Genomic DNA, 60,948 nt, shown 5'->3' on the forward strand with positions numbered 1-60,948 from the left:
GTTAAAATTAAATTGTGCAATACTGCTGGAATTGGTGTTAAAATAAAATAGTGCAAAACTGCTGAAAGTGGTGTTAAAATGAAATCGTGCAATACTGCTGGAATTGGTGTTAAAATAAAAAAAGTGCAAAACTGCTGAAAGTGGTGTTAAAATGAAGTCGTGCAATACGGCTGGAATTGGTGTTAAAATGAAATCGTGCAATACTGCTGGAATTGGTGTTAAAATAAAATCGTGCAATACTGCTGGAATTGGTGTTTAAATGAAAAAGTGAAATATTGCTGGAATTGGTGTTAAAATAAAATAGTGCAATACTGCTGAAAGTGGTGTTAAAATGAAATTGTGCAATACTGCTGGAATTGGTGTTAAAATAAAATAGTGCAAAACTGCTGAAAGTGGTGTTAAAATGAAATCATGCAATACTGCTGGAATCGGTGTTAAAATAAAATAGTGCAATACTGCTGAAAGTGGTGTTAAAATGAAATCGTGCAATACTGCTGAAAGTGGTGTTAAAATAAAATAGTGAAATACTGCTGAAAGTGGTATTAAAATGAAATTTTCCAATACTGCTGGAATTGGTGTTAAAATAAAATAGTGCAAAACTGCTGAAAGTGGTGTTAAAATGAAATCGTGCAATACTGCTGAAATTGGTGTTAAAATAAAATAGTGCAAAACTGCTGAAAGTGGTGTTAAAATGAAATCGTGCAATACTGCTGAAATTGGTGTTAAAATAAAATAGTGCAATACTGCTGAAAGTGGTGTTAAAATGAAAAAGTGCAATACTGCTGGAATTGGTGTTTAAATGAAATCGTGAAATACTGCTGGAATTGGTGTTAAAATAAAATAGTGCAATACTGCTGAAAGTGGTGTTAAAATAAAATAGTGCAATACCGCTGAAAGTGGTGTTAAAATAAAATAGTGCAATACTGCTGAAAGTGGTGTTAAAATCAATCAATCAATCAATACTCAAACAACTTCAAAATAGCAAGTGCACAAAACCAACAAGTGTGCATTCTGAGAAATTTCAGGAACCATGGATGGAAACTTAGTGAAATGATTACACACATAAGGTACTGCTTTTTCCTTGCTTACATGTGCACCCAGAATTTCGCTCATTGTTGAAGGCCTTACGTTGAGCTAAAGTAAAATAACTAAGCTTGCTATATCGCATAGGTTCTGCTCATTGTTGGAAGCCTTACCTATAAAATGTAGTTAAATTCTATTCATTTTGTCTCAGGAGGGAGTTTTCTTATTGGCAATCATACCATTTTTTTTTATTTCTACACAAGTGAGAAAGCTCATAATATCCCACTCAAAGTATTGATCTAGAAATCAATATGGACCTCCCTCTCCTTATATGTATTACATAAGTTTATTTCAAATTTTCAAACAAGTGGCGCAAACGTAGCATTGGAGAAAAAAAATTGTGGCGCAAAAGGACGCATTTTTGGCGCAAACAGATCTCTCCCGGCAACAGGTGATTAACTTATCTTTTCACCACTTTTTTCACAAAAAAAAACAAAAATAACTAAATGCTTTAATTTTCATCTTTAAAACAAGAGGCTTGTAGAGCTTTTTTAATATTTATCACTGTCCAAAATGGGGAAATATGGTACATGTATTGCAAACATTTTTGGTGGTGGAATTGGTTTCTCTTATCATTTTGAGATTTCATGTAGACAAAGTTTATCTTCCTTAATCCATGCAATGATAGGTGCAAAATTTGATTTAATCATGATCATAAGTTATGATTGCATTATTTTGTGACATCACAATAGGACATTCAGAGGAAACCACAAACATTTTACCAAATAATTGAATTTTTACCATTGAAGAACTGAAATCAATTGAGCCACACCTTGATCATAAAATAATAATTAACCAGTCCAGGAAGGTATATAAAATCTGTGTAAGAATTATAGAAAACATGGTCTTCACGAAGCAAAGTCTGGAAAATAAATACAACAATATATGCATTGTCAATAATACTTTATTCATGGTGGAATATCAAAGTTAAACTGAAAATTGTTATCAGACTTTTGCATGACAAATTTATTCACATGATTAAGGTTACTATCTTCCTTTACAGCACATTTAGCAGGCTCAATATCTGATGGGTCATGTGACAGACATGTGACATCAATGTTTACTTTATCACCATTACATATTGCATTGTCTTGTGTACTAATAGATTCACATGATGAAGGTTGTGTAAACCCAAATTTAAAACCACCAGGTTCCCCTTCTGTATTGTCTAACATTAGCCTAGTTGTATCCACCTGTGATTTCTCATCATTCACATTTATTGAAGCCATCATTGTCACATACGATTGGTTAGCTTTCTTCAATGACTTTTTGTAGAAAACCGATTTATTGGATTCTGTTGATACTGGTGTGACCTTTAACTTCTTCATTTCTGTAAAATAGGTCAGAAAAAATGTTAAGTTAAAATTGAACTTTATATATGAAAATGATTATTAGTGCAAACATATATATTTCAGAAGATATTAAATTTACATTCTATTGATGCATGAGTATTTTCAACTGCATCAATTTTTCACGTTTACTTGAAATAAGCTCATAACAATTTTTTCTTACTTTCACAGACCTTGGTTTGATTATATGAATTAAATACTTTGACGTAACAATAAGGAGATTTGGTATCTTTGTCAATGAGATAATTATCCACCAGAGTTCAATTGAAGTGGATGTTAACATTTACAAGCAACTTTATGGACTTCAACATCGAGGAAAACCCATACTATATTGTCCCCTATAAAAGACATGCATTCTCTTAGTATTGGAAATTAGATGAAAGTTTAGACCTTCTTAAACAAATATATATACTGTAAATTCAGAAATTATTGTGTGCAGTTATTATTGCGATTTTGTCATTTAAAACTGAAATGCAATTTGAATTTCTATGACTTTGAAACAAGAATGTGTCCATAGTACACGAATGCCCCACTCGCATTATCATTTTCTATGTTCAGTGGACCGTGAAATTGGGGTCAAAGCTATAATTTGGCAGTAAAATTAGAAAGATAATATCATTGGGAACATGTGTACTAAGTTTCAAGTTGATTGAACTACAACTTCTTCAAAAACTACCTTGACCAAAAACTTTAACCTGAAGCGAACAGACCCACAGACGGACAGACAACAGAGGCATAGACCAGAAAACATAATGCCCCTCTACTATCGTAGGTGGTATCATAGGTGGGGCATAAAAAAAACATTTAAATAATTCAAAATGCGAGTTTAAATTATTGTGTTTACAACTCTGTAGCATTTCTAGCAGTAATTTCTGAATTTACAGTAAATTGCTTAAAGGGAAATTACTCTGCTTTTTTTCCAATAAATTTCTCTATTACACAAAATTCTCTGACAGTCAAAACAAAATGTCTAAAACACAAATATGTTAAATGTATTAATGCTAATATTTCATTGATCTCTCTCTCTCTCTCCACATAGGTTACATATGGCCACCGAAAGCTCTTTTTTTGAGAGCCCAGGTGGTCGTGTGGTCTAGCGGGACGGCTGCAGTGCAGGCGATTTGGTGTCACGGTATCACAGTAGCATGGGTTCGAATCCCGGCGAGGGAAGAACCAAAAATTTGCGAAAGCAAATTTACAGGTCTAACATTGTTGGGTTGATGTTTAGACGAGTTGTATATACATTATGTACACAGCCATGTATCACCATCATTAATGGCGATCCGATGGATACATCTGTTGTAGGGTTGTCACTGACTCAGACGTACTTATGAATATAATTATTTTCTGTGACTGTATCTTACATTAATTTGTAGGATCCTTTACTATAGATAATTTAGCTGATCCGTAACAATTACATCTTCATGCCTTATATATCATGTACTGTAGTACGCCGCTAGATTAAAACTGACGTGGAAAGGTAACATATGGCCACCGAAAGCTCTTTTTTTGAGAGCCCAGGTGGTCGTGTGGTCTAGCGGGACGGCTGCAGTGCAGGCAATTTGGTGTCACGATATCACAGTAGCATGGGTTGGAATCCCGGCGAGGGAAGAACCAAAAATTTGCGAAAGCAAATTTACAGGTCTAACATTGTTGGGTTGATGTTTAGACGAGTTGTATATATATATATATATATATATAAAAGAAGAATAGAAAAAGTATCTTAATAAAAGTTTTAAAATATCTCATACTTGAATACATTTGTGAAATATTATACAATTACTGTCTTTTGATGCAGAAAATATGTGATTTTATTGACTTTTCCATTCCACAGATGAATATATATGCTGTTTCAATCAAATTCCAATTCATACAGAAAAAACAAGCAATCTGGAATAATTGTTTTTATCAGGAATACAGGTGGACTGTCAGTATTTAGAAAGGTTCTTTGCTACTTTTCAAGTTTTCATCAAGGATTTGTATAGTTAGACTATTCTAACTATACAAATCCTTGTTTTCATATAGGTCGAAATGTGTACAATCTGATTTTGTTATTTTGTATTTTCTGATTGAATACTTGATGCAGAATTTCAAAGTCTATGCAAAAGCAGGAAATCAAATGAAAAATCTATAAACTGGTTTTTCTCATGTAACGTGGGTAATCTGGTGATCTTGCAACTAAATATTTTTCACCAAACATATTTGTCTTCTATTTTTCATTCTTTTTTATTTGTAATATATTTATTTTTTATATCATTAAATATCAAAATGCTAATTCTGCATGTTATTGAAGCATTTTTTCTCTCACTTCCACATATTTTTGTTCACATAATATTTTCATCATTTACTTGTTGCATTCTTTTTTTCTTCCTCTTTAATTTTCTGTCTGTAGTCACCAAATGTATTTCTCATGGCTTGTCTTTTCTTCACTAAAGGTGACTTGTCACTTCTCAGGATCTTTAAAACTTTAATGGCTTCTGCCGCTAAAAATATAAATTTACATTTATATAAATATATAAACAGTATATTCTAAGTAAGACCTTTGATTTAAAATTTATTACTCTAAAGTAAAGTAAAATTTATATAAAAATTAGGTGACTGTAGTCTATCTTGGCTTTTTTTTCAAGTTTTTACCAGAAACATGCTTTCCAATGATTTCTGAAAGGTAGATATTATAATAGTTATTGGCATTCAAAATATTGATGTAAATGATTGCAATTAAAAGTAGGGTTGTGATCTCGAAAAGCTAATTAAACTCCGCAACATGTTCATGTGCCTGTTCCTGGTTTGGATTCTTGTCAAAGGTTGTTGTTGTATTATTATAATGTCTTTTTTATGTCATTTTGAGAACATACTTTCAAAGGCTGATGTTTATTAGTATTTTGTTAAATTGAATCAGCACTTATTATAATGACTATGGACACTATAGAGCATGTACAAATGTATGAAACCCTTGTGTTGATTTTGCTCTGTGTTCAAATTGAATTGAATACAGAGCTGTTAATCCTGTTGTAATGAATTTCAAGAAGATTTAATTATCAGAACTCAAGAAAAAATAAAACAGAATTTGAATAAAATTTCATAATAAAAACCAAATGTGTAATGGACACTGCATGAACCATTAAAATAACCTTCATGTACTAGTAAATATATTTTTTTTACTATATGTACTATCCCGAATTAATATATGTTGAAGAAAATACAGCCATTTTATAATTACAAAAGTTTTAATTAAAATGATCAAAGCTGCAGAAAATTATATAGATAATAAATCTGAGGGTAAGTTATTTAAAACATGTGTTGAATTTTTATTTTTAAATTCCAATAGGGACCGCATATTACATTATTACATTATTGTAGTTATTAAACCAAATTTAAATGATATCTTAAAACATTTGTGAAAGAAACTGTTTAAGAGGATAACATAGAAAATATTGTAGGATAGTAGCTAACATGTATTTAAAAAATGTTTAATTACATATTACTGCAATAATGTTTTGTACTATTAACTTATTTTAAATATTATTGTTCATGGCCAACTAATAGAAAGCTGGTATTTTTTTTACAGGCTAGCTTAAAGAGTCTAACTAAAAAAATGTGTAAATTTCTTAATGTGGCATGGAAGTTACAATCACAAATAATCATTGCATAGCAGTTGTAATTATGTGCCATATTGTGTTGTTCTCTGTTTGTTTACTGTCATTATTGTAATTGTATATTATCTTATTTTGCAATAGCATTATGTTTGTTTCTGAAATAAAATATATTCATTCATTCATTCATCTATTTTTAACATGTTCATGTACCTTGTCTGGAATCTGGTTTCTGGTTGCATAATCCCAGCTCCAGTTGTCTGATACACCAGGACAACTCTATATCAAACTCGTTGTCTGCATTTATATCCTGTAAATTAAATACAGAGTTACTTCCCTTGAATTGTGTAAATGGTTTCATTTGAAAACTCTGATTGATTGTCTTAATTATACACCAGGACAACTCTATATCAAACTCATTGGCAGCATTTGTATCCTGTAAATTAAATACAAGAGTTATTTCTCTTGAATTGTGTAAATCACTGATGTAAATAATGTTATCTAATCTTACTCAATTTATACTTTTCCTAACCTGTTGACTATTTCAATATTTATCTTTACAAGTTATTTATTGTTTTGGCAATAGTAATGGCAAATGCTGAGTCAACCATGTTGGTTGATGGGTGGGCAGGGTTTTAAACACAATCTTAAAAGGTGACCACCATAATAACCATTACCCATTATAAAGATGTCCTATTAACAGGTGGTTGACTTTTACAGAATGTGGTTGGGTAATAATTTTGTCTTTTATAATAAAGTAACATTAGCTTCATTGATTTGTTTGTGGGATTCAGTAATATTGGCTACGTTGAATCGTGATTGGTCCACAGTGGCGGATCCAGAACTTTTCCTAAGGGGGGGCCCTCTGACTGGCCTAAGAGGGGGGGGGGGGGGGGGGGGGGGGCTGCTCCATTCATGCTTCAATCAATCTCTATATAATCAACCAAATTTTTCCCACAAAAGGGGGGGCCCAGACCCCCCAGGGCCCCCTCCTGGATCCGCCAATGGTCTAATAAATATTGGTTTTGGAAATTATATCAAATACATTCAATTCAAAAACTGGATATCAAATTATTAATGGTTGTGATGTTTGATTTAAATCAGCCATGTCATTTTAAATGAGTAAACTGTATAACCAGTTAACCATGTTTAAATCTTATGAGTAATGCCTTTTTCTTCTGGTTTTTATAGTTTATTCTTAAATGTACATGTACATTTATGTTGTACTGTTACACCCTGTCCCCTGTTAGGGGAGAGTTGGTGCCTTCAAACTAGTTTAACCTGTCAACACAGCCACATGCTGAATGTGCCTGTCCAATGGCAAGCATGTGTTTATCAGTGGTAGCCATTTGTTGCTGTGTTACATATTTTTTTTCATTCACAATTTGTTCATAATATAAGGCTGTGGTTACTGTAGTTTTTGTTTGTTTAAATACATGTGTAATTTTGAGGCCTTATATAAATCTGACCATGCAGTATAGGTTTTGCTCATCATTGAAGGTTGTAGAGGAGATGTCGTTGTTAATTTCTGTATAATTTAGTCTATTGTGGAGATTTGTTAAATTACACACATAGTGCAAGACCAAAATCAAAGTGAAAAAGGGGGAGGTGTTCTCTCTGGATATTTCAATACCAATCAATTAAAAATCATGTCACTAGAACTGATATATCATACATTGTTTGTTGGTTGATTATTTGCATTATCATTTGCTTGTCTTTTCTTTGGTGGCATTTTCTGTTTTCTCTGCTATTTTCTTTTCCAATTTTTGGGTGAAGTTGAGTAATAATAAAATCTATGTCGGTTAGTGACTTGAAATATTACGGAATGTTTATTTTCTTGGAAAAAAGAGTCGACACAAACGTTTAAAAACATGAAACAATATTTCAATATGTACATAGAAGGTAACTTATTATTTCTGTACAATACAAACTTATCTTTTTGACCGAAATAATGCCTTTAATTTTATATCGGATTTCATAATTCTTTACACCGACATTGATTCGGAATGTTACAGACGCCTTTTGGTTCGTTCTCGGCGCCATGTTGGGGACGCTTGTTTTCTGACGAACAAATCTAGCTGTGTATCCACATTTAAAAAGAGTTTCCGCAGTAACACTATAGTTAAAGCTTGATTATTTCACTTTGTGACGTCTAATGTAGACAATCAAAATGCTTGCGAGTTATATTTTAAAGGTATGAATAATTCACGGTAATGCCACAATTCATCTGGAAACAGTTTCACAAAAATAACCCCTTTTTCAACAGGTTGGATTTTTCTGATCTTTTTTTATGTCTAGTAATGAAAGCTGTGCTGAATACACCTTATCACTATTTGTTGTCCTTTAATGGACTTCATTAAAGTTCCATAAAAGCTCCTATACACACAAATGATGTTCACTCAAACCAAAGTTTTTCACAGAAAATTATTCAGAGTAAAAAAATTAAGCAACAAACTCAAAGTTGTCCCTTAGGCTTAGTGTGATCAAGGATTTGTATAGCTAAATCCTTGGAGCGACTGTTCAAGACGTGTGCTGAGGATATTTTTCTCTTATAATTTTATTGCATTCCGATTAGGAAGTATCAAATCAAATGACTTGACCAAAAAAAAGATACTGTATATTTAGATAATTATAATTTCATGTAATTACAGGTAGTTTTGTTCTCACTTAAGTGATTAAATAGGTGTCAACAATCGTGTGCCCGTTGTTAGTTTAAATAAAGGTGATTAAAAAGGTGTCAAGGATACACATGGCATGATGTCATCAGGGGCGTAGCCTAAGGTATTCAGCCAACTGTAGGCACCAATCGGCAGGGGGTCTGGGGGCCGCCCAAGGCCCCCATTAGGTCAAGGGTAGAGTCCTGGTAGGGGGTTCAGGGTGACAAAGCCCCCCGACGGAAAACAGTTTTCAGCATTTTACGTGCATAATTTTATGTACAAAAATATTAAATTTACTGGTAATTTATTCATGATAATTATAATATAGATGATGAAAAGTTTGAAGAACTATGTATAATTCACCATAACATCTGACTTGTGAATTAGATAACGCTGCATTTGTATCCTGCAATCAGTACAATCGGAAATATGAGAGAATTTTTTTAACAATATATGCACTGCCCAGCGTAGATCAGCATATCCCTTTAATTAAGTGAGTACAATCTATTTGGTATTTTCATATCTATTGCGTTCTGATTGATATATACGTATAACTTAATTAATAGTAAATATTGTGACGATCCTTTATTAAAAAAAAATAGGCACCCACGAAAACACTGATATTGCCACTATATAATAAACTATCCTTTTGGCTAGACAAAGTTTGTTATACAAATGTTACGTCAGATTTTGTTATAGACCGAGTATCATGGACTCATTATTTCTAGTTTAACCTGCTTAATAAGAATCACTAAGAGGATTGATGAACTTTCAGAGAACAGGGATACAGGTGATCCCCTCTATATCATAGAAAAGTTCATCAATTTTAAGTGTCTTTGTGGTGTATTTAACAGAAGAGTGTCTTTGTGGTGTATTTAACAGAACATAATATGATTGATGAACTTTTCTGATGAAAGACATAATTCTAAAATGGTCTATTAGCTAGCGCCAAGAAGAATAAGATTAGCGGCAAGAAGTCAGATTTAGTGTTTTAAAAGTTTAAATGCTAATAGTCTATTAAATCAAAATTTTTATATAAAAAATGTCAATTTATTGATTATTTGCTGTTTTAGAAATTTTCAATTTTTATTAGATTAAGTAACCCTACAGATTGAAATAAACAATTAATTTCCCCATAGGCGACAATGGTAGCCTTTTTCGAGATACAGACTTTAGAAAGTTGATTTTCTTAACGAAACCTTGCTAGAATCAAAGAAAAGTTATTAGGACAGTATTTTTTGGTCCAAAAAATATAGGGTCGCGTTGCTTTTCTTAGCGTATTTTGTACTTATCTCCCATGCCTATCAATTTTGCCCCTAAAAATACGTGTCTTGTCCTAGCGTTGAAAAGTCATCTCAGTGCCTTTAGGGCTACGGAATAATTTTATTTTGCCTTTTGTATAAAGCAGAGTGCACGAAGTCTCTTAAAATAAAAAATAACGGGAGCACATATCGACCAATCAGGATTCGCCATACTCTTAATTCTGAATACCATGTTATGCTCATAAAATGGCTGCGCCCATAAAATCTAATGGTGTATTGTAACCTATATACAATCAGAGACCTATATACACCATGTACACATAGGTCACTATTACAATATATTATATTATTGTATAGCAATATAATATTTCCCACAGAAAGTAACCAAAAGTTAGCGTGCAATAAATTCCAATATTGCACTAGTGCAATAAATCTTCAAAATTCATGACGTCATCAACGACAAAACCGTAGTTTAAAACAATTTTTACCTTCAAATATTATATTTCTATACAATAAAAGGGTTATTGCATGAATATTGGGGAATATTGCCCTCGTAGAACATATATTGCACTCGCAAGCTCGTGCAATATAAAATTCTACTCGGAACAATATTCCCCAATATTCATGCAATAACCCTATAGTATTGTAATAAATTTTTTCAAAAAATTATTTTATTACATTATTGTAGAAATATTTTTATATTGAGCCTTAGTTACAAATGTAGAAATGAAGAATCCAGACTGGTGAGAGATACTAATGTATAACACAGTAAATACTACCGGTTTATAACAAAAAAATGGTAAATTATAATTTTGTAAATGAAGTTTGTAAAATTTTGCATTTTTTTTTTTACAGCAGAACAGAACTGATAATAATAAAGAAGATGACAATCCAGAAATTGATTCAGAAAAAGGAAGCCTTCCTGCAACACCAACAAATGGATCATCTCCATCACCAGGGAAACGCTTAGTATCACTCCTCAACTATAAAGGGAAAGGTTTGAATCTAAAAAGCACTCAACCAAGTACAAGTACACCAAAACAAACACAGACAAAAAAGGATGGTGATAAAAGAACTTTCATTGAAGGCCTTGACCTACAACAAAGCTCAGAGAAAGGCAAAAGAGTTATGGCACCTAAAAGAAGATATATCAAAAAGCCAAAGATAACAGATACAGAGAAGGCAAAGAAAAGTAGCACCACTAGCCAGAATAGTCATGATTCTGAAAATGATGGCGATGATAAGGGAAGTAACTCATCTGATGTTGGCAATTTTACCTCAGTTATCTCCCTTGGTGATGCTATCACATTGACTAGATGTAAAGATAAAGAATGTGGTTGTAATGCTGTCCACTGTCCATTCTGTGTTCCTAGTCATTATAAGCCATCCAAAACAACCAAGATCAGAGATCACCTGGAACTCAACCATTTTGTTCATGCAGTTCAGTATGAAGGTGAGGAGGATATAGTATACAATAATTATATGTCCTCCATTGCCATTGATTTTATTTTTGACCTGCATTGGCAAACGTTATGTATAAATCCAAATTAAGAACATACTGATATATGTGTGTGTGTATACACACATTGAATATTTACCTTTTTGCAATTAAATTTATTTACAAATGTATCAGATACAGTTATATCTTTCATATGTGTGAACATTACAATATGGTTTTGAAATGTACAGTATATTCTTACAATTAGTACGAGGTACACTGTAGTTGCTACCTTTCATGCTCCTTTAGGTTATTGATTTATTACAAGTGGGTCTTCCATATTAATAGATAAATCAGATGTGATATGATTGTACCGACCGTGTAGGGCTGTATAGCCAATCAAGGTCGTTAAAAACTTCCATTTGTTGTATGATTATAATGAGACAACTCACTTTGCTCCTTGCATGTTTGTTTGACTTATCAACCACAATCATGGTTTTTGATAATGTATTTACATGCTTCAGGATATCTCTTGCCATTTATATTAGTTTTTGTTTTAATCCTAAATATATGTTTTCATTACATATGCATTGATTAAGCAATTTCTTTTTATATTTTTCAGATATGTTGATATTAAAGTGCTCTTTGAACTGTGGATCAAGAACAGATACACATTACCATTGTCCGTTATGTAAAAATGTAACTGTCCTAAAAAAGGGGGCATTCTTCCGCCATCTGTTTTCTCATGCACGCAAGGCAGTAAGTTATTAAAAATAATAATGGCAAGCATGAGAAAAAATTCTTTTACAAAGCATTGAAACAAATAAAATTCAACTTTTGAAGAAAAAAAATGTGTTGATCTTTAATACTTATAAAATCCTTTTATTACAGAAACAAAATTTATGATTTTAGCATTTTTTTCCACTTTACATGTTGAATTTATTTATTCTCCAAACTTAAGGTGATGAGCTTTTCATAGGCACCAAATATGTATATCTTTTAATCTGTTCCTTATACATGATCATATAATATTTCTATTTTTCAGGGTAAACCTCCAACGGTCATTAGAATCCCGGACACTAAATATCCAACATCTATAATAGCCAGTGGTTAGTTAGTTTTATGGGTATAGTTTTAAATATTTGCATTGAAAATTGTTTGAAGGAGTACAAATATTTTCTGGAGGTTATTGATGGTTAAACTGGTTGATATGTGTTGCTTTAGCCATCATAAAGAATGTCCCCGATAGGGGAAAGATGAAAAAGAGGTTGAAAAGGAATCTAAAATATAGCAAACAGAGTTATAATTTTATGAGGGATTTATTTTCCTGACTTGAAAATAATGGGGATATACTGTAAACCAACTTATTTTCGCGGATACTTTATTTCGCGTTTTACCCTTTCTTGACCACTTCACGGCTATTTAATTTCGCGATTATCTGATTAACTTGATGAAGTTTATTAAGAAAAGATCAAAGATTGACATATTCGCGACAATTTATATTCGCGTTATTTTTCTAGTCGCGAAAATAAATCACTCGGGAAAATAAGTTGTTTTACAGTAAATTGTTGTTGAAAATGTCAAACTAGGATTATTGATTTTACATGCAAACATTCACAAAGGCAAACACTTGCAAAAACAAATCATGAAGTTGGCTAGAACAAATTTAGAAGGAGCTACAGACAAAAAAAAATGTGACTTATAAAAAAGCTTTTCTGATAGGCTAGATAAAAAATTCAAAATCAAAATTCAAAGACAGAAGTTTAAAGAAGAAAGTTTTAATTGATTGAGTAAAAGATAGTAAATACCAATACTAAAAAATGACACCTGCAATTTAATTATTGTTTGTCTACATCAATAAAATGAGATAGTAATGCAGCTTAATTGTTGCTCTTCCTGCAGTTGTACAATGTTGTTAATCAATAATAAATCCAATGTAGTAAATCTATTTTAATGTAATATATTTTTCAGGATATGCTATTCAGCTTTGTAAAAAGAAATGTGGAAATGAAGCTACTTCTCCTCACTTTCATTGCCCGATCTGTGAAAGTCTACACCCTGATAGAAAATCGTTGATTTTCCATTTATGGAGATGTGAGGATTCCGCCCAGAAGGACGACACTATCAGATATGGGCCATCTGATGATGCAATAGAGAAAGCCTATAAAACTAATAAAGATTTATTACCTGTCAGTGAAAATACAGAAATGAAGGTATTGGTTCAATTAAAGCAAGGATATGAAGTATTTACTGAAATTATTCTATATATATTATTTTACAAATGGTCACAAATGATGGAAAGTTGAAATACTGTGGATTCATTACTATGCATTGGATACCAATTTTCTTAGATTTCATGGTAATAGGAAAACCACTTATTATAATGTCCAACAAAATACTTGTATAACTTTCTTTTTATAGAAGTGTTTATAGAATTCGGGAGAGCCACAAAAACAAACATACATCAAAATTCCTCAATTCACAAAAATTGGTATTCATGAAAATAAATGAATCCACAGTACTGCACATAAGGTAAAACAGCATATTTTTTTTTTCGGAAAGTGAAGATTTTATTAATTAAAACCATTCTTTTTTACTTAAATAGCATAGTGTAATAGTTCCTTTAAGACGTTTATATTTCTAATGAATTTTTATTCATTGTAAATGTAATGTAAATATACTAGTCCTCACTTTTCATTAAATTACTGTGATTTTAGTATTTAACTAGAGCTATTATATTCCAGGGACATGTTTCAATAGTAAGAAGCCTTCAAGATCTGCCTCTTGATAAATGTCAGGATGACTCCTGCTGTAAAGGAAAAAGAATACATTGTGCTTTATGTACAATAGACAGGATCAAACCATGCTTCCTGAAGAAAATTAAAATCCATAACCATTCCCACTGGAGTAGGAGGATTCCATATAAAGGTATTAAGGATTGTCAATATCTACTAGGTATGACCTATCGAAAGGAGAGCTAAGTTATACTGAATGTTTTCGATAATGAAAAGTTTTGTTCATTAATTTCTTATATAGGACAAACACTTGTTGGCAGAATAATTTTAACAAACATTTTCACAACAAAAACATTTTATTGAAATTACTTTTTATAGTTTATTTACATACTTACAATGAACTTTCACTTTCAGTACGTTGCTATTAATAACGTTACTTACCATTGTAACATTGTGACGTTTAAATTTTAACAACCCGATTTTGTACTTCAACATGATTTTATGTATTGTTTTTATCCTGATGACGGTGCCCTAGGCACCGAAACATGTCAATCAATAAATTTCTGCAGCAGTCCCTAAAGTGTTGTTGTTATAAGACTACATTTTATGTTTTTTATCATAAGGCCGAGAAAAAAAAGACCTGTGTTTCCGGTAACCTGACTGACCCACGTTTTTTAGGCCCCGACCCTAACTTTTTTATTGGATCTTCCAAAAAAAAATTAAAAAAAATTATCAATCGACCCTGTTTTTGACTCAGGCTTCTGATAGATGACATAATATTTTTTCTCTCTTGCTTCCTTTTGCATAGAAAGCCAGTAAAACATTTTATTAATGTCAAAAGGTATTTCAAATAGGTTAAAATCCAAGAAATTTGCACAACAGGTGCTTCAAAAAAATTGCAAATGGCACTCTTCCGGTTTTTGAAACTAATTACGGATCCGGACTTGGAAAAACCATGATAATTTTCTGGATTTCATTTACGATGTCAAAAAAAAAAAAAAAAAAAAAAAAGGATTCCGACCTACCGACCCTTATTTTTCAAAATGATGTTATTGGAAACACATATCTTTTTTTTTAGGCCTAACAACCCTGTATACCCTCGGGTATCAACTTTTTGGACTCTACCGTACTACACCAGGCCTTGGTTCACTTTCGTTTGTAATTTATTAATTTGATATGTTTGATGTTTATCAAACTTGCAAATAAATGAACACTCACTGTCTGTCATCTTTTAACACTCAGATGTATAATATTTATATTTGCCATATTTTAATAAAACTTATACATGAATCAAAGGTTTATTTCAGCAGTGTCTCAGTTACAGACAGCTATTTTTTGCCCCTTTGGAAGATAAATCATGGAAAATTGCATTATTAAGAAAAAAAATATTTTCATTAGTCATTGCAGATGAAATATGTGCAATGCAACTTTAAAAAAAATTAGTTAGATTAAAGAACAAGGCATACCATAAAAGGGCTATTCCATTAGAATATAAGAAAGGGTAGGAAGAGACTTTCAAAATATTCCTATAACCAAGAGCATCTTTTTGATAATTTTGCATAATGGTAATAGACATATACTGAAAAAGACCCATGACCTATATTCAATAAATATATTTTCCTTCCTACCCTCCCACATATATTTTAATGGAATAGTCCATAACAAACTTTGTCACAATAGGGTGATGATAATTACTTGTATTTTGTTTCTTGCACCAACCATAAATCAGTGTTTTGAATTTTTGACTTCTTGTTGTAATTTCAGGATATTTTATCTTGCCGTGTTACCTAGATTGTCAGATAAAGGATATAAATAAAAGTATCACAAGGATCGTCCCACATTTTCATTGTCCAGTATGTGGTGGCAATCGTAGACGGAGAAACGCCTTTATGCACCATTTAGAAATCTGTCAAGGAGAAGGAATGCCTGTTGCAAAGTAAGATCATAATTAAAGATATAGTTATTAAGGGGTCATCCATAATTGTCAACCATTATCCAAAGTTAAACTCCATGATGTTAACCAACGCCTGTGTGAATCATTTCGATAGAGTCCCTGAAGTGGATACCTTGGTATGCCGGATTGTCAAATTATGCAAATGAATGCAACATTAAAATAATACTCCAAATTGACAACAACACTGCAAATGGTCTGCAATTTTATTTGCTATGGTCTACATGTTTCGCCTGCAAGACAGGCTTCATCAGGACAATTTTTATACAGAAATTCACCCCTGAAGTACTCAAAGTGGTGCATTGAATTAGACTTCAATAGGAAGATTATGGTTGTCGCTATGGATAATAAAATTGTAAAAAAATGTTCCCTTGTGAATTATTTGGTGACTATAATATACATATACATGGGCCGAGGAATATTCCATACTTGGACGAAATAACAACTGAACAAGATGACCACGATGTCCGATACCACCTTAACATCTATAAATGATAGCAGAAGAAATGTACCACAGGCCCCGATCTGAATAAATGATCTAGGAATAATTCACAACCATGCCATAATTAAACAGACCAACTACAGCAGACGATCCAAAAATTATAGTCACCAAATAATTAACAAGGGAACATTTTTTACAATTTTATTATCCATAGCGGCGACCATAATCTTCCTATTGTTGCCGACGCGCAAGGGAGTAGTAACCTCCAACAATGGCCAGGTTGGAAGAGAAGCCTTGCGAAGTGGTAGGAACCATGGGAAGTTCGTCCAATAAGATACCAAGCCTTTAGAACAATTTCATGTATCATATAATATTAAAACGAACTCAATTTACATTGTAAAGAAACTTTAATTTTCTATATTTATCTTATCTATTTATAACTGTATTGCTACTTTCACTTTTCATTGTTTCTCTCACCATGACGACGTCAAATTCAATGCACCACTTTGAGTACTTCAGGGGTGAATTTCTGTATAAAAATTGTCCTGATGAAGCCTGTCTTGCAGGCGAAACATGTAGACCATAGCAAATAGAATTGCAGACCATTTGAAGTGTTGTTGTCAATTTGGAGTATCATTATCCAAAGTGTACAAAACATACACTTTTTCAGACCCCCACCCTCCCTCTAAAAGTGTACATCAACCATTTTCAGATTTCAAGACAAGAATCAACCATTCTTTATAAAAAGATGATCCTGTCTATTATCAAATTTGCAATGAAAATAAACTGAAATATATCAGACTTGTTTTTTTGTTTTTTTTAAAGTGTACAGTAAAAATGTTGATTTTTTTAACCCCCTCCCCCCAAGTTTATGTTGTGTTCACTTTGGAAAATGGTTGACAATTATGGATGACCCCTAAGCAGGGTTGGTTTTGATATGAATCATCTATTTTGCTGTTAAAAATAAAAGAATTAGATGAAAAGGGGATAAAAAAAAAAAAGAAGAGAAAATAAAATAAAATAAACATAAATATTAAGATAACAAAAAACAATTTTGGTTTTGTTATGAGTTGTTCAAGGAATCTTTTATAGCCCTCTGCTTTATAATGACAGGTTTTGTTACTGATATACCTAACTGCTTGTTAAAAAAATGTAATTACCATTATTTGGTAAAATATTTCTTTGAATCTCCAATATACACAATTAAATTGTTAATTTTGTTTTATTCTGCATTTGGTTGAAGATATTTTAAAAATACTTATAAAACCTATAACAAAGATATTGAACAGACCATGCCAACAACTAAATTTTCCATAGAAACAAAAATAGATTTGCCGTCATAAAGACTTGAAAATAAATGAACAAACATTTTCAAATCTTATTGTCCTTTTGACTTCTATATATTTGCAGACAAAAATTCTTAAAAACTCATTTGTATAAATTAATATTTTTTTCCTTGATGTATGTTGATATTTGATATGAACGAACTCGAACTATCAATTTCATAATATTTGGTTTTTAAGAATTTTTTTCTGCAAATTTATAGAAGTCAATTGGACAATAATCCTGCATGTAACAAACAGTTTCATTGGTATCTGAGATATGGACTTGACCCATACCTGCCAACTGTCACTATTTGCGGGGGATTTCCCCCATGGAGGCTCCCAAATTCAAATTTTGAAAGAGCAATTTTGTTTACAATTTTAAACAAAACAATTAGTTTTACGATGACTTTAAGCATAATAAAAATATGAAGAAGCTATATTACAGGTTTTTGAGTCCTAAATAATTTCAAGCTTTGCTTATATGTCAATGCAAAAATGTTTAATTGTGAACATAGAAACATTTACATACAATGTTATAATTAATTATTTGCTTAGTGATTTTATTTTACTAGGTAGATATTTTGTCAAACTAAAGTTTAACATTTTATACTGTTGATTCATTTATTTTCATTGTTATCAATTTTTGTGAATTAATTGAAATTTGAATTTTCATGGATAATTGTTTTCATGGTTAAGTTTGGATTAATGCATACAAGTATTGGAAAATTTGTAATTCATTGGAAATTTATATTTATGGTATACCTGTAGCCCTTAAATCCACAAAAAATTGGTACTCTAAGAAAAATAATGAATCTAATTTTACAATTTTCTTAGACTTCCTTTAAACATACCAGTGGATGATGGTTCTTCCAAACTGAGTTTGAAGCTAGAAGAAGTGGATGCTACAATTGATGAAGAAATTGAAGATTCGTTATTTGTTGCTACAGAAGATATGGATGATAATGGTTAGTACAAATAATGTAGAAAGGGTTGTACAGCAGTAAATGGAAAGATAATATAAACTTCACAAATGGGTGTCATTTACTTTTGATTGGATGAAAAACATGGTCGAAATAGACTTTTCTAATTCTAACAGTTGATTTCCCAAATTTTCACCCCATAATTACAAGACAAACTCTTCAAATGTTAGACTTTAGTTAGTAAACGAATAATATTTTGGATCAAAATGACACCATTTCTTCTTCTGTACAAACTAATTTTCGATACAAAATGCTGACTTCTAAGTAAATGATCTGCTAGCAATGATTTCAATCCAGTGGTTGTAAACAACATTATGAAATCTCAGTACATGTCCGACATGTCCATTTATATTAACATTTTATATTTACAGATGATGGAATGGATGACTCTGAAACAATATCTCCTCAAAAAGAACCGAAAGAGGTGGATCCAAAAGGTTTTAAGGTAAAGGTCATTGACAGATTGTAGGCAGAAGAAATATATTTTTTGTACCTCACACAATTGGGAGATATTTTGAAGATCCATTTAATTCATGCTTGCTTGTTATTCCTGGAATATGTAGAATAACAATACATTATCTCAAAATCTATATGTACAAGGCCTAGGAAATGGGTGAATGCTAGGCTGAACTGAGCATTTCTACCTTGTTTCAAGTCTAGTGCAAATACGTTGTACATTGTACATTGTACATTTCCAGAAAATGTACAAAGTTCCCTTAATACAATATGTGATTTTAAGTGAAATATTTTTGCTAAAAAGCATGAATTTTATATTTGAAGCTAAGTACATCATTAGTTTAAAAACTGTATTCTTTATTGATGTCATTAAATAACCTACTGAAATGCTTCATCACAGTGAAAAACAAGGCAATATATACAGGCAGTGACTAGATCACAAATGAGTATATAGTCAATGCAATTTGTTTGTGCAAATAGCAGATTTGCTGTATAATTTTTCAAAATATTTATTAAATGCATAGATATATTTAGTTTGAAAAGAAATAATGTTGTATTCAAATTAAATCAACAATTATTTTTTGTTTGAATGGCATTAAATTTTCTGTAAACAGGATTTTGATAAAGTGTATGTTTAACTTTTGTATAGGTTTTCTTAAAAGGGAAGGTCAGTTTCGAGCAAAAAATGTCAGTTTAAACTACTTTTGATTCTTTAATTATGTTGGATTTATGTTGTTTTCTTATTTTGATTTGTTGGTACTGTGACTGCTTATATACAAAAATTGTGTGCAGGTTTGCCTTTGAAGCAACCTTACAAACAATGTTTCACCATCATATGTCAAACCCTCTTTAGAATTTATTTCTTTTTGGCTGATTTTGTAAGATAAATATGATATATAGAAATGTAAGAGTTATAATATTTTCTTTCTAGATATTCAGTAACATTACAGCAGAGATATCTGATGAGTTATTGTCAGCTGTCAGGGCCAAGGGTCTTGAGGATAAAGTGTTTGAAGAAGTGTCAGAGCTGACAAATGTGTCATACATGGTTGCACCTGGAATTGTCTCCCCTGTTCATAGTTTTGTTGGAGATATGGAAGCCGTTACAAATGCAATGCTCATGATAAAAAAGGTAAGTTACTAGAAATAAAAATATTTTTTACCAACCTATAGACAATACAACCATTTGTTTAAATTGGAATATGACATTATTTTTATGCTGGTGGGGCATTAAGTTTTCTGGTCTGTGTGTCCGTCTGTTTGTTCGTTCGTCTGTTCTTCTGTCTGTCCCACTTCAGGTTAAAGTTTTTGATCAAGGTAGTTTTTGATGAAGCTGATGTCCAATCAACTTGAAACTTAAGTACACATGTTGCTTATGATTTGATATTTCTAATTTTACAGCCAAATTTGACTTTTGAAACCAATTTCACGCTCCACTGAACATAGAAGATGAAAGTGCGAGTTTCAGGTTAAAGTTTTTGGTTACAGTAGTTTTTGATGAAGCTGAAGCCAAATCAACTTGAAACTTAGTACACATGTACCCTATGGTATGTGATTCTAATTTCAATGCCAAATTAGATTTTTTACCCATTTTTATGGTCTATTGAACATGGAAAATGATAGTGCAAGTGGGGCATCCATGTAATTTGGACACATTTTTGTTTTTGTTTTATAAATCCCAATACTTATAATACTGTTAACCAGAAACACTTTTTAAACTGGAACATTTTAAAAACATTTCATATATCATATATTAATAGAGTACACCTACAATCTAAGTTTAGGAGTCTGTAAATAGATATTCTATAGTAAATCTTTTTGATTGCACAGACATATCTCTGAATTTTGATATTAACTTGCATGATCTATTCCTTCAAATTTATGATTAATACAATTATGTTTATCAATTTTCAGATAAGAACAGAATTCTTAAAAACTAATATCACTTGTCAATAGATACATTACTTTTCTATAATAAAACATAAGATAGTTATTTTTTCCACTATATTTTGAGAGAATTGATAATAGGTAAACATGTTTGGAAATTTTATTTGTTAAATGAAGATCTGAATTTTAATGTTTCTGTTTTTAGAGACTAGGTATGAAGGACAATGAAAGAACATGTACAAAAGCTGACATGACAATAGAAAATGAGGATGAAAGTTTTGGCCTCGAGGGTAAATATTGTGTAGAATCTGTTTTCTTCTAGTATGTCATCTATGTCATCATTTATATTTCCCTGACGATGCCTCGAAATTTTATTTCCTTTAAAAAGTTTGAAACTCTCATTAATAGTTTTAAATTTATTACCACAAAAATTGAAATTTTAAGACAATATACCAAAAAAGATGTGATATGTATCCAATGAGACGACTAATCACAAGAGACCAAATGACGTAGACATTAACAACTATAAGTCACATTAAGGCCTCCGACAAAGTGCATAATCAGCTATGAAATGCTTGTCAGAATTGACAAATGTAAAACAATTGAAACAAGAAAACTAAAAACTGAATTTATGTACAAAATAATGAACCAAAAACAAATATGGAACACTGCATCAAATGAAAACCAATGAATTACAGACTCCTGATTAAAGACTGGCACATAAGAAACATGTTCAACAGAAATCTTTCCATAGATGCAATGTCATAAAGTGTTTGAGAATGCATACTAGTTTTACAGTTTTCTGATATTTTAAGATCATCACAGCATGATTACTTCCCCTTGTATCATTTTAGTTTTTGTGTGTACAAACTTGAAGTTTAAAGTAGAACATTTGGTCTAACTGATCTTTGTTCTAATTTGACCGCAATATTTCCTTAAAAGTAGAACATGTTTAAATAGTTCAGCTGATTTTTAGAGTTACCTCCCTGTAGTGTTATGTACCACCTTTTAGTTTTTTTTTTGTTTTTTTTTTATCAAATGAAATATCTAACACATCAGGTTTGATTTGAACTTTGCTTGAATTTTGTTATATTTCTAAATCTTATACATTTTAACATTGTAAATATGAATTAATATGAGTTTTCTCAAGCATTCTCCTCTGTATTTTCAGATTCCAATTTTGATAATGTCATGGAAGAATCTCCAAAAAGTGTAGGAAGTACTCGTGAAACAAGACAGGGAAAGAAAAGAAGGTTAGAATTGAATCAGTCAGATCTACCCTTGGCTAAAATGATCAAAGAAGAACCCTTAGATCCTGATTTTAGTCCTGAAAAACCAACACTGCTAGACACCCTTGTCACTCCAGGTAGAAGATACTCTACAAGAGGGGTGAGGGTTGACTTTGCTAAGTTAGCAGCCTCAGGGAAACGTGAAGTCTTGGGGGAAAAAGATCATCCAGGAAACGCAACACCAGCTGTTGGTGCTAAATCAGCAGATAAAAATTCTACAGAGGAAGAGGAAATTGTATTAATAAATGAAAAGAACGAAAGAGTAAATGTGAAACTGCCAAAAGGAATAGCAGCAAAAATCAAACAAAAAATCGCAGCAGTAGAATCAGTTCCGAAAACAAGGCTTCAAATTCCAACGGAAGATCCAGAGATTTCTGATACTGAAGAGTTTCTAACAGATAATCATCAAGGGCCTATGACTAGTCAGAATGACGATTTTAGGGACTCCAAAGGAAATCCAGTCACATCAGGTTGTCTGCAGTATCAAGTACAAAAATATAAGCTAAGCACTAGTGCGTTCATTCCAAAGATTAACATTGATATTATATCTAATAGAAAAAACAACAGGAAATGTTTCACAGCTCAAGATAGATTATACCGGTGTTCAAAATGTGAATTTGTATGTGATACATTTACAGATTGTTCTGAACATCTTTCCAGAGAACATCCTTTATCTGCTTATAGGTGTGATGTTTGTGAGAGACATTTTGATCAAGAGAGATATCTGAAAATTCATCTCGACTCCAAACATGGTCCATTTTTAGAAGCTGAGGAATATAATTGTGAGTATTGTGGAAAGGTTTATCAGAATATGCACATGTTACAAACTCACGTTGACACTAAACATACAAATCCAAATCGTAAAAAGCATGCTTGCAGACATTGTGAGTATGTAGGAGAGGATCGTCCTGACCTGGAAAGCCACGTTAAATCAAATCACTTCAAAGAAGCAAATGCTTGTCCAACATGTGGCAAGTATTTCAGAGGTCCTGTTTTTCTCAAACAGCATATTGAAAATGTTCATCAAAGAACAAATGAAGTCAAATGTTACATCTGTGGCAGACTTTTTGCTAATAGTAGATATCTTAAGTTACACATGGAAGTCCACGTAGGTGAAAAGAAACATGCATGTTCAGTTTGTGGGCAAAGATTTAGAAAGAGAGGAAATATGGTATCACATGAGCAAACTCACTTGAACAAAGAAGATAGAACATATCGGTATGTCTGCAACTTCTGTGGATTGAAAGTAAATAGCAGGGCGAATCTCTTACAACATTTGAACAAACACACAGGAGATAAACCATATTTATGCGACATTTGCGGAAAGTCATTTGCATACACAGGCGCTGTTGCAAAACATAAGGTGTTCTGCCACTCTTCAGAATTTCCACACGAATGTAGGCTTTGTGACAAGAAGTTTAAACTGGAAAGGCTGCTGAAAGAGCACATGACCACACACACTGGAATAGGGGAACACGAGTGTGATGGATGCAAGAAGGTATTTACAACAAGTACAACTTTAAAAAATCACAAGTTGAAATGCAAAGGATTGAGAGTTCAGTTGGGACCAGACAAAGTTGTTATATTTTCCTCTCCATCAAAAATATCCAATATGAATAGCTATACGCTTTTGCCAGGTGGTATGAAAATAGATCTTGATAAAGTGAATGAACAGAACCATATTCCAACTCAGACAGTCGTCATGGAATCTACAGTTTATAATCAACCAATAGAAGAAATGCCATCTGAAGTTCACCAGCTTGAAGGTCAAGTAGAGGCTGAGTCACATGACCAGGTTGAACCTGCAGCACAGGAAGCATCTACAGATGTGGCTGTTTACATGTGTAGTGAATGTAACGCAGCATTTAGTGACTTCGCTCTGGCTGAACAACATGTACTGATGGGACACGACACTGCAGTACCAAATCAACCAATACCTGATAACGTACAGACTGACAGTGTAACAGCTGAAGATGCTGTTAACTTTATCTTATCTGGTTCTCAGTGAGCAAGTCATGAACAAGGTTTACAGCTGTATTTAATGTTAAAGTTTGGCAAGGACAAAGTTTTTGTTGATTTTAAAAACATCTTGAACAATACTGTTTATTACTGTTAACTGTTTAATGTATATTTTTACAAAGTTATATTCATGCTTGTTTTGTTATATGTATAAATTTAATTATGAATAAATTGTATATATTTTTCTGTTTTACATGAAAAAAGTACAAAAGATTTCATGGTAAAGTCCATTTATCGGATACTATAAAGGAAAGGGTCATCTATATTTCATTATATGGTATATGAAATAATTGTAGGGTGTACATGTCCAACTTAAACATGTCATTTGACCTTGACCTTATTTTCATTGTTCATTGTTCATTGTTCAGTGGTTAAGTTAAAGTTTTTTCTTTTTTTCTTACTCTATATGGGATAGGTCAACTATATTTGGTGTATAGAAGTATTACTTGATGCACATGTCAATCTGATGGCTTTTATTTGACCTTGACCTCATTTTCAAGGTTCATTGCTGAGTGTTTAGTTTATGCGTTTTGGTTTATCTTTCTTAAAACTTAAACCAATAGGTGATCTATATTTGTTGTATGGAATGATTGTCAGGTGTATATGTCTGTCTGCAGATACCTGTATTATCTAACCATGACCTGATTTTAATGGTTCAGTGGTCAATATTTAGTTTCCTGTTTTACTGTTTAAGTCTGTTTCTTAGAAACTATAAACACTGTATATTTGGTATATTTAATGATTGTAAGGTGTACATGTAATTTCTGGTTTTAATTTATCTGACCTTGATCTCATTTCCTTGGATGTGATACTTGTATTTAGTAAAGCTCTATATTTAGAACTATAAAAAAATCAGTGACCTGTTATAAAGAAGACAAGACATTTCTGCATACTTGTTTTTAGCTGTAGAAAGCTTTGATTTGATTGCCAGGGAGGAAAGGCTGACATCTACTGAAAGCAGCAACAAGGTCAAAAGAGGGTCTGGACTTGTGTTGCTGCATGCAATTGATTGAGGTTATATGTGTTCTGAAGCCTAACTTTTGAAAATGATTTCTAAAACTATGTTCAATAGGACTTGAAATAAAGTACGTTCATCGATTTTAATTTATGGGAGAAATTATCATGATTTTGTCATTTGCATGCTACAATATTCAACTCTGACAACATAATCAACCTTCAAACCAAAAATAAAATTATTCACTTCCATAGATGCCAAGAAAAGACAATGCAAACTATTAGCAAAGAGGAGATGAAGTGGCTTCACAGCAGATGTAAAACTTGCTTGCACTCTACAAGGCAACATTTTCTACCTGCAGATCAAATAAATAAGTATTCGCATGCATAGCCCCTAAAAAAATTGACAAACATATTTATTGTGCAATGAGATTTGTAAAATATCAAACGGTCTTCAACAGGAAGTGGCTGCAGGGTTGCTTTCTAACACCATATGCCTCAACCATATCAAGATGTGTACCAAATATAAAAGCGTTCCCTTTTATAGAAGATAAGACAACTGTTGAAAGTTTACTACCAAAGTCAATAACTGTCTGCTTTCACTGCTGGTGACATAGATAATAATTATCATCATGATATCTACAAGTAAGTCAACATTACCAAAATAATCAATTCACTTCTGTATCGATTATTTACCAACTTTAAGATTATTTTTTATATTTCTAAGCTATAATAGATGGAAAGAAAATCTGTTGGTTACACATACATAAGATACAAATATTAACAAACAAATGGTTGCAATAAAGGTGAATAGTATTATATTTGCCTGGTGAATAATTCAGGATTTTAGGAGCCTTTTTTGTCCTCAGATTTCTTTTATGAAACCCTATTTTAACAAATTTGTCAGTATCCTCGTCTCTTGAGATATCACACTGAATATTATACCACATCTCCTTTTTATATGTAATTGGTTATTGGTGCAGATGTTTTACGAAAATAAAAAGGTTACAAAGGAGGTCATCTTTCTCCAATCTGCTTGAAAGTTATCTTCTAGCTTCTTTCAGTCAGGTTGTATATTTTTGGGAGGCATTAAATTCTTGGCCATTCTTTCAATTCCTTTCTGATATATTGTTTGGGGTATATGAACCTTGGCAAATGAACATACTGAGATACCGACATAATTACATTGTGTAAGTAACTACATAATTCCAACAGTGCCTGCATTCGGAGTATATTTCTCCCAGTTGATATGATATTTCAGGACTTGTTTTTCCAATCATTAGTTCCTTGATAGAGTGTTGCTGCTCACAAAGAAGCTATCAAACCAAGTTGAAGTCACCCCATTGTAGTTTTTAAGGATGCCATCAACAGTTGGTTGGTTAACTGTAGAGGAATAAATGTTTCACAGATAAGAACGAAGATGTTCCTAATTATATAATGAAGGAACTACAATTCTCTAACCTTTTCCTGAATGTGTTTTAACTTTTATTACTGGGTTTGTGATAAAATGAGGAACACAATGGGTGCCACATATGGAGAAGGATCCGCTTACCCTTCAGGAGATCTGAAATGACCTACATGTATGTCTTGGATGTTTTGTGTTGCTCAGTCTTTAGTTTTTCTGTTGTGTTTTTTGTACAATTGTTTGTCTATTGTTTTTTTTATTTTTTAGCCATGGCATTGTCTGTTTATTCCCAACATAAGTATGGAGGAACTATTTATTGAAGGTCCCTGGATATGAATACTCTTTTAGGAATCTCTGTTTTCATGGTTCATTGGACAACATTAAGTTTTTGTTATGAGTAGCCAAAAAGTACTTTTTTGCATTTTAAGATACATATTCTGACCTTGACCACATTTTCTTTATGGATTGTTTAAAATATAGTTAAATGGTTTTCATCTTTCAACATAGATTTTTGTGATTAGGCACTCTTTAAGTAACAATGATTTTTCTATTATTCCTTCCATTTTGCTATGTGGTAAGTTACTAAAAGCATTGTATCAATGAAGTGTATAACGGTAGGTAGATTCCATATAAAGTACATGTCCTTCAGACTCTGCCCTTTTTTCATCAGTACTGGTAATTCCTCATCTTTCAGTTTCATCTGTTTAGCTAGCTTCGTATTATATCCATTCACTGGACTGATTTGAATTCATAATTCATCATTAGCATTTGTTGGAGGTCAGTTAAATCTCTCAGTTATAGGTAAATAAAAACAATGTTTACCAGAGAAAAATTCTATATCCTTAAGTTTGTTTTCAGAACTCATTGATCAACATTCAAGTGCATGTACACATCATGGTATTAGGGAGCTACCATTTGCCATTTGATTTTTTTTTTGGGGGGGGGGCTAGGATGAAAAATTTTGTCCTGCATTTTTTTTTAGTTATAATCTCTGTCCTGCATTTTTATTTTTCACTCTATCCGGTCATGCTTTCCTTTTTTTAGTTGATCCTGACTTTTTTTACACAAATTGTCATCCTGCCTTTTTTTTACTCAATACTCCTGTCCTGCCTATTTTTTTTCAAATTTCATCCTAGTTTCTTTCAAGTTTTGTTATAATCAGTTCAATAGTTTGAGAAAAATCTAGTATATGAAAGAATATCTACAGCTTCAAGCAAAATGTCTTCAATCCAAACCTAAGCCGCATCAAGATAGAATTGATTGTGGACCAACATTAAATGATCAAATATCTATCTTATCTGCCCACAAACAGTTGAATATGATACACAAGATAACTGTAGGAAGATAAATACCACTAATGGACCTCTTTGTCTTCAAATAAAATGTAGGATTAAATACCTACAACTGTCATATTCAAGGGAATATTTTCGACCTACTTTCGTATACAACCAGATGTGATGTACTATGATGTGGTATTACAGCTAAATGCTTAAAAGGAATTTTAAGACACATAGTTCTACTGAAACTAAGGTTAAGCATTTGCTTTAAGTTGAGTTTATGTGAATGGTAAGAAACAGTGATATCTACTGATTTCTATTAAGTAGCAAAACTAGTGTTGTTTTCCATCAGATATTTGCTAAAATAAATAGTCTTAAAAAGACACCTGGAAAGTCTTCAGAATTTCTCTATACAAGTGCACAATTAAAGATTCAAATACTTGAAGTATGTATGACTTTACATAAGAAGATAAACATATCTTTTTTATTTGATAAATATCCCTTTTAGATACTTTGTAGTTTGAAGGTAGAGTTCAATTACTGCAAGTTCATAATTTTCAAGTGCATTTATCATTGTGATTGTTCAACAGTAGACAAAAATGTGATATAAATTATACCTGCTTTATAAACTAGAGGCTCTATAGAGCCTGTGTCGCTCACCTTGGTATATGTGAATTAAACAAAGGAAGCAGACAGTTCATGACAAAATTGTGTTTAGGTGATTGTGATGTGTTTGTACATCTTTCTTTACTGAACATTCTTGCTGCTTACAATTATCTCTATGTATAATGAACTTGTCCGTGTAGTTTCAGTGGAAAATGTTAGTAAAAATTTACAAATTTTATGAAATTTGTTAAAAATTGATTATAAAGGACAATAACTTCTTAGGGGGTCAATTGACCATTTTGGTCATTTTGACTTATTTTTGAGTCTTAAATTGCTGTACATTATTGCTGTTTACAGTTTATCTCTATCTATAATAATATTCAAGATTATAACCCAAAACAGCAAAATTTCCTTAAAATTACCAATTTAGGGGCAGCAACCTAACAACGAGTTGTACAATTCATCTAAAAGTTTCAGGGCAGATAGATCTTGATCAGATAAACAATTTTTAGAGTTATAAGCCAAAAACTGCATTTTACCCCTATGTTCTTTTTTTAGCCGTAGCGGCCACCTTGGTTGGTTTGCCGGTCACAAAACACAATTTTTAAACTAGATAGCCTAATAATGATTCTGGCTATGTTTGGTAAAATTTGGCCCAGAAGTTTCAGGAGAAGATTTTTGTAAAAGTTAACTAAGATTTACGAAAAATGGTTAAAAATTGACTATAAAGGGCAATAACTCCTAAAGTGGTCAACTTGATTTATTTGTAAATCTTACTTTGCTGAACATTTTTGCTGTTTACAGTTTATCTCTTTCCATAATAATATTCAAGATAATATCCCAAAACAGCAAAATTTCCTTAAAATTACCAATTCAGGGGCAGCAACCCAACAACAGGTTGTCCCATTTATCTTAAAATTTCAGGGCAGATAGATCTTGACCAGATAAACAATTTTACCTTCTTGTCAGATTTGCTCTAAATGCTTTGGTTTTTGAGTAATAACCAAAAACTGCATTTAACCTCCATCATCCATGTTCTATTTTTAGCCGTGGTGGCCATCTTGGTTGGTTGGCCAGGTCAAAAAACACAATTTTTAAACAAGATACATCAATGATGATTGTGGCCAAGTTTGGATTATTTTGGCCGGGTAGTTTCAGAGGAGAAAATTTTTGTAAAAGATCATGGAGATTTACGAAAAATGGTTAAAATTGACTATTAAGGGCAATAACTCCTAAAGGGGTCAACTGATAATTTTGGTCATGTTGACTTATTTGTAAATCTTACTTTGCTGAACATTATTGCTGTTTTCAGTTTATCTCCATCTATAATAATATTCAAGAAAATAACCAAAACCAGTAAAATTTCCTTAAAATTACCAATTTAGGGGCAGCAACCCAACAATGGGTTGTCTGATTCATCTGAAAATTTCAGGGCAGATAGATCTTGACCTACTAAACAATTTTATTTAGTCAGATTTGCTCTAAATGCTTTTGTTTTTGAGTTATAAGCCAAAAAACTGCATTTTACCCCTATGTTCTATTTTCAGCCATGGTGGCCATCTTGGTTGGTTGGCCGGGTAAAAAAACCACACAAATTTTAAACTAGATACATCAATGATGATTGTGGCCATTGTTTGGTTTAATTTGGCCCAGTAGTTTCAGAGGAGAAGATTTTTGTAAAAGATCATGGAGATTTACTAAAAATGGTTAAAAATTTACTATAAAGGGCAATAACTCCTAACTAACGCTGGCGTCCCACAAGGTTCTATATTAGGTCCCCTTTTTTTCTTGGTATTTATTGATGATATAGTCACTGATATTGAAGCCCAAATTAAGCTTTTTGCAGACGATACAAGTCTATATTTAACTGTTGATAACCCAATAGAGGGCGCTGCAATTTTAAATAGCGATTTGAATAAAATTCATGAATGGTCCAAGAAATGGCTTATAAAATTTAACCCCAAGAAAACTGAAACCATGACTATTTCCCGTAAAATTTCAAAACCTTACCACCCACCTTTAAACATGAACAAAGAAGAACTACATGTAGTTGAAAAGCACAAGCACTTATAGGAGTCTATTTTTCTAATAATGGTTCATGGAATGTCCATATTGATTATATTGTACAGAAATCATACAAAAGACTTAATATATTAAGGAAAATAAAACACACTTTAGATAGAATGACCCTGGAAAAAATATATATATCGTTTATTAGACCTATTATTGAATATGCTGATGTTATCTGGGATTCAGGAAATCAATCTTTAATGAATAAACTTGAAAATATCCAGTTGGATGCTGCTCGTATAGTTACAGGGGGGGGGGGGGGGGGGGGGGGACTAAGCTCACAAGTACGTCGATGTTATATAAAGAAACACAATGGGAGAAACTTTCAGATCGAAGAAGTAACCACAAATTAATATTGCTTCATAAAATTGTAAATAATAAAACCCCAACTTATTTGCAAGAGCTATTGCCTGGCTATGTCTGTTGTTGACACAACACAGTACAAGACAAAGTAATAATCTTTTACATGTTAAATCACTTACAAAACTTTATTCTGATTATTATCTTCCGTCATCCATCAAATATGGAATCATTTACCGTTAAGTGTTAGAAATTGTGAATCTATCTCTCTATTTAAGAAACAAATTTGTAATCAGAACGATCGCGTCCATTTATACTTTTATGCTGGATGTAGAAAAGGCCAAATTCTTCACGCGCGACTTAGAATGAATAGTAGTTCTTTAAACTGTCACTTGTTTCCAAGAAACTTAGTTTCTTCCCCTAAATGTCACTGTGGTGACTTAGAAACTAGCTCACATTTTTTATTATTTTGCCCACTATACTCGGACATAAGACGAGAACTGATATGTCATTTGGAAGCCTAAAATTAACGGCACTTATGGACACAGAACTTCTATTAAATGGCTCAGATACAATTTCGAATGAAGAAAACATAAGTTTATTTCTCACGGTACAAAGGTTCATTATCAAAACTGAAAGGTTTACAAACTAATGACTCACACAATTAACCTGTAAGCATTTCGTCTTATCAGTTGCATTTTTCTTTACTTTTCAGTTCATTATGTAACTCACTGACAATATCAATATTTTTATTATGTAACAGAGCATGTAGTTTTGATTTATTTGTGTATAATGTATTTAATTTACCAAGGAGACAGATTAATATAAGCTATTGTTGCTTGTTTCTGGATCCTTTTTGTGAATATGTGTTTATAATTTATACTTGTATTTATCATAATAAAATATTGTTTACACTAACTCCTAAAGGGGTCAACTGACCATTTTGGTCATGTTGACTTATTTGTAAATCTTACTTTGCTGAACATTATTGCTGTTTACAGTTTATCTCCATCTATAATAATATTCAAGATAATAACCAAAAACAGTAACATTTCCTTAAAATTACCAATTTAGGGGCAGCAACCCAACAATGGGTTGTCTGATACATCTGAAAATTTCAGGGCAGATAGATTTTGACCTGATAAACAATTTACCCCATGTCAGATTTACTCTAAATGCTTTGGTTTTTGAGTTATATGCCAAAAACTGCATTTTACCCCTATGTTCTATTTTTAGCCATGGCGGCAATCTTGGTTGGTTGGCCGGATAAAAAACACAAATTTTAAATTAGATACAAAAATGATGATTGTGGCCAAGTTTGGTTTGATTTGGCCCAGTAGTTTCAGAGGAGAAGATTTTTGTAAAAGTTAACGACGCCGGACGCCAAGTGATGGGAAAAGCTCACTTGGCCTTTTAGGCCAGGTGAGCTAAAAAGCAGTATACAATTAATGCTATTGGTGGCCTTAGGCTGTTGTCTGCTCTATGGTCGGGTTGTAATTGCTTTGACACATTTCCCATTTCCTTTCTCAATTTTATAAAAAAAAAAAAATCAAATTTTTATTTTTCATAAGCTATTTCTTTGCAATTTTCGCATTAATAGTAATGTCGACAAAATTTTGAGATAAAAGCACACATAAAAGGTCCCTTGTATTGAAAATGCTACATAATGCCATCTTTTGTCAAATCTTCAAACGTTCTTTAAATTTGAAAAAGTAAAGTCCTCATCTTCAAAGTAAATAGATTGTAGAAAGTAATAATGAATTGTTGAAAAATAATCAATGGATAGACACAATTCAGGCACTCTATTTTCTAGAGCTGAGATTCATCATACAATAAGAGAGATTTGCACTTTATCTAAGCCATACAAAAACATTCAGAATCTTTGAAAAGTCATTTTATTTAAAATTTAACCGTTCTATGAAACGTTAACAAGTTTACAAAAATACAAAAAAATCATAACAACCAACATCTATTAAAGAATTCATTACAACAAGATATAGAGTGTATAATTTAGGTTAATATTAAAAACCATGTTAAAAACGTGTCTGCTATCTGTCATGTTTCTGTGTTAATTTTATATAACTCATGACATTAACCTCTTTATTTTCTTTATGTTTTCACTAATAAAATAGATTTAAATCAAATCTATTTCTCTCACTGATTGTATAATAAAAGTTGTTTCCTCAGACTGACTTAATTTATGATTCTTTGTTGTCTGAGGCAGATTTAAAATTAAATAGAAGTGTTGTTTTGGATGAAGAAGCTTTCCGGCTTTTCTGGGGTTCCCTAGAGCTGGTATTTGAAAATTGCTGTAAACGTTCTTCCTTTGTTGGGGTAGTTTCATAATACTTCTTCTGTAAAAAGAGAATAGAAATTTATGCCGTAACTCACACAATAGTACTAATAATATAGGGTTATTGCATGAATATTGGGGAATATTGTCCAGAGTAGAATTTTATATTGCACGAGCTTGCGAGTGCCATATATGTTCTAAGATGGACAATATTCCCCAATATTCTTGCAATAATCCTTTTATTGATATATATAGCAATATAATATTTGAAAGTAAAAATCGATTTTATAACTACGGTAAGATTTTGTCGTTGATGACGTCATGAATTTTGAAGATTTATTGCACAAGTGCAATATTAGAATATTAGATAATGAAATTATCACAATATGAAAGATTAATCCTTCTTCTTTATTTTGGAACCTCATTTATAAAATTTAAAGAAAGATGAGTGGAATTGCATCAGTTTGAAGATGTCTGATTGGGGATGAAAAATCTTTGTATTGTAATAACTTAAAGTATAACACTGTGTACAGTTTAAACAATGAACATAACAATTACTGGCGACAGCTTAAACCTAGATTAAAGTTTAAGCAATTTGCATTCTTTTGTCATAAACTTTGGTTTTTGCACATAATATTTGAAAGCCTTATTTTTGGGGCTTCCTAGTAAACTTTTTTAAGATTACTAACCTTTTTGCCTTTACCATTACCAGGTGGCTGGGAACCAGTTTTACTGCCTGACTGCTGAGATGCTGAAGGTAAAGGACCTGAAGCAATCAAATAGTGTACAATTTATTTCTTTAACATTTATATTTTTTTTATTAAAATAGGTTACCTGTTGAAAAATTAGTTAGGAGTCAAATATCAGCAATATGAATGAGGAAAAAATATTCTACTAGATTTCTCAAAATTTGAATGAGTTTTTTGTCTAAATTTGTCAAAATCCTTCTATGTATGATGGTGTATATAAAAATTAAGGAATTTAAACATAGAAGTGCAGACAGATATGCAGACATAGAGTGACACTAGCCAGGCTCTAATAACCAATAGAGATATATCAAAGCCATTAAAGGCATTAGAAATCCTACTATATCAAAATTTGTAATTATACTAATTGCTATTAAGACTTCTAAACAAAGTTTTTAGTCAGTTCTTATTATTTTTCTTGGGGTCTATTCAGTTGTATTTTGAAGGGCCAACAGAAGGGAGGAATTTACTATAGAACACTATTGGATTTTTTTTTAACAATATTTTTTTTTAACTTGAAAACAGTAAGTGACAGACACACATGGTTTTCAGTAATGATCACAGGACCATAAAACAAATCAAATTAATTAAATTTAGGTTGAGTCCATGGTGTCACCCCACCCCACCTCTCATGTTTGTAAAAGTGGACTTTAAACGGATTCCCTCTAAAATATCTGTCTGAAATCCATGTAAAATACGCCTGGATTTTTTCGTACAGGCAGTCACAGAAAATAATTATATTGATAAGTACGTCTGAGTCAGTGACAACCCTAAAACAGATGTATCCATCGGATCGCCATCAATGATGGTGATACATGGCTGTGTACAGAATGTATATACAACTCATCTAAACATCAATACAACCTTTCCACATCAGATTTAATCTAGCGGCGTACTACAGTACATGTAATATAAGGCATGAAGATGTTATTATCTATCATGTACTGTAGTACGCCGCTAGATTAAAACTGACGTGGAAAGGTAACACATGCCCACCGAAAGCTCTTTTATAAGAACCAAGGTGGTCGTGTGGTCTAGCGGGACGGCTGCAGTGCAGGCGATTTGGTGTCACAATATCACAGTAGCATGGGTTCAAATCCCGGCGAGGGAAGAACCAAAAATTTTCGAAAGCAAATTTACAGATCTAACATTGTTTGGGTTGAGGTTTAGACGAGTTAAATATAAACACGATGTTGACACGATATTGTCAACATCGCGATGTATACAATGTGAACGATGTAAACATAAAGGTATAGACTCTATATATACAATATAAACACGATGTTGACACAATGTTGTCAACATCGCGATGTATACGATGTGAACCATGTTAACAGAAAGGTATAGACTCTACATACACAATATAAACACGATGTTGACACGATATTGTTAACACTGCGATGTATATGATGTGAACGATGTAAACAGAAAGGTATAGACTCTACATACACAATATAAACAAGATGTTGACACGATATTGTTAACATTGGGATGTATGCGATGTAAACGATGTAAACATATAGGTATAGACTCTATATATACAATATAAACTCGATGTTGACACAATATTGTTAAGATTGCGATGTGAACGATGTAAACAGAAAGGTATAGAACATATTGATAGGATACAATGTAAACACAATAACGACTCTATAAAGTTGGCATTGCGATGTTGACAATATCAACAAAACATCGTGCACTGGACATAGTTCAGTATTTATATCAAAAGCAAATCATCCCAGTGAAGTCTTACAATAGTTACTGAAGACCCTGTATCATTATCTAAATTAGTGTTTAAGTCTATACTTATTATGAATTTGGTAAATAAAGATTGATTAAAAAGTAATCATTTAAAATTGTTTTTTTGAACAATTTTCCCATAGACTTCTATATAGTAAACCCCATTCTTCTATTTTTAGCCATGGTGGCCATGCTAGATGCATGGATGGCAGGGTCATTAGATACATTTTTCAAACAAATCAATTACAAACGAAAGTGAACCAACGCCTGGTGAGTCTGTAGTACGATAGAGTCCATAAAGTGGATACCCGAGGGTATGCAGGGTCGTTATGATAAAAAACATAAAATGTAGAGATGTTGTTGTTATAAGACTCTCTACATTTTTCAAACAAGTTATCCTACTGAAAATAGGGGCTAAATTTAATTCTTTTCAGCCCAATAGATTAAGTTGAAAAGATTTTTGTTTAAAGTTTACAAAAATTTACAAAAAATTGTTCAATTTTAAAAATTAATACCAGAATGATGATTGTGGCCAAGATTAGTTAATTTGTCTCAGAAGTTTCAGAGAAGATTTATGTTAAAGATTACAAAAATTTACCAAAAAAAATTACTATAAAGGGTAATAGTTCCTTATGGGTCTAATTAACAATTTTGGTCATGTTTGACTTATTTTGTAGATCTGACTTTGCTTACTGGATACAGTTTATCTCTATCTATAAAGATATTCAAGCTAGTAACCAAAAACTGCAAAATTTGTCAATTACTAATTAAGGGGCAGCAACCCAACAATGGCTTGTGTGATTCGCCTGAAAATATCAGAGCATATAGATCTTAATGTGACGAACATTTACCCAATGTAGAATTTACTCTAAAGGCTTTAGTTTTAAAATTACAAGCAAAGAACTGCATTTACACCCTATGATCTATTTTAGCCATGGCAGCCATGTTGGTTGCCAGGCGGGATTGTTAGACAAATTTGGCCCAGTAGGAGAAGGAGGAGAAGATTTTTGTAAAAGTGACCAGACAAAGATCACAGGCAAAGGAAGCCAAGTGATGAGAAAAGATCACTTGACCTTTCAGGTCAGGTGAGCTATATTACAAGGGAAAAAGTCAAATTTACAGATAAGAAGATGCAGTATGATTGGCATTTACACAATTCTCCATCAGAGACCAAATGTTGAAAAGCATTTTATCAAGAAAAATATGTAGCATAAGGTTTTATCAAAGTATAAAGTTATGGTTGCTGTGGACTTGTAGTCTGATGTTATTTCAGTGAATCTTGAACATAAAAATATTTTCCATATTTCCAGTAATCCTTGAAGCTTATATTAGACCATACACGTAAACGCTATATTGAAGATGAGTACTTTTTTCCCTAGGTTTTCTCCTTTTTCTCCTTCCTCTTTCTAATACATGTATCTGTTTCTTTATTCCTTACACTTTCTCTCATACTATCATTCTCTCTCTTTACATGTCAAGTTGTTTCAAAAACATTTGAAAGTCTTAAAACTCTCTTTGTTTCATTTCCCCACTTGTGTCTGCCTAAATCATCTATATACCTGTACCACGAAGAAGAGTATTACATGTACAAATTAAACCATGTATATAGCATATTAATCCTGAATACATCCGAGGAATACACCGTTTGGTGGTGCGCCTATCAGATGCGGAACGTACAGATAAGGTAATAGGTAACAGGTGAATATACTATTGGTATCGGGATTGGACTTGACACAGAACTTCTTAATTATTGGCAAAATTAATAAGTGGAAAACAAAAGGGCCTGGAGTGGTGTAATTTTTAAACTACACCTTTGTTCTATATTAGTTATATATAAACTTGAATTCTTTGATTTGTCGTTTTTACATGATGACTGCTGACAAATTGGACCTCGTTATTTAGTATTATAGATATTCAAGATAATAACCAATAAAATGCTTCACTGAGCGCAGCCTGATACGAATGCCATGGTCATACCCTAAACAGTTGGGGTAAAGGAGTAAGTTTGGGTAAGGGCCATTTTTGGCCCTGATTATAAAGTTCAATGTTACAAGACAAAAAGTGCTTTCAGTTGACTTTAAGACTTGTGAGAAAGTTAAAAAGTACTATTTTAATTCTAACATTTAAATTTTACATCCCAAATTGGTCAAGAGGTCCGAGACCACAATTGTCGTCCCTTGATTTTCGTTGTTCACGAATATAGTCCCTAGTGTTAACAGTGGGTTACTTGCCAATAATTTTTATACCCCTTCCAAATTTATTTCTCCATGTTTAATGCCTCAAATTGTAAGTAGGGGGGTGAAATTACACTGTAAAAAAATTTGGGTCCAGAATTTTACAGGAAAGTAGTGATTCGGTCCAGCTGAAAAAGGTTAAAAATTAGCACTTCGGAAGCTGTCAAAAGATTTCAAGACACCCTAAACACAAAATTGTCCATATTTTGAGTTTGAGGCGATGAAGTTTTCTATAATTTTGATATAATTTGTCCCAAAAGTAGTACAACACACTGTAAATATTTCATTGAGAAAGCGCAGGTGGGATTTTTTTAATTTTCATTTATGTTCTAAAAGAAATGCACTACGAATTAATTGTGTTCTCGGACCTAAGAGGTGAAGTCTGTAAAAATAGAATCTGTAATTTGGCAACTTCCCTAAATGATTTGGTGGTGTCAATTTGTCAAATAGCATGAAACTAAAGGATTTAAACTTTTATTGTATAGAATATCTGCAAAAATGACCAATTTTGGCATTTTATGGTAAAAATATGCATTTTAAGGCTTTTTCAATATTGATGCATACATGGCATCCTGACTTTCTATCTGACAGGTTTTCATGTGTCAATACTTGTGTTTCTATTCCTTTATCTAGTTCTTTTACTTGTTTATGAACTCAGAATCTACAGAAAAGAAGATTATCTCAGACAATATGTACAAAATGTGTTGTATAAATAACCCTTGTCTAACACCCTGTTTGGATGAAGTCAAAAGTGGGGTTCTTGGTACATAAAATTTGAAGTCCACAATTAAGACCTAATTAAATTTGTATCCAAAGCACTTTACAATGTCTATTGTACCTGTTCCATCTCACATAATATCTTTTTTTTCTTCTGTAGGATAGCAAGTGGTTTAAATATAAGCCTGTTGAGACTAAAATTGCATTCAAGTATTTCATTAAAAATGCCAAAATCTTTGTATCAGACCATACTCTCTGTAAGAAAAGTTAATTGCAAGAGCCTTTTTGTGCTCAGATTTGTTGTATCATGTCACATGAGTATAGAAATGATAAAAAAGACACAATTTTATATTTCTTATAGCCTCAATATGCATTTTTAAATGTAAATATGTGGCACGGCCTAAATTGACCCTTATTTTTTTCCAGTCTTACTTGGCTTAAGACCCTTTTAAACTAATATGATATGTTATTTGTGACTTTTCTTACCATTTAAAGTACATTCAATACTTATGTAAGGATTATTTATAACCAAAAAGCTTCACAAATTTAAAATTGCTGGAAAATATTACATCTTCATGTAAGGCCCCTTTCATTGAAAAACCTCAATTTTTAGGCCCAGGCTGATATAAATTTCACTTTTGAATAATTATGCTAAGTCTGATAAATCAAATGAGTACTCTATTGCTTTAAGTACATACTAAATGATATATAAGGGCATTTAAAATGTATTTTTTTGCAATATTTTAATTTTCAAAGCCCATAATGTTGATAGTTGAAATTATTCAATTTTAACGTCAAAATTTAACACGCAAAGATGAGTATTGAATTTAATATATTGTCTATAATATATATCCTATTGTTATGAAACTTTGCAAGCAGTGTTATAATTAATTAAGCTTTGGTCATACCAAGTTTTTTTAAGATTTGTCAACTCTTTCTATCCTATTAGGTCCGAGACCACAATTGTCGTCCCTTGATTTTCGTTGTTCACGAATATAGTCCCTAGTGTTAACAGTGGGTTACTTGCCAATAATTTTTATACCCCTTCCAAATTTATTTCTCCATGTTTAATGCCTCAAATTGTAAGTAGGGGGGTGAAATTACACTGTAAAAAAATTTGGGTCCAGAATTTTACAGGAAAGTAGTGATTCGGTCCAGCTGAAAAAGGTTAAAAATTAGCACTTCGGAAGCTGTCAAAAGATTTCAAGACACCCTAAACACAAAATTGTCCATATTTTGAGTTTGAGGCGATGAAGTTTTCTATAATTTTGATATAATTTGTCCCAAAAGTAGTACAACACACTGTAAATATTTCATTGAGAAAGCGCAGGTGGGATTTTTTTAATTTTCATTTATGTTCTAAAAGAAATGCACTACGAATTAATTGTGTTCTCGGACCAAGATATAAGATTTTGATGAAATTTTTAAATTGGCTGGATTTCAGCTAAATTTAGGACCAGGAAACGCAAAACAACAAAAAACTAAATATTCAAATTAGACATGTGAAATGTCTTCACAAACATTATATTAAAAGATATTTGTTGAAGATGTATGCACTCTATGTTTCTTGTCCAATAATCTATGGAAATTTACCCATTTTCATAGATTTTTTCGTGGAAAACCAATATGAGTACAACATATAATAACATTATGATGTCATAATTGAAGACAGGAATGTAAATTTTCAACAAAATATATTATTTCCTATCTAGGTACTGTATTAGCTATAATATATTGTGATATATGTCAATAAATCTTAATTTGAAATTTAAATAAATTTGAATAAAAGGGGGCCATTTTAGGATCTTACCGAACCTACTCCTTTGGACACAATATTCAAGCTTGATACTATTTTAATTTGGATTGTGATTAAATTTTTGTCATAATATAGGTTTCTGACACAAAATAAATGTGTTTAAAGATTTTTCAAATCTATTGGAGTTTCTTATTGCAACTACTCAAAAAATACGAAATTTGAATAATTTTGATTTTTTTTTATTACAGTGAGTTGCCTATAGGTGTTACTGTAAAAGTTTACCTATAGCTCAACCTGTTTTTAAAATTGTCAACACAATAGGGACATTTAAATTGACCAGTTGGTATTGTTAGATTTAAATCTACCTTGATGCTACCTGTAAAGATTTTTATTCACCAAACCCAAAGTTTCAGCATGCTTTTTTCCTGAACTTTTTTTACCTAGGATTATTCTATTAAAAAATTGATAGGGAAGAAAATAGTTTTTGGTTTTAATTGTTTTAAATCCCTGATATTTATGATTTATCAAACTTTTACCTAAAATTCTAATTCAGTAAAAGATTAAATTAAATATGTATTACTATGTTTGAAAATTCAAACTTTATTTACACACTAAATGCTTCTTTAAAATTCTAACCCTTATACATAGTATTGTCCAGCTGCCAGTGAAACAAGAAATAGCTGTTCAGGTGTTTACAGTTTAAATTTTCATAGGGATATGTTGTTCATTTCTTCACATGACCCTTCAAGATTCTCATTTTGGATTATTATTTGCAATGTTTGAAATCTTTTGGTGTCATTGTGCATACAATATTGGATTTATTTCATTTGAATTCACTTCTTAGATTTTTTTATGGCAATTTTGCTTCTTAAATTGTGATGTGCTTTTTTCAAGATGTTATTGTCATTAAGGACATCAAGGAGGAAATAATTCATTCAAACTGTTTTGTGGGGCTTACATGTGATGTTGTACCTGTAAAATTCGAAAATAATTTTGGAGTATACCTTGCTGTGTTTTTTCTTTGAAATCTATTATAATATCAGTGGGACTTTTGTGCATAAAATGCTGTGTTCAATCAAGGAAATTCAAATTTTCATACAACAGGAATTAGTTATGTTAAAGATTAAAGAATGAGAGCCGTGGTGTAGAGGTTAGTGCATCGGACTACTAACACAAAGGTTCCTGGTTCGATTCCCGTTTGGGATGAAAATTTCAGGAACTCAATTTTCGGCTCTCCCTTGACACCATTTGCGAGTATGGTCTTGAGGAAACGATGATAGTCCGTCGGATGGGGACGATAAATGGCTGACCCATGTTAAGAGAGAGTCATATCTCTTGCACGTTAAAGACACCCTTGTAGATTTCGAAAAAGAGTAGGCTAATGCCGCTACAAGGCAGCACTCGCACCCGCAAAGTGGAAAGGGATTAATATAAGTTGCAAAACTTGTTTCCCAATCCACTCTAAATAAATATGTTTAAACTAAACTAAACTAAAGATTAAACAAATTCAAAACTGGAATTCAAGTAAGAGATATAGTGCAAGTTCATCCAACATGTTTCTGTGGCTTTAAACGTGATTTTAAAAACATTCATTATTAGTTTTGGGATCTATTACAAACTTAAGGTGATTTACCATTTAAATGGGATCTTGGAAATGAAATAAAATGTTGAATTAATGCAGTGGATATAGTCTAATCTAGTGATAAAGTGAAAAATGAAAGTAAAATATAATATTCCTAACGTGAGGAAATGTTTTAAGTGATTCAAGTGAATTGGAAATAGTAATTATAAAATTCTGGATCAAATATTATTTGATTCGGAAATTTATCATAGGAAAAGAAATAAAATGTTTACTGTGGATAAAGTAAAATCAAGTGATATATAGTAAAAATATAAATAAAATATTACAAAATATTTGTAAAGTGAAGATATCTATTTGGAATATAGTAATGGAATTGATAACACAATAACAAGATTCTGCACCTGTTAAATTAGGTTGTATATCATGGGAAGTTAATCAGAATTTATACTATGGATTTAGAAAAAAATCTAGTGAAGTAGTGAAAAATGAATAAATTTGGGAATTATTTAAAATCTTTGGAATTCTGGATGAGATGTCAAATATTAGTGTTAAAAAATAAATAAAATTGTTTATTCAAATATGATTTTGATGTTTCATAAAGTGAGTGAAATATTATGACTGGATTATTTAGGGTATAAACACTGCTAGTAGTGACTGTATACAAACATTAAGATGAAATGTAGTGCATTTAAGGTCATGCAATTTTAAACAAACTGCAAGAAAATATCATATATGATATAGTCATTCTTGTTTGGCTTGATCACTCCTAATATTTTGAATGACAGTAAAATAAAAATCTCTCAATAGAATAATCCTAGGTAAGAAAAAGTTCAGGAAAAAAGCATGCTGAAACTTTGGGTTTGGTGAATAATTTTTTTTACAGGTAGCATCAAGGTAGATTTAAATCTAACAATACCATCTGGTCAATTTAAATGTCCCTATTGTGTTGACAATTTTAAAAACAGGTTGAGCTATAGGTGAACTTTTACAGTAACACCTACAGGCAACTCACTGTAATACCGTAAAAAAAATTCCCCTCCCCACTAAATTTTTGAACCCCCCCCTTGGAGCAATAACCTCAAAACTCAATCCCAGCCTCCCCTCTGTAGTATGAAACCATGTAGTACAATTTCAGAGAGATCCACACACTTAAACACAAGTTATTGTCTGGAAACTTTAAAAGTGCTTGTTTTTGGCCAACACAGACGACAACGATATCATACCATCCCCCAAATTTTTTTTGGTTGTATAAACACAATAAAAACCTACACAAGGTGACCATTATAAAAAATGAATCTCTTATACCTGGGTTTGAACTGGATACCCAATGTGTTGTTTCAGTAGGAAGAGCTGATTCTGTTGGTCCACCAATCTCATTTGCATACACTATAGTTTGGTGCAATAACTGTTGGGCATTTTCAAGATTAAATTCTTTCTCTGCTGAAAACATTACTTCTTGCATGATTTCTTTGGTTAGCTTTGTAAATTCTGTTGCTAATTCACCAAGTGAGTAATTTGTTAGAGGGCAGTTCTCTTTCAATCTATACAGATGAGGTACAGACAAGTCGTGGGTTACAGATGATTTATAATCGAGTATCATTGGCTGAAGATTCTTTCCAATCAATGAATGTTCTGATTTCAAAATGGGGGGAGCCTAAAATAAAAACAAACTGAATAAATATAGTCATCAAAATAATTAAACTAGAGCCAATTTTACTGTTTATTGATGTTGACCAAGATTATCCCGTTGAACTACATGTGTGATGTGTATTGCGTAATGTTGACTGTATTGCTGTTGTGTCCATTCCGCCGTAACCTGTATTGAATCAATGACTTAGAAAACGTCATTATCATTTACTGTGTTTTGGTGATAACTGTATCGCCATGATTTTGAAGAGTTCCAAGAAGAAAAGCTGATGATTTTTTTCTGTACGAGAACATTTTATTTTTAACTGTTGATTATTTGAATCCAGATACTTTTCATGTTAATTTGAATCTACCGTAACGTTATTTGTTTACTTTGAAATTTTAAAGCTAATGTGAATGTGTTTATCATTTAGCGGTGTGATATTTGTCATAAATATAACCTTATTAAATTTAAGAGTTTAAGGTCTCTGATGATATTATCAAATGTGTATTCAGCTATTTATAATGATATCAGCTTGTCTAGTAGGAAATGCCATTACTATGTGTGTATCACTGTAATTGTTTGTGTAAGAGTAATGCGTGCATAAGGTCATCCGAGGGAGGAATCCGAGATGTCAGACTTTCGGGTTTGCAGCGTTGATACGTTTGTTTTAAAATGGTTACTAGAGTGTGAGAAATTAACTTTATTCATGTAAACTTTTTTTTTGAGAAATTATTATAAATTGTATTTTTTTTAGCACATAAACATATTGACCATTGTAAAAATTTAGTAAATTTTTGTTTTGGGGGAGGGATGTTATATGTCAGTATGTATGGTCAGATTATGTTTCTGTATGTGAGAGAGAGTTGTTCCCCTTTTGTCAGTATTTTGTTTTTATGTTTGTGGCGTCATCTTTGTCTGATTATTAAAAATGTAGAAATGGAAGCTGATGTGTTTTTATGTGTCCGTATGTTATCGCCTCCTTCATGCTACCAGAGCTATTTCCCTAGTCTGTAATAAATGGCATTCTGTCAATACTCGGCAAATTCCAGAAAATGCAACTGAATGGTACGTTTTTACTAAAAATCATTGCAATTAAAGTACTGGGTACAAAACAATTATTACGATACAATATAACATATTATGTAAAATGCAAAATAAATAAATAAATAATAAAAATGATACAATAAATGCATTTTTGAAAGTTTCTAGCATAATTTAGAAAGTTACTTTACAATTATTAACTTTTCCAAACAGTGTGCATTATGTTTTGTTGATTTTTTATCATCAATAAAATAATATATCATGTTGTTCTTTTCCTGTGTGGAGGCATATGATAGATATATTATATCGGATGAACCTCATTTGGTGTCCGTAAACTTTTCAATTTTTGAACTTCTAAGTGAGAACCACTAAAAAGGATCATAATATTAAACTGTTTTTTCTTCATTTTTGAAGCATATTATAAAAAGATCATAACATGTCATTTTTCATATCAGATGTATTTTCAGCCTTCGAGCCTACAGCTCTTGTGCTGATATTGTGACCTTGGGTTGATAATATATCTGATTTGAAAAATGCCATGTTATAATCTGATAATATCAACCTGTTTTATGCATCATCACCACTTGATTTGATTTTCTGTGTTAAAGAATACTTACAGGGTGGACCCTGCAATCCCATCTTCCTCTTACACCTTGTGATGTGCTACATCTTGCATTAGTGTTTCCATTATCAGGATTCTTTTGAAAAATAAAATTGCTCTCATCAGTCACATAAATATCTGATGTGATTCACATTGAATTCAACATGGTTCAATGGGAATCATTATACTGGGCATGTCTCATCAATTCCAGTAGAGTTCGGCTTAAATGTCCAGATCATTACACATATATGATCTACATACTTGCCAACATTTCAAAATGCCCATGGGGGTTTTAAGTGAAAGATAGCTCTCATAGTACAATACAAAACCTTTAAAGGGGCCTTCAAATGTATTATAATGTTGTTTTTTCTGCTTCTTCATACTTTTACAATCCTTATATAGCAATGTTAAATTGATTGTATTGTTTTCAATTTTGGACAAAATTGCTGTTTCATAATTTCAATTTTGGAGCCTCCATGGGAAATCCCCCACAAATAGTGGAGTTGGCAGGTATGGATCTATCCAAACGCAATAACTAAATATATTTCTTCCTTTTCTTTAACCTTTTCATAAATATTTTAGAGAAAGAAAGGCGTGAGAGCCAATTCATTTATTATGCAATTTCCAATATTTCAAGGGGCATAACTTTAAAAAAAATTATTGATCATCACTGATTTTTGAACTTACAATTTGCTGATGTAAAACTATGATATAATTTTCATCAAATCTGTTACGAATTGTACACAGTCATGAGAATGCAATAGTGTGTGATAACATATAAGGAGGGAATTGGATGATGGCTACATACCACAGATCATTTGAATCCTCTTTATGAAAATACTATCGTACCCAACAGAATGAAACTTTTGCAATGATCTAAAAACTGATTTTTAACTTAAAGTATGCATGTACTATTAGTGAAACTGTAATATTTTAAAAGTATGAAATTTCTGTATAAAGTCAATTATTATGTAGACTTCATAGGTGAATCCAGGGGAAGCCCCCCTTTCTGGAAAATATTTGTTGGCCTTGGTGATTATCATATATCTCAGGGGAAGATGAATCATTGTATCATCCCCATTAAAAATCAATAATTTACCGGTCTAATATTTACCTCAGAAACATCATCATTGATAACTTCTGTGTTTTGCAATTCAGTATGAACTTGATGTTCTGTCTGCTCTCTTCCTCTTACATGAGTTGTACCACTTTGTTGGACATCATCACTTTCTCCATGACTCTGACCATTTTGCTGTGAAAAACAGTTTTATGTATATTTGATCATATGGCTAAAAATATCCCCCCCCCTCATTAGTTGAAAATGTAGGGAGTCTTCCTTGATAAATCAAAGCGCTGTAAGCAATGTAGGCAGTTAACCAAAAACCAAGGCAAACATAATTATGAAAACTGTGGCAATGTTGCTTCAACATTTGTTTTAAAGATTTAAAAGAACAAACATTAAACATTCATATATAATTGTACATCTATGTTCATTTAACGAATTAATCATCAAGGCAAATAATTCATATTTTATCAATGTGTTCAATTATGCAACGCACATGACCATGAATGGTCATGCGTCTTTCATGAGTCAGTAGTGGTACAAATTTGCAATGATTGCAGTTCTTCTAGTTGATCATAATTGTTCGTATTCCTTGACTGTTTGTGGTTCAAGTTGCCTTTAGTACGAGCTTGTAAAAGCATGAATGGACTTGCTTCCCTGGAAAGAAAACTAAGTTTGTGTTGTACATTACAAAAGTTACAAATCAGACAAATGTTTACTACTACATGGATCAACGGTGAGGTCTGACTGACCTGTCCATAGTAAATGTAAATGACTCCCACCTTCACCCCAAGTCCATAATGTCTAAGTTTGGAATAAAATGACAGGTGTTAGGGTCTAGCAAAGTGATATGCATATGTGTCGCCTATGAGATTGACCTTGTATGTCATTCAATCTTTTTTGAAATGACAAACAGGAATGAATATGGTTTAGGCGTTGGTATCTCAAACTTTTACAAGTTCTCAAAACACACACAACACAGGGTGTGGGGTGAACCTAGGGACTACCCCTATTTTTCATTTGATTTGTTAAATTGTCCATTACATAAATATATATGGTTAAGGGGTTTCTAAGTTATCAAACAGGAGTGGGTAGGGTGACCCTCAGGACTCTCCCTATATTTCATTTGATTAGTTCTCATACTTGTATATATATGGTTTAATTTAAAGGTGGGAGCTCGACTGTTTCCAATTTCTCAATCAGGATGGGTAGGGTGACTGCAGGGACTCCCCTTATATTTCATTTAATTTAGAGTTGGGGATCCCATCTGTTTCAAAGTTCTTAAACATGAGGGGTAGGGTGATCACAGGGACTTCCCCTATATTTCATTTGATTTGTTATGTAGTCTTATACATGAGTATATATGGGTGATGATCTGGAATTTTTCCTAGTTCTCAAACAGTGATTTTGACATTAAAAGTGGTGTACATAATATTTTCTGCTTTTTCTTTCTTTTGGTTTTCACTTCTAGTGTTTATATCTATTTACCATGCATAGATGTATTTTGTCACCTGTCTGGATTTTTTTAGTTGAAAGCCAAAACCCGGGATTACCCTTATCTGCTTCTTCTTCTTTCCTCTATAACTTCCTCCAATAGTTGGAGTACACCAACCTTACTAAATTAAGGTTGGTTAAGCCCTTATAATAACTAATTATTCAGTGAAACAAGAATTTGTATAACGTAAGGGTACCCAAATTGCACCTATTTAGAAAAAAAAGCAATAAAAATCTTGCAAGATTTCCTAGAGACTAAACAAGTTGTATTTTTATGATTTGATACTATGCCCGTCTTTCAACATAGGTAAACATATTTAGTTATACACAAAACGTTCACAGTATTTATCAACAGATGGACTGTTTACTGAAAAAAACAAAATGTACGAAAACGTCACCATGCGACGTCATCAAAACGTCATCTTTTTAAAATTGGCAAATACAATATTATAAGTATCCATTTCGTAAAATATGAATAGTAAGCATGGACAAATATCCAATTGTTCAAAATATTTGAAGAAATTAAACAAAAGCTCGGTTATTAGACTTTTGATGATGTAAATTTAAGCATGGATGCAATTTGGGTTTAGTTTGGAGGTTGATTCAAACCCATTTTTTAATGACTCAATATGGACTAAAAATTAAATTGGTGTACCTATATGACAAAGAAGGATAGGGCTACAAAATAAACACAGTATGGACATTTTTTTCCTGATCATAAAAAAATGTAGGTGAAAAAACTGTCAAAATAGGTGCAATTTTGGTACCGTCACGTTAGTGATACACTATACAAATCCTTGAGTGAAAACATAACTATTTAAAAATAACATTAAAAAAAATAAATATACAGTTAAATCCCTTACACATTATTTATCGGCGATTTTCTGTATAAAGCTAGAGGTTGAACAAATTGAACATCGCTGTCATGAATAGTAATGATGAGAATAAGTTTGAGATCGTTTATTAGGGAACTTTGGTAAAATGTTTGCAAAGTTATTTTTTTTCTTTCAAGGTCCGTCGGGCATGTCGGGCGTAGCTAGTAACCAATCAGAAAGTCCGACTGCAAAAGTGGAAGGTCACAGACCTCGGACCAACGCTAATTTGAACCCCTGCGTCCAAATTGAAAAGAATTGCCGCCAATAGCGTGATCAGTTGAACTTATACTGACGTATACATACATAGTTGACTACGTATTGACGACAAACAATATTCCTACGACTTTTGCAATTTGGGAAATCTTAACATCTTGTCTTTAGAGATTTTTGGCGATTAAATATTTCATACATTTGTTCTTTGACATCTTAGCCAAAAGCTCAGGGGATAATAAACTACATAAGGATTCTTATGTGCTCTACTTCATATGTGCAACTTCAAAACTTTTGAGAAAATCGACGATCATTTAAGGTTTTTCTAGTCATTTTTTTTGTAATCCAGAATGAAAAGTCTGAAAAAACTGTCCAATAAGTTATAAATAATAAAGTAGCCAGCTAGACGATAACAATGGCACGTATTTCAACATTTATTGGGTAGCACACAAAACCAGGGTGCTCTCATAAGGCAGCTTAACTGCCTAAAAATAATACTTTTTATTAGAAATCTTATTGAATATTTAAACTTATAAAAAGTTAAGCAACTGTCAAAGCAGATAATATATTGTGCATACAAATATCTTGAGCACATTTGGGCATGGATAAAAAAGAAATGATGTAAAACAACTGTTGACTTTTGATATCAGTTGATACAATAATTCAATAAACCCCTAAATAAGACATTTACTCAGTGATTATCATATCTCTGGGAATGAATGAATCATTGTATTGTCCTCATTAAAAGTCAATTAATGACTATAATATTTACCTCAGTCACTATTACATGTATTGTATCAATATCATCACCACCAATAGCTGCTGGGGTTTGAGGTAAAATCAAATGTTCATATTCTGGTACTGATTCAGTATGAACTTGGTGTTCTGTCTCCACTCTTTCAGTTACAGGATTTGGTCCACTTTGAGGAACATCATCACTTGCAGTCCTTTGCTGTGAAAAATAGTTATATACCATGAAAAATGAATTTTGAAGTAGGCAAAAAGTAAACTCTAACAAGTTCAGGGCATATAAATCTTGAAAATATGCAGCGTAGCCCTTTGTTTTGACCTTTGAATAAAATAGTAATGCATATCAACTTTCCATTCTAGAATATAATTTTTTCACGAAACTTCATATTAAAAGTGTCACAGTTTTAGCCTTAAAGGGAATTCCTATGGGAAATTACATTGTCTATATTTACAGAATACACTATTTTTTTGTCACATGTATGATATTTTTATTAGACCTCAATTTGAGTTAAAATATGGGACAAGAAAAAAGATTAGAGCTTTAATTTGAAATTATATAGCAATTAAACTAGAGGCTCTCAAGAGCCTGTTTCACTCGCATGTATTTACTGATGCTTTAGAAATCATGTAAAATAAGGTTAAATTCATAATTTATAATAGTATTAGATATTAGAAGATTACATTTTACTCCATGTCAAATTTACTCTAAAAGCTTTAGAGATATAAACAAAAAACTGCATTTTACTCTTATGTTCTATTTTAAGCTATGTCGGCTATGTTGGTTGGTTGGCAGACAGGGTTATCAGACACATTTTTTAAAATAGATACCCTACTGATGATTGTGGCCAAGTTTGGTTAAATTTGGCCCAATAGTTTCAGAGGAGAAGATTTTTGTAAAAGTTAACAAACGACAACTATAACAGATGCCAAGTGATAAGAAAAGCTTGTGGGCTAAAAATTACTTTACCTTACTTCTATGACATTACATTTGAGAATTTAAAAAGAAATAAATCTGTGTTGTGGTAGAAAAAATATGTTGTGGAAATCCAATCTAAAAGGATGTATTAAAGTATCTTTTGTTTTTTCTCGTTTTGCTCTTTTAACACGGATGATTGAACTTTTAATCATCTAGAACAGATTGTTAAAATGTATGACCTGGAGGGAGGACATACCAATTACAATTTTACCTAAATCAGATTTGCTCTAACTGCTTTAAGATTTTTAGGCAAAAGCTGCATTTCACCCCTATGTTCTATATCTATAAACAATGGCCATGTTTGTAGATGGATTAAATCCCTGGATACAAATTTTAAAATAGATACCCTAAGGAAAATCTAAATGAAGTTTTGTAACATTTGCCAGAGTAGTTTCAGAGGAGAACAGGTTTTATGAAGACGTATAGACTATCAGACGACAGAATAAAATGATGAATGTTAAGTGAAGGCAAAAGCTCACATGGCCTAAAATGTAAGCTAAAAATTAATAAATTCACATAAACACATAAAAGTTGAATACATACCATTAAAACTGAGGACTGAAACATAGGTTTCTAAAAGAAATGCAAAATATAAAAAAGAAGATATAATAATAAACTTAAAGATGTTATCAATAAAAGCCATTAAATTAAATCTGATTAAATTGAAGAAAAAAATATCTTAATTTCTTTTTAGGTCGGGACCTTGAACAGACAACATCTATAGAGATGGAATGTTACACACAATGTAATTTCGTTCACATTTTGTTCATATGTCTTTTGATTGAGTTAAGCCATTTCAATTGATATTTCATGGTGGTTATTTCTATTTAGTAATGTTACACTATTGTTTCAGGTTTGGGTGAAGGTTGGCACCTACCAAATCGTATAACCCTTTGCATTTGTTTGTAAATGTCCAAAGTTAGGACTCTGATGTTTATTGGTTGTCTTTTGTTCATGTGTTTCATAAATGTTTCTCATTTTTCATTTCTCATTTTAATATTGATTAGATTTTGTTGGTTTTCCTGTTTGAATGGTTTTACACAAGTCAATTTTTGGGGCCCTTTATAGCTTGTTGTTCAGTGTGAGCCAAGGCTCAGTGTTGAAGGCCCTACTTTGACCTATAATGGTTTATTTTTACAAATTGTGACTTGGATGGAGAGATATCTCATTGGCACTCATACCACATCTTTTTATATCTATACACCATGAAATGTCTCATCTGCTTTACTTACCATTGATATTATGTTCAAAGTCTTAACGATAAAGGTTATACTACTAGTATCGCATAAACTTGACATTTTTAAAGATTCAAGACAATCAGATTAAGTTGGATAAATCCTGCCTTTTGTTGGTTTTCCTGTGCATATGGTCATATGCAACCTGCAAGATTAACATATACCCCTTACAATTATTCCATACAACACATATAGTTGACTTACTGTTTAAAGTGTCTGAGAAACAGACCTAATCAAGTGACTTTAACCGTAATCACTTATCCATGAAAACAGGTCAAAGTCAGGTGAATCCTGTATGATGAACATGAAGACATTGGAAGGAACCCATATAACAAATATAGTTTACCTAATACTCATAATAAGTGAGAAATTTACACGACAAAAAAACTAATTCTAAGGCTTTCATTTCCTTTTAAAGCAGTCACTTAACCATGAAAATGAGGTCAAGGACAATGGACATATGACAAATGGAAACTTTGTAACATAAGGTATCTGCATACAAGGTATAAAGCTTTTAGGTCGTCTACCTTCTGAATTAAAAAGCTTCACACAAATAGTTTAAGCCATGCAGCTGGCAAATAGTAAACCCAAGTCTGGCATACTGTTACTTTCATTGCAGGCAACACAATAATAAAGTCAAATGAAGAAAAAGCTATGAACTTTTAATTGAAAGTTTGATGATTAATGCAAAATTAATAACATTTTTTATGCTGTTTTCTATGTACATTCTTCACCTATTTTGAAAGAATTCAGTACTTAATATTTTTTGATTTTTTTTAGATAAATGCATTGTTTTTCTTTTTTCAGTTATAGCAGAGCCAAAGTTTGGCCAAAATCTGTGAAAAAGCTTAACAGACAAATGGTACTTAAATCCTAAAATGAGTCTCCAAAAGGTCTCAGTCATTGTGGCATTTTTTAAGATCTTGTAATGCTGATCATTTTGTTGTTCATAAAAATCATATAATTTTCAGCAATTTTTGGTGAATTTTTTATTAATTTTTTCTTTCTTTCAAAACTAACTTGCCAATTTTCACTAAAAATAATGGGCACAACTTTACAAATTTGTGCACATACTTCTAATACATTTCAAGTTTATGAGTAGTTGGCAGTCAGATGGATGGACATGGGGAGAAATAAAATGCCACAACATCCTTGATGATTGGGGCTTATTGTTTATCATGAAATGGACATTATCAGGAAATTATCATTAGTCTCTGACAACGAAATGTCACACTACCACCAAAAAAGTAACATCTTTTGTCTCACATATGCAAGATTCTTTGCATCAAGACTAAAATCTTAACAAGTATACATATAACTACCATAGGGAAACTCTGATGAGTTGTATCTGGAAGTCCATATCCATTTCTACAATAGATTGAAGTAACAATTATTGTTATTTCACAAATGCCATAAGTTATTTTAAGCCTGTAAATTCAAAACCTGTGCACTGCATTGATATATACATCATCAAGCACAATCTTTGAAGGTAAGACAAAGCATACTCTTTGTGAAAGTAGGACAAAGCCACTCTTTGAAGTAAAATCAAGCAGTCTTTGAAGGTAAAACCAAGCAGCTTTGTAGGTAAGATAAAGCACAATCTTTGAAGGTAGGACAAATCACAATCTTTGAAGGTAAGACAAAGCACAGTCTTAAATGGTAAGACAAACTATAATGCCCGCATCACACTCCCAATTTTACGCCAATGGCAACACAATTATGTAAATTTTCAAAATCGGGACTGATCGTATCCAGATCGGGCTATTTGTAGTGCCATCTTTAACCATCATAGAACCATCTGCCACTTTTTCTAGACTTTGGGGACAACTTCGGGAAAGGTTTTAAATTGTTAAACATGTTAAAAAATCTCTGAAGGTGCGTCCCATGTTGAGGGTTCGTATTGAGTTCGTATCACCATCCTCACCATTGTAATGTCACCGGGAATGCATCTTTGAACAACGTATTGCATTCTTGTTTCCATTGTTTCCATAGGGCAGTTTGACATTACGATGTCTACATGAATGCATCACAAAGCTACCCGAAGGTCTTACGATGGCAACACGACTTCGTGAAGACCTCATTATCACGTGTGTTGCCATTGAATAAAAGTACAAAGGCGACAAGATGGAACTAAGACGGCAATAAATCCAGCTAAATGTATGTTAATTTTTCGTGCTAAAATACATTTAAAGTGCCTTGTGCGATATGCACTGGTCAGTCTAATACGACAGTTAATAAAGACGTTCACAAAACATGGAGCTCATATCATATAATTCTATGAGAACAAGAAAGGAGACAGCATTGTTTCTATTAATTCAAATGGAACAAGAGCAGCTATTACAAGCTCAGGATTTACTTTTACAAGTAAAATATTATTTTTTGTCAATTTTTCATATCAAATTTTAAAACGCGCCTCATACACCAACACTGCAGGTACACATATATAGGGAAACCAACTTTTTCTTCATTATTCTAATTTTTTATGTATCTTCTGAGTTGTTGTCACACGAATGTTTACTCCATAACCATTTTGTTTTCTATATGTCATATTTTGCTGCATTTGTTGCTTTCCCCACATCCTTCCTTTTGTCTATATTATTATGATATTCTCCTGGAAAGAGCTCTTTTTGAATAAAGGGATCAACGAACCCACTACCTTATCTTTAAGATAGGTAAGTTAACATGAGCGTAATTATGGGCGATTATTCAGACTAGTGCACACATTTTACAGTTAAAACAAGGTAATATTAATGCCGAGCGTGGCATCCCCTCGTATGTAACATATTGGGGACAAATATGGACACTTTATTTGTATATGACACATGCAGAAATTTTAAATTGAATATGCATATTTGATACATAAATATTTTTTAGACATCGTATGGCCATCGCACCATCATCGTAATCCATCGTGTAGCCTTAGCAATCCATCTTGTAGCCTTTGTGATCCATTTTGTAGGCTTCGGCTGAGATATGAAGCTTAAATACACATCTTCAGTTAACCTTTGTATGTCCATCTTTTGCTATCGTATATAATTTCGACACCATTGTATAGACTGCGTTATTCATCGTACTTGCTTCGGTCACTTTTTGGTATTTTCACAAGATTGGGACCAAGTTCGTACGAGCTTACAATTTTCACATTCGGGTGTCCATCCTATATAAAAATTAGAACAGTGTGACGCGGGCATAAAGGAATGTGTTTGTGAATTACAAATAATCAAAGTAAACATGTTATACTTGATGTAAAACATCAACAATTAAAAATGGTTAGAAATTTGCACTGCAAACAGATATTCTCTGAGTTCACATTTATTGAAAGAAAACAAAACTAAGTGTGATGTTTCTCTTGTCTTGTATTTCATGAGTATTAACAACAGTGTGTTTAGAATCATAGTTTTCCAGACATAAGAAATGTGTTCCTCTGCATTTTTCATTTTGAAAAGTATTTTGAAATTGTATGCATGAGATTTGCTTGATTAGTTTAAACATATTTATTTATAGTGGATTGGGAAACAAGTTTTGCAACTTATATCAATCCCTTTCCACTTTGCGGGTACGAATGCTTCCTTGTAGCGGCATTAGCCTACTCTTTTTCGAAATCTACAAGGGTGTCTTTAACGTGCAAGAGATATGGCTCTCTCTTAACACGGGTCAGCCATTTATCGTCCCCTTCCGACGGACTATCATCGTTTCCTCAAGACCATACTCGCAGATGGTGTCAAGGGAGAGCCGAAAATTGGGTTCCTGAAATTTTCATCCCAAACAAGAATCGAACCAGGAACCTTTGTGTTTGTAGTCCGATGCACTAACCACTACACCACGGCTATCTTGATAATGGAGCACTGAGTTTGAAATAGTTGTGATTAAAGAAACTAAATAAGGCATTTTAAATACTATAGTGCATTTACTGTGTGCATGTAGATTCATAGTTATTCATGGGATACCAATTTGGTTGGATTTGGTCACATAAGCCACACATTAATAAATTCAACCAAGTATAGATTTTGTACAGACTAGCATGCAGATTTTGGAAAAACCTTGAAATCAAATATCAACAAAAAATACAGTTTTTCTTCAATAATGAAAATTGGTACCCTAGTATAGTGTGAACGGATTGCTTCCCTTAGAACATGTGGTAGATACTTTAATAGTCAGCAGTAAGTGGTTGAGCTAAGGAAGTACTTCTTTAGCTCAGTCGGTTAACGTTAGCTGCCTTGTAACACATAGGTCCCAGGTTCAAGTCCAGATGGAGACAAGCAATTTTGTAATGAAATTCATGCTCTCCGGATTACATTGGCACCCAACTAAAAAACCCACTTTGGGCCAGGTGAGCTAAAAAAGAGAAAATTCCAATGAAATTTTATCAACCCTTTTAAAATTGGTCAGGGGTTCTCAAAAGTCCATTCAGTTAATGAGAAAAAAAAAATTCAATGATGCGATATTGCCTTTGTTGGAAAATAAAATATATTCTGTCCCTATGGTATTAAAAGCCTGAACTATCAATGTCAAGTATAATACTTATAATTACCTGGTATTCTTTCTGTTATTTACATACTTATAGCCAATGATGATCATAAAGATTCCCAATATACAGACAATAGCTGTTATTCCAATAATAAGGCCCAGATTCAAAGCTTCAGTGGTCTCCTTGAATACACAATCAGGATTATCTATTGGACATCTACATTCATATTCATTATCCCCATCTATACACTCCAATGTATCTAAACAGGGGGAACTAAGACACCCATCAATGTTTTCTTCACAGTATACACCAGAATATCCAGGTAAACAGACACAGTCATAATACAGGTCAAAACTTTCTGCTCTGTAGGTACTGGTACAGGGGTAGTTACTGCCATTCTTAGCTATAACATGGAAAATAAAGGCAGAATACAATGTATTAGTGACAATAACAATTGTTGCATAGAAGAGAAATTGGAAGAAACCATTTTGGCAATTTTTAAAAAGAAAAAAAATGAATTAAGGATATTCGAGTTTTATTAGTTAAAGAGACAATAACCATATAACACAATACCAAAAGACACCTAGCAAATAACATCTGAAAGGTTTTGCTATTAAACAGGAATTATACAAATGTAAGCCAAACAAGAGACCAATATTTATATTTGAATACATAACAAGAGTGCACATGCTGAATTGTCTCGCCTTCTTTACTAATCATAGATATGATATCGATGTCAATAGTCCTAAGTATAAAGCTTTATTAAAAACTGTCACATAAACTTAACATAAGATAATCAAGATAACTAAACAAAGACCAATGAACAATGGAAATGAGGTCAAGGTCAGATAAACCATGCCAGGCAGACATGTACAGCTAACAATGCTTACATACAACAAAAAAAGTAGACCTATTACTTATAGATTAAGAAAAATAGACCAAAAACAGAAAAAAATTAACATTGAGCAATGAACCGTGAATTTGAGGTCGAGGTCATATTAAACCTGCGCGACTGAAATATAGATCATAAAATATTTCCATACACCAAATATGGTTGAGCTATGGCATATAGTATTAGATAAAAAGACCAAAACTCAAAAACTTAACTTTGACCACTGAACCATGAAAATGAGGTCAAGGTCAGATAACATCTGCCTGCTAGACATGTACACCTTTATACAATCATTCCATACAACAAATATAGTACATCTATTGCATAAAGTATGAGAAAAACAGACCAAAACCCTAAAACCTAACTATAACCACTCGACCATGAAAATAAGGTCAAGGTCAGATGACATCTGCCCGCTAGACATATACACCTTACAATCATTCCATACAACAAATATAGTACATCTATTGCATAAAGTATGAGAAAAACCTAACTATAACAACTCGACCATGAAAATAAGGTCAAGGTCAGATGACATCTGCCCGCTAGACATATACACCTTACAATCATTCCATACAACAAATATAGTACATCTATTGCATAAAGTATGAGAAAAACCTAACTATAACAACTCAACCATGAAAATATGGTCAAGGTCAGATGACATCTGCCCGCTAGACATATAAACCTTACAATCATTCCATACAACAAATATAGTACATCTATTGCATAAAGTATGAGAAAAACCTAACTATAACAACTCGACCATGAAAATAAGGTCAAGGTCAGATGACATCTGCCCTCTAGACAAATAAACCTTACAATCATTCCATACAACAAATATAGTACATCTATTGCATAAAGTATGAGAAAAAACAGACCAAAACACAAAAAACTTAACTATAACCACTGAACCATGAAAATGAGGTCAAGGTCAGATGACACCTGCCAGTTGGACATGTACACCTTACAGTCCTTCAATACACCGAATATACTAGCCCTATTGTTTATAGTATCTGAGATATGGACTTGACCACCAAAACTTAACCTTGTTCACTGATCCATGAAATGAGGTCGAGGTCAAGTGAAAACTGTTTGACGGGCATAAGGACCTTGCAAGGTACGCACATACCAAATATAATTATCCTATTACTTATAATAAGAGAAAATTCAACATTACAAAAAACCTGAACTTATTTTTCAAGTGGTCACTGAACTATGAAAATGAGGTCAAGGACATTTGACATGTGAATGACGGAAACTTCGTAACATGAGGCATCTATATACAAAGAATGAAGCATCCAGGTCTTCCACCTTTTAAAATATAAAGCTTTTAAAAAGTGAGCTAATGCCGCTGCCGGATCACTATCCCTATGTCGAGCTTTCAGCAACAAAAGTTGCAGGCTCAACAATAAAACTATGATTTTCATTTTACATATGTCTGTTTTAAAACTTTTTAAATTGTCCAGTAAACCATCATATTAGATTGCATCCTACATATGCCTTAAATAGTTGTCTCTGAATCATAATAATGTAGGTTCCAACTTACGCTGGCATAATCCATCATTATGACAAGGTGACTCCATTAATATGAACTGAATTGTCACAACAATTGACGATATATTCATAGAATCTGAGAAGTAGACTTTTAACAAGTCAAATCCAGAATAATTCATACTCTGATTATATAACAGAGTGGTGTAAAGCCAGGATACTGTATCCTTGTTGTATGGTAAAGTTTTGCTAAAATTACCACATGGTTCACTGACTACCTGCCAAAAAATGTAAGAAGTACAAATTAGCAACTGAGTTCTCATAATTGAAGTTATATATGATATCAAACATGCAAACACACCAATACAAGGAGGTATGGTATCCATTTTTGAAACTTTGCACAGCAGGAACTATTTGAGAATACTGAGGCAGATTTCCCCTTCTTATTTAGAGAATCACTGAAGCGTGACTGGAGAGGGGCTCCCTCTTAGGCAGTCAGTGGGCACCCACTTATGAAAATTTCTGGATCTGCCACTGAAATATGTTCTACCTAGATATTAATTTTGCTATAACCTAAGAAGTAGAAAATTTATAAAATTGTTGGATTTGTTTACAAATATCAAATAGTAAGGAAATCGTGATTTGTAAAGGTATTTTTACCACAAGTTTTTTTGGGTATGGCCAAATTAATCAGTGAATTAATGGCTTTTTCAAGAGAAATTCAAACTTTCCATTGTCAGAACTCTTTACAGAGCAAAAGCTAGCGTATTTACTCATTGGAATAGTCCCCTTTGCAAACATTACAATTTTCCCCAAATTTTCACTCACATAGGAAATCAATAAAGAATAGAACATTGTACCTTGATGTTGAAATTCAAGCACTCAAAAAAGTTTCTCAACATAGTAATTTTTAAAAGATTTTACATATTTTTACCCCCTTTAGTTAATTCAAAAATAAAATTTCCCCTGAAATTATAGCAGTGTGAATTATACTTATTTTATACACAAAGATCTGTACAAAAACATCCTTTTTCTATTCATAAGGGCAGAATCTTACATTTACAGCAGTTTCACAATTCAGTGTTATCGGTGCTGTTGTTTTTTCATCTGTAAACATAAGTGTACCATGAAGAGGTTTTTGTACATTCATAGAGAGATCTTGTTGTTCCATATCAAATGCTCCTATTACAACAGTGAATTCCTCTGGCCATTTATTCAGGTTAAATATGGTTTTCTGTTCTAAATACACCTGAAATATGTCAATGAACATTAATGATGTACTTAAACTTCATACTGATCGATGTACATAATGTAGGTCAGTGTTAGAAAAAAAACTAATGAGAAATAAGTCAAAGGTCACCAATGGGTGTTCAACAATGCAAGAAAATCCCTAACCCAATATGCATAGGTCAAGAGTCAAAAAGTTATAGTCTGGTCAAGAGTTCCTTGTCAAAAAACACAAAGCAGATTTTGAGGAAAGGGTCATCTTGGTACACAATACTAACAAATATATTTATATACTTAGCCAATTTTCCATTTTATTTAAACAAAATATACAAGTTAGTTGTACATTGAGGACAAAGGTCAAGCTCACATGAAGTTTCTCGTGCCACTAGACCAGGTCAATTTAAATTTTTATTTTGAGGTCAAGGTAATATATCAAGAAACACACTGTACCATGATGACTCACCCAAAGTGTATATGTCAAGAGTCAAAAAGTCATAGACTGGTCAAGAGTTCCATGTCAAAAATACATACAGTGCTCAGTCCTGCACGAAAGTTCATCATGGTACACGTAACAATGTCTTGTGTCATGATGCACTACACAGGCAAAACACAGAAAATCTAGGTCAAAGAAAAAAACACAAGACATATAACTAAGGGAGCTACCATTTGATTTTTATGGGGGGGGGGGGGGGGGGGGGGTAGGATGAAAAATTGTGTCCTGCCTTTTTTTTTTAGCTGTTATCTCTGTCCTGCCTTTTTATTTTTCACTCTGTTCGGTCCTGCCTTTTATTTTTTAGTTTATCCTGACTTTTTTTTTTGCAAGTGTCTCATCCTGCCTTTTTTTTT

General features: G+C 32.3%; 3 protein-coding genes across 4 annotated transcripts; 1 reads left to right on the forward strand and 2 right to left on the reverse strand.

Moving 5' to 3' along the window:
* Positions 1 to 1,969: 1,969 nt before the first annotated feature.
* LOC134693884 (UPF0488 protein C8orf33 homolog) lies at positions 1,970 to 7,826 on the reverse strand. 2 transcript variants are annotated; one of them, XM_063554829.1, is made up of 4 exons: positions 7,701 to 7,826; positions 6,239 to 6,335; positions 4,781 to 4,915; positions 1,970 to 2,413 (listed from the first exon to the last, which is right to left on the reverse strand). In XM_063554829.1, the coding sequence occupies exons 1-4, from the start codon at positions 7,755 to 7,757 to the stop codon at positions 1,992 to 1,994; spliced, it is 711 nt and encodes a 236-aa protein (XP_063410899.1). In that variant the 5' UTR covers positions 7,758 to 7,826; the 3' UTR covers positions 1,970 to 1,991. The 2 variants fall into 2 exon arrangements, with proteins under 2 accessions (XP_063410899.1, XP_063410898.1); XM_063554828.1 differs by having other exon boundaries at positions 6,239 to 6,461; positions 7,701 to 7,821.
* A 209-nt stretch (positions 7,827 to 8,035) lies between these two features.
* On the forward strand, positions 8,036 to 24,628 carry LOC134692397 (uncharacterized). The gene is made up of 12 exons (XM_063552846.1): positions 8,036 to 8,219; positions 10,800 to 11,397; positions 12,005 to 12,141; positions 12,428 to 12,491; positions 13,354 to 13,595; positions 14,127 to 14,310; positions 15,882 to 16,053; positions 18,670 to 18,800; positions 19,187 to 19,260; positions 20,203 to 20,403; positions 21,364 to 21,448; positions 22,330 to 24,628. The coding sequence occupies exons 1-12, from the start codon at positions 8,196 to 8,198 to the stop codon at positions 24,453 to 24,455; spliced, it is 4,038 nt and encodes a 1,345-aa protein (XP_063408916.1). The 5' UTR covers positions 8,036 to 8,195; the 3' UTR covers positions 24,456 to 24,628.
* Positions 24,629 to 33,276: 8,648 nt separating this feature from the next.
* On the reverse strand, positions 33,277 to 60,690 carry LOC134692398 (uncharacterized). Its single transcript, XM_063552847.1, has 12 exons — positions 60,634 to 60,690; positions 59,933 to 60,124; positions 58,931 to 59,153; positions 56,553 to 56,892; positions 53,344 to 53,389; positions 51,330 to 51,359; positions 49,833 to 50,012; positions 46,533 to 46,670; positions 45,435 to 45,515; positions 43,452 to 43,800; positions 34,061 to 34,137; positions 33,277 to 33,432 (listed from the first exon to the last, which is right to left on the reverse strand). The coding sequence occupies exons 1-12, from the start codon at positions 60,688 to 60,690 to the stop codon at positions 33,277 to 33,279; spliced, it is 1,869 nt and encodes a 622-aa protein (XP_063408917.1).
* Positions 60,691 to 60,948: the final 258 nt, after the last annotated feature.

The sequence above is a fragment of the Mytilus trossulus genome, chromosome 12 (assembly GCF_036588685.1).
Source record: "Mytilus trossulus isolate FHL-02 chromosome 12, PNRI_Mtr1.1.1.hap1, whole genome shotgun sequence".
Classification (NCBI taxonomy): Eukaryota; Metazoa; Mollusca; class Bivalvia; order Mytilida; family Mytilidae; genus Mytilus; species Mytilus trossulus.

Coding starts and splice junctions, on each gene's coding strand:
- LOC134693884 (XM_063554828.1), bottom strand. CDS start 7,757: ATGCCACCAAAGAAAAGACAAGCAAATGATAATGCAAATAATCAACCA. Junction 6,462..7,700: donor ATAATCAACCAACAAACAAT/GTATGATATATC, acceptor TTTAATTTACAG/GATACAAATGCTGCCAATGA. Junction 2,414..4,780: donor AGAAAAAAAGAATGCAACAA/GTAAATGATGAA, acceptor CCTATTTTACAG/AAATGAAGAAGTTAAAGGTC.
- LOC134692397 (XM_063552846.1), top strand. CDS start 8,196: ATGCTTGCGAGTTATATTTTAAAG. Junction 8,220..10,799: donor TTGCGAGTTATATTTTAAAG/GTATGAATAATT, acceptor TTTTTTTTACAG/CAGAACAGAACTGATAATAA. Junction 21,449..22,329: donor TGAAAGTTTTGGCCTCGAGG/GTAAATATTGTG, acceptor CTGTATTTTCAG/ATTCCAATTTTGATAATGTC.
- LOC134692398 (XM_063552847.1), bottom strand. CDS start 60,690: ATGACACAAGACATTGTTACGTGTACCATGATGAACTTTCGTGCAGGA. Junction 60,125..60,633: donor TTCGTGCAGGACTGAGCACT/GTATGTATTTTT, acceptor GACATATTTCAG/GTGTATTTAGAACAGAAAAC. Junction 59,154..59,932: donor ATTGTGAAACTGCTGTAAAT/GTAAGATTCTGC, acceptor ATTTTTTGGCAG/GTAGTCAGTGAACCATGTGG.